This window comes from Castor canadensis, chromosome 5 (genome assembly GCF_047511655.1).
Source record: "Castor canadensis chromosome 5, mCasCan1.hap1v2, whole genome shotgun sequence".
Classification (NCBI taxonomy): domain Eukaryota; kingdom Metazoa; phylum Chordata; class Mammalia; order Rodentia; family Castoridae; genus Castor; species Castor canadensis.
In genome coordinates this window covers 50,565,745-50,637,833 of record NC_133390.1, presented here as the reverse complement: position 1 = coordinate 50,637,833, position 72,089 = coordinate 50,565,745, and the positions used below count along the sequence as shown (strand labels likewise).

General features: G+C 37.6%; 1 pseudogene; it reads right to left on the bottom strand.

The window, feature by feature from the left end:
- Nucleotides 1–40,832: 40,832 nt before the first annotated feature.
- On the bottom strand, nucleotides 40,833–53,072 carry LOC109680153 (actin-related protein 3 pseudogene; annotated as a pseudogene).
- Nucleotides 53,073–72,089: the final 19,017 nt, after the last annotated feature.

Genomic DNA, 72,089 nt, shown 5'->3' with positions numbered 1-72,089 from the left:
CCTCATTAATTAAATGTTGAAGAAGAATAAGAGGGAGCTGATTCATAACCAGATTGCTCTCTTGTTATCCTGTCCTTTCTCTAGCCTCTTTCCCCATCGTGTCATCTTTTCTCTTTCTGGGGGAGGGGGAGAGAGAGATAGAGAGAGAGAGAGAGAGAGAGAGAGAGAGAGAGAGAGAGAGAGAGAGATTGAGAAAGAATGTGATTTATGACAATTGGAGGGGGGGATGCTTCTGACTCTGGATCAAAACAGAATTCCATTCCTTCACACTCACCCATGCCATAGCCTACATAATGAAACTAAAGGCAATGAATCAGAAGTTTTAAAAAGCACAGTACTATTTATCTAGATCAGGGGTTAAAACACCATTGTTCACTGGTCAAATCAAGTCTGCTGCCTGATTTTGTAAGTAAAGTTGTATTGGAACATACCCATGCCTGTTTTCCTGTGTTTTGTCTACAGCTGCCTTCATGCATGAATTGAAGAGATGAGTAGTTTTGACCCTCTGAAACTATATGGTTTGCAAAGCCAAAAGATTTTCCTATCTTGCCCTTTATAGAAAAAGTGCTCATCCCTACTCTACATCACATCTGAATTTAAATTTAAATTATAGAAAATTTGGTGAGGCAGAAAGAGTCCTGGATTAGGACTTTATTTTATTTTATTTTTTCATTTCTTTTATTCATATGTGCATACAATGTTTGGGTCATTTCTCCCCCCTTCCCCCACCCCCTCCTTTTTCCCCCACCCCTCCCTCTCCTCCCTAGCCCCTCACTACCAGGCAGAAGCTATTTTGCCCTTATCTCTAATTTTGTTGAAGAGAGAGTATAAACAATAATAGGAAGGATGAAGGGTTTTGCTAGTTGAGATAAGGATAGCTATACAGGGAGTTGACTTGCATTGCTTTCCTGTACATGTGTGTTACATTCTAAATTAAGTCTTCTTGAACTAACCTTTTCTCTAGTTCCTGGTCCCCTTCTCCTATTGGCCTCTGTCGCTTTAAAGTTTCTGCATTAGTTCCTTTGCATTGAGGACATCAAATGCTATCTTGTTTTTTTGGGGTTTCCTGCCTATCCTCAGACCTCCCTTGAGTGCTCTCACTTCATCATGTGATCAAAGTCCAATCCCCTTGTTGTGTTTGCCCTTGATCTAAAGTCCACATATGAGGGAGAACATATGATTTTTGGTTTTCTGGGCCTGGCTAACCTCACTCAGGATGATGTTCTCCATTTCTATCCATTTACCTGCAAATGATAATATTTCATTCTTCTTCATTGCTGAGTACTATTCCATTGTGTATAAATACCACATTTTCTTAACTGGATTAGGACTTTAATAGCTGTTGTACTAGTCCTAAATTTGCTACTTATTAGTTGTGCATTCTTGGGCAAGTGCCTCACATTCTAGTCCTATGTGCCCTCACATGTAAATGACTCTGGGATAAAGTGGAGGGGGAACATTGCAGTTTGTAGTATTTATTCTCCTTTCTAGTTCTAAAGACCAATGACTTTTTCATTTTCTTTGTTTTGACATAATATGATATATGTTACATCATGGAGGTATCATTTTTCTATGTCCCCCATGCTTCAATCTTTCCTTGGGAAAATCTCTCTAGTAGGTAGATAGTAGGTTGGCAAGAATACCCTTACATAAGATCTTTTCCTAATGACTAGTACCAGTTTCCCTGGTGCCTTGACTTGCTCTTGACTCTATTCATGATTTGTGTGCTCTACATAGTACCTTCATTTGAATTCCCTTATTCTCATTTCCAATGCAACTAGAAGCTTGGTTTTTGAAAACTTCCCTCCTGCTGCCTGTACCTACCTTAAAGGGAAACTCCCCTCCATTTCCCTTTTCCCCTTCCTATTTCCCAGGCTCCAGATTTGATGCTATAGGATTTGACAGGTGGGCAAGCTTGTATCTATACATCAGAGAGGTCTAGAGTCAGACCTTCATATCCTTGGAAATTGTCTTAATTTTATTTAAGAGAACCTGAAAAAGGGTGAAGTCAGAGTTTAGATGTCTTACTCTAGCTAAGACTCTATTTTTGTAGTCTACACTTGGAGATCTATAACCTACATTCCCCAACTAGACATTTTTTGACAATCTTTTTATGAGTGTAGGTATTAAATGTCACATTAAATATAAATGCACCTGCAACAATTAAGCTTTTTAATTTTTTGTTAGAATGTCATAGTCTGAACCAGTATTGATTTCCAAAATGTAAGCATGAAGAAAATTATATGAAATTAAATGTAATACCATACACAGTTTGACTATACAGTTTTAGCTTATTATTCTATTTTTAATTTACTTATGGGTTCATTAACTTAAATATTCACTTGGTGGCCTTATTAGTATTAGGAATACAGCAGTGAAGAAAATACAAGATGCTCATTGTAAAAAATTTGGAAGCACAACAAAGTGTAAACAAAGTCTAATTTAGTCTAAGTATTTATAGCAATGCATGCTTCTTTTTCAAAAATGTAAATGTTAATGTAGCTAAAACCTTTCACTATCAAGCCTAATGTTTGCATTTCTTAGCTTGTTCTCTTTTAATTTATAGAATATTCATTAGCTATATGCCTTTTAAGTCATCTGGAAACCATTGATCAGGTTTGCATACCCCACAATTTCAATGTCCGGGAGCGTGTGTAAGAATAATTGTACACAAATGTGGTATTGCTTGTATTATATTAGGGGCCTTGAGGTCTGTGTAATTCTGCACCAAAAAAGGAGGGAGCTCACTTTAATAAACAGACATTATGTATTACATAAACATATGGTCCTTCATAGATGGAGATAATGCTGTTGGCACTCTTAGTCACTGCATCCTTTTTGGAACAACTGACTGGATGAGTCACCACACATGCACACTCCTTGCTAAGCACTTTTCAGGCTCAGAAACATGTGTGGGAAGTTTGGAATCAGGAGAGCTCAGTTCAAACCTCAGCTGTACAACCTCCTAAATGGGTTATGTTGGCTGAATACTTTAACTATTCAAATACCTGTGTCTTCATCTATAAGACAGGTAAAAACATATCAGCCTTTCTTATCTCATAGGATTGCTGAGAAGGAAAATACAATTTGATTGTCTTAATAAATGCCCTTGTACCCAGTGCAAATGGTAGTTGAAACTGGGATTAAGATGAAGACCAGAAGTCAGCATATAACCTCAACACATTGGGATGGACCAAAGAACATGGGGCCTTAGAACTGATTTAGTCAGTAGGATAACCAGCTTTGCCAATCAAAGTTTATTGTATTAGTTAGGGTTCTCTAAACAAACAGAACCAATGGAATATATACATATTAAAGGCATTTAATAGATTAGCTTACACAACTGGAGGCTGGATAGTCCAACAAGGGCTGTTTGCATCTTGGCTAGCCAGAGGATTGCTAGTTGCTCAGTCTAAGAAGCTGGAAGCCTGAGAATAAGGGGGACCAATGATTCAGTCATAGTTGAGGACTGAAGACCTGGAAGCTCCCTGGAGAGTTACTAGTGAGAATCTGTGTGGAAAGACTGAAGAAGCTGGAGTCTGAGGTCCAAGGCAATGACAGTAGCAATAAATATACTTTCTCAGGAAAAATGGAGTTTGCATGCACTGACTGGTTTATTCTTTCCCACTTTGATCCCATCCAGGCCCCCAGCCAATTGGATGGTCCTGCCCACATCAGGGTGAGTTTTTCCCTCTCAACTGCTCTCCCACATGTCTATTGTCTCCAGAAATGCCCTCACAGACACATCCAGAACTAGGTTTTTCTAATCTCCTAGGGATCTCTCAGTCCAGTTGAGTTGAGAGTCAAGGCTATCTATAACATATACGAATTCACTCACACAGACAGATGAGTTCTCACATCTGGGACTGTCCAGAGGAAATGATTCATGGAGGAGATGCAACTGTTATAAAAGAAGCCAACTGAGGAAAAGAGGGAGGGAGACTCTTCTGTTCTTTCTGACCTTCCATCTACTCTCAATACCTTCCGTTGGCTTGATATGGCCATAATCCAGCTGAAATGAGAGCAGATAATAAAGACTGCAGAGCTAGACCCTGAGATAAAAATAAGAGTAGGGGAAAGGTGAGAATTGATCTGAGGATTAAAGACCCAGGGCACTAGCACAAAGATATGTACATCCTTGCAAGACCTTATTTGGTAATTGCCATTAAAAACATATGACTTCCTCCAGAACACTGAACAGACCTGACCAAAACAGAACTACGGCATGACATATTATCATTAAAACAACAAGTACAGAGACAAAAGAAAGAATATTAAAGGCTGTAAGAAAGAAAAAACAAATAACATACAAAGGTAAACCCATCAAAATCACAGCAGACTTCTCAACAGAAACATTAAAAGCAAGAAGAGCATGGAGTGAGATCTTCCAAGCACTGAATGAAAATAACTTCAATTCTAGGATATTCTACCCAGCAAAACTTTCATTCAAAATAGATGGAACAATAAAAGTCTTCCATGATAAGCAGAAACTAAAACAACATATGGCCACCAAGCCACCACTACAAAAGATTCTCCAAGGAATTCTGCACACAAAAAATGAAAGCAAACAAAACCATGAAAGGGTAGGTAATACCAAACTACAGGAGAAGAAAAGGTTAGAAAGTAAAGAGTAACACTGATTCAGCTACACACAATCAAACCCTTAATCAATAAAGACAACTTCATGATAGGGATCACCACGTACTTATCAATACTAATGCTGAATGTTAATGGACTAAATTCCCCCATCAAAAGACACCAATTGGCAAACTGGATTAAAAAGGAAGATCCAACAATCTGCTGCCTACAGGAGACCCACCTCATTGACAGAAGTAAGCACTGGCTGACAGTGAAAGGCAGGAAGAAGATATAACAAGCCAATGGTCCCCAAAAACAGGCAGGGGTAGCAATACTTATCTTGGACAAAATAGACTTCAAACCTACATTGATCAATGAGATAAAGAAGGATACTCCATACTAATAAAAGGGGAAATACACCAAAAGGAAATTACAGTTATCAACCTATATACACCCAATGTCAATGCACCCAATTTCATCAAACATACTCTGAAGGACCTAAAAACATATATAAACTCCAACACAGTGATAGTGGGAGACTTTAATACTCCCCTATCACCAATAGATGGGTCATACAAACAAAAAATAAAGAAACCCAAGAACTAAATCACACCATAGATCAAATGGGCCTAGCTGATGTCTACAGAATACTTCATCCAACTTCTACACAATGCACATTCTTCTCAGCAGCCCATGGAACCTTAAAATCAATCATATCTTAGGGCACAAAGCAAGCCTCAGCAAATATAAGAAAATAGAAATAATCCCATGCATTGTATCTGACTACAATGCATTAAAACTAGAAATCAACAACAAAAACAGCAGTAAAAAATATGAAAACAATTGGAAGCTGAACAACACATTGCTCAATGATGAATGGGTCATTGATGAAATAAAAGAGGAACTTAAAAGGTTCCTGGAAGTTAATGAAAATGAAAACACAACCTACCAGGACCTATGGGACACAGCAAAGGCAGTCCTAAGAGGAAAGTTTATAGCCATGAGTGCATATATTAAAAGGACAAAAAGATCTCAAATCAGTGACCTAATATTACAGTCAAACTCTGAGAAAAACAAGAACAAGCAAAACCCCAAACAAGCAGGAGATAAATAATAAAAAATTAATGAAACAGAGATCACAAAAACCATACCAAGAATCAATGAAACAAAAAGCTGGTTCTTTGAAAGAATAGACAAGATTGACAAGCCCCTGGCAAGTATGACTAAAATGAGGAGGGAAAAGACACAAATTAGTAAAATCAGAAACAAAAAAAGGAGAGGTAACAACAAACACCAAGGAAGTCTAGGGAATCATCAGAGACTACTTTGAGAACTTGTATTCCAGTAAATTGGAAAATCTTGAAGAAGTGGACAAATTTTTAGATACTTATGACCATCCAAAACTGATCCAAGAGGATATTAACCACCTAAACAAATCTATAAAATGTAATTAAATTGAAGTAGCAATAAAAAGTCTCCCAAAAAAGAAAAGTTCAGGACCTGATGGATTCTCAGCTGAATTCTATGTGACCTTCAAAGAAGAACTAATACCAATCCTCCTTAAACTTTTCCATGAAATAGAAAGGGAATGAACACTGACTAACTCATTCTATGAAGCCAGCATTGCACTCATCCCAAAACTGGACAAAGACACATCCAAAAAGGAGAACTATAGGCCAAGCTCCTTAATGAACATCAATGCAAAAATCCTCAGTAAAATAATGGCAAACCAAATCCAACAACATATCAGAAAGATCATTCAACATGACCAAGTTGGCTTCATCCCAGGGATGCAGAGATGGTTCAACATACACAAATCAATAAATGTAATACAGCACATTAATAGAAGCAAAGACAAAAACCACTTGATCATCTCAATAGATGCAGAGAAAGCCTTTGATAAGATTCAACACAAATTCTTGATAAAAGCTCTAAGAAAACTAGGAATAGAAGGAATGTACCTCAACATTATAAAAGGTGTACATAACAAACCTATTGCCCTCATCATACTTAATGGGGAAAAAAGCATTTCTGCTAAAGTCAGGAATGAGACAAGGATGCCCATTCTCCCCACTCTTATTCAATAGTCCTGGAATTCCTAGCCAGAGCAATAAGACAAGAAGAAGAACTAAACTAATACAAATAGGTAAAGAAATAGTCAAAATATCTCTATGTGCAGACGACTTGATCCTATACTTCAAAGACCCAAAAACTCTACCCCCTAACTCCTAAGCACTATAAACAGCTTCAGCAATGTGGCAGAATACAAAATCAAGTTACAAAAATCAGTAACCTTTTTATACACCAACAATGAACAAATTGAGAAAGAATATATGAAAACAATTCCATTTACAAGCCTCAAAAAAAAATCAAATGCCTAGGCATAAACTTCACAAAGGATGTAAAAGACCTCTACAAGGAGAACTACAAACCACTGATGAAAGACATCAAGGAAGACTACAGAAGATGCAAAAATCTCCCATGCTCATGGGTTGGCAGACTCAACATAGTAAAAATGGCTATACTACAAAAAGCGATCTCCATGTTCAATGCAATTCCCATCAAAATCCCAATGACATTTATCACAGAGATTGAAAAATCTACCCTAAAATTCATGTGGAAACACAAAAGACTGTAAACAGCCAAGGCAATACTGAACAAAAAGAGAAATGCTGGAGGTACCACAATACCTGATTTCAAACTATACTACAGAGCCATAGCAATAAAAACAGCATGGAACTGGCACAAAAACAGATATGAAGACCAGTGGAATGGAATAGAGGACCTGAATATGAATCCACAAAGCTTTGCCCACCTTATTTTGGACAAAGGTGCCAAAAACATACGATGGAGAAATGGCAGCCTCTTCAACAAATGTTGCTGCAAAAAGTGGTAATCTGCCTGTAGAAAACTGAAACTAGATCCATGCCTGTCACCCTGTACTAGTATCAGCTCAAAGTGGATTAAGGACCTTAATATCAGATGTGAAACCTTGCAGTAGTGCATGCAAAAGCAGGGAATACCCTGGAAGCAATAGGTATAGGCAAGGACTTCCTCAGTAGAATTCCAGCAGCCCAGCAGCAAAGAGAAATGATGGACAAATGAGACTACATGAAATGAAGAAGCTTCTGTATAACAAAAGAGACCTTAAGAAAGGTCTCTTTTCTAAATTGAAGATACCACCCACAGAGTGGGAGAAAATATTTGCTGGCTATACATCAGAAAAAGGACTGATAACCAGAGTATACAGCGAGCTCAGAAAACTAAACTCCCCTAAAATCAATGAACCTATAAAGAAATGGGCAACTGAACTAAACAGAACTTTTTCATTGGGAGAAGTCCAAATGGCCAAAAACACATGAAAAAATGCTCACCATCCCTGGCCATAAAGAAAATGCAAATTAAAACCACACTAAGATTCTACCTCACTCCTGATAGTATAGCTAGCGTCAAGAACACCACCACCAACAAATGTTGGCAAGGATGTGAGGAAAAAGGAACCCTCATACACTGCTGGTGGGAATGTAAGCTAGTGCAACCACTTTGGAAAACAATATGGAGGCTTCTTAAAAAACTAAACATAGATCTGCCATAAGATCCAGCAATAACATTCCTAGGGATATACCCAAAGGAATGTGACTCAGGTTATTACAGAGGCACCTGCACACCCATGTTTATTGCAGCATTATTCATAATAGCTAAGCTATGGAAACAGCCAAGATCACCCATTACTGATGAATGTATTATAAAATGTGGTATTTATACACAATGGAATTTAACTCAGCAACAAAGAAAAATGAAATTTTCTCATTTGCAAGTAAATGGATGGAACTGGAGAATGTCATCTTAAGCGAAGTTAGAAGGCTCAGAAGGCTAAAAATCACATGTTCTCCCTCATATGTGGATAACAGACTCAAAATAAATGCAGTAATATTATTGGACATGGCTCACACACTAAGGGGAAAATGCTCACGGGAGGAATAGGGATAGGGAAGGAAACCTATAACTTGAATGTGGTTGATGTGCTCACTTACAGGAGTGAATAAAGTAATCTTAAACTGCCAGAGGCGACTATGGGAAGGTGACCAGGAAGTAGTGGAGAGGTCTGGCAGAGATGAACCAACATGAGTTGCAATACACAAGTATGTGGACGCAATACTAGGAATCTCTCTGTATAGCTATTTATGTCAAACTAGCAAAAACACTATGTCTTTGTTATTATCTCCTATGTTTTCTCTTCAACAAAATCAGAAAACAAGAGGGTTGAACAGATTCTGCCTGGAAGTGGGGGTTGGGGTTGGGGGGAGGAGGGGGGAAGTGGCCCAAACAATGTATACAGATGTAAATAAGTGTAAAAATGATAAAGAAAAGAAATAAAAAATGGGCAGCATCTTGTATAATGTTGCCACTTAATTTTAGCAAATTCCCATTAATCTTTACCTGCCTATTAGAATACAGAACAGTGATTGGGCTACGTCTTACTAGATAATTATACCTTGATGAGTCCATATTCTACTCCCTCTCCTTTTTTCTGGATGGTAACATTACTCATGGCCTGTATGTATGGGGCAGATGCTTCCTTTTCATCTTCTTTTTCTTCCTGCTCCATGAAGGTCCATGTTAACTATACTCAAGACTCTTGTTCAACTTCCACAATTTCTCTTTTGTGAGAAGGGAGCACTTATTTGCAAAGCTGAGTCACAGTATCCAATTGAGCTTTGTGCTAGAGATATTTTTATCTTGCATGCTTTTGATTGAATTGTAGCAGCTTTAATCCCCAGTAACCTGTGAATGTGACCTTATTTGGAAATAGGGTCCTTGCAGACGATTGAGATGAGGTCATTAGGGTAGAGCCCCAGTTCAATATGACTGGCATCCTTATAAAAAACAGAAAATTGGACAGACACTCATATACACAGAGAGCACATCATATGATGACGAAGGCAGAGATCTGGGCAATGCATCTACAAGCCAAGGGATACTCAAGATGTTTAGCAAACCACTGGAAGTAGGAAACAGTCATAGAACAGATTCTCAGCTTCTAGAAGAAACCAACTCTACTGACACCTCAATCTGACTTCTAGACTCCAAAACAGACAGTAAATTTCTGTTGTTTAAGTTCCCAGGTTATGATATTTTGTGTGATAGCCTTCACACACTAATACACCCTATTAGAGGTTGTGTTGATAAAGTGATATTGGGCATCAACAGTGGACAACGGCATCATGAAGGAGATGAAAAGAGATCTCTATTTCTCATTCAGCCTAGGACTGTCCTGGTCATTACTGTATGTGTCTTTCCCTAGTCTTCTTCTGTCCTTCTGTCCTTAGGTTTGCTTTTGATCACTTCTGATAATGGCAACAGTAGCTGGGCAAAACCAGCTCACTTTGGGATGATGTTCAGGCTTGCTCTCTGCAGTTGGTCAAGGGTTGAGAGTAGGTTTTCTTTAGTCACTGCTTCCTCTTACATGAGTAAGCTTGACTTCCTCATGTCTACATAAGTCTCACTTATTACTTGGACAGAGGAAGAGAATATGTAAAATAGCAGGCGCTGGTATAACAGTTAAAATATATCCTGTATTCATAGAACAACATTACATCACTCTTTTTTTTTGTGATATAGCCCAAGTTGGCCTCAAACTTTCCATCTTCCTGCTTCTGCCTCCTGAGTACTGGAGTTACAGGCATATACCACTATGAGCAGCCTTTCTGCATTCTAGAATATAGATAAAGAAAGAAAAGTTCCTACTCTGGTTTGTTAGTTGGTTGATTTGGTTATTTTGTTTATAGAATGTCACCTCCCAAAGCTGAGTAAAAGTAAGCTTTTACATTTACACTGGCTGTTTCCCATACATAATATGTTAAGGGTTAATTACATACATTTCAGAAGGTCACTCATCAAATCTCACACATCTCAGGAGATGACACAAAAGGAGATATATGCAATATTTCATCATGTGGGAGTATAATCTTGTCCCCAGATAATTGACTTTTATTGAATTTGGCTTCAGTGTAGAATGTCATGCTTTTAGTTATATTTACTCACTCCATAGTGTATCATTTCTATTATGCTGACACATTTCTACCTATGAAGATTTGAGATAAGGAGGAATTTTTACCTTTAAGCACTTAGATGTGAAACAGGTGTCAATATTAGAAAAGGAGATAGGACAAAGTAAGTTGGGGAAGAAATATAGCCTAGGGCTTACAAAAGGTGTATTTACTTTCATGATTGTTGTTTTAGTTTGTGCTGCTATAACAAAATACTTGAGACTGGATACTTTATAAATAGTGGAAATTTATTTGCTCACAGTTCTTTTTTTTTTGGTTTATTTATTCATTTGTTCATATGTGCATATATTTTTTGGGCCATTTCTCCCCCTGGTCCCCACCTCCTACCTCCACACCCCCATCGCTTTCAGGCAGAACCTGTTCTGCCCTCTTATATAATTTTGTTGAAGAGAAGACATAAGCAATAAAAGAAAGACAGCATTTTTCCTAGTTTGACATAAGAATAGTTATACAGACAGAATCCTAGCCTTGTTTCCATGCACAAGTGTATAACAACCCAAATTGATTCATCTCCACCAGACCTCTTCACTACTTCTTGGTACCTTTCCATATTGACCTCTGTCACTTTAAATTACTGTATCAGCTCCTCTGCAGTGGGGACATCAAACACTTCCAAGTTTTGGATTTCCTACCTATTTCTATTCCTCCCATGTGTGCTTTCCCCTTAGCATGTGACCCAAGTCCAACAATACTGCATTTGGCCTAGATCTATAGTCCAGGTATGAGGGAGAACATACGGTTTTTGGACTTCGGAGCCTAGCTAACATTGCTCAGGATGATGTTCTCCAGTTCCATCCATTTACTTGTGAATGATAAGATTTCATTCTTCTTCATGGCTGAGTAAAATTCCACTGTTAATAAGTACCACATTTTCTTAATCCATTTGTCAGTAGTGGGGCATCTTCACTGGTTCCATAACTTGGGTATTGTAAATAGTGCTGCAATAAACATGGGTGTGCAGGTACCTCTGGAGTAATCTCAGTTGCATTCCTTTGGGTATATTCCTAGGAGTGGGATTGCTGGATCATATGGCAGATCTATGTTTAGTTTTTTAAGGATCCTCTGTATTGTTTTTCATAGTGGTTGTACTAGCTTGCATTCCCACCAGCAGTGTAAGAGGGTTCCTTTTTCCTCACATCCTTGCCAACACCTCTGGTTGGTGGTATTTTTGATGATAGCTATTCTAACAGGGGAGAGGTAGAATCTTAGTGTGGTATTGATTTGCATTTCCTTTATGGCTAGAGATGGTGAGCATTTTTTCATGTATTTTTTGCCATTTAAATTTCTTCTTTTGAGAAAGTTCTGTTTAGTTCAGTTGCCCGTTTCTTTACTGGTTCATAGGTTTTGCGGGGAGTTTAGCTTTTTGAGCTCCCTGTATATTCTGGTTATCAGTCCTTTTTGTGATGTACAGCTGGCAAATATTTTCTCCCACTCTGTGGGTGCTCTCTTCAGTTTAGAGACCATTTCTTTTGTTGTGCAGAAGCTTTTTAGTTTTATGAAGTCCTCTTTGTCTATCCTTTGTTTTACTTGCTGGGCTGCAGGAGTTCTATTGAGGAAGTCCTTGCCTATACCTATCGCTTTCAGAGTACTCCCTGCTCTTTCCTGTACTAACTTCATAGTTTGGGGACTGATATTAAGGTCTTTGATCCACTTTTCATTGATACTAGTACAAGGTGATGACATGCATCTAGTTTCAGTTTTTTGTAGGCTGATAACCACTTTTCCCAGCAACATTTGTTGAAGAGGCTGTCTTTTCTCTGTCCTATGTTTTTGGTGCCTTTTATCCAAAATAAGATGGGCATAGCTATATGGATTCATACCCAGGTTCTCTATTCAAATCCACTGGTCTTCATATCTGTTTCTGTGCTAGTACCATGCAGTTTTTATTGCTATTGCTTTGCCATATAGTTCAAAGTCAGGTATTGTGATACTTCCAGCTTTGCTCTTTTGCTGAGTATTGCCTTGGCTATTTGCTGTCTCTTGTGTTTCTAAATGAACTTCAGGGTAGATTTTTCAATCTCTGTGATGAATGTCATTGGGATTTTGATGGGAATTGCATAAAACATGTAGATTGCTATTTTTACTATGTTGATTCTACCAATCCATGAACATGGGAGATGGTTCTACCTTCTTTAATCTTCCTCAATCTTTTTCTTCAGGGGTTTGTAGTTCTCCTCATAGAGGTTATTCACATACTTTGTTAAATTTACTCCTAGGTATTTGATTTTTTTGAGGCTATTGTAAATGGAATTGTTTCCATATATTCCTTCTCAATTTGTTCATTGTTGGTATATAGAAAAGCTAATGATTTTTGTAAGTTGATTTTGTATCCTGCCACTTTGCTGTAGCTGTTTATGGTATCTAGGAGTTTTTGGGTATAGTTTTTTGGTCTTTAAGATATAGGATCATGTCATCTGCAAATAGGGGTATTTCAACAGTTTCTTTACCTATTTGTATTCCTTTTATTTCTTCTTCTTGCCTAATTGCTCTGGCTAGGAATTCCAAGACTATGTTGAATAGAAGTGGGGATAGTGGGCACCCTTGTCTCATTCCTGATTTTAGGGGAAATGGTTTCAGTTTTTTTCCACTAAGTGTGATGTTGGCTGTAGGTTTGTCATATACAAGCTTTACAATGTTTAGGTACATTCCTTCTATTTCTAGTTTTCTTAGAGCTTTTATCATGAAGTTTTGTTGAATCTTATCAAGGCTTTTTCTGCATCTATTGAGATGATTGAGTGGTTTTTATCTTTGTTTCTATTAATGTGCTATATTACATTTTTTGATTTGTATATGTTGAACCATCCCTACATCCTTGGGATGAAGCCTACTTGGTCATGGTGAATGATCTTTCTGATATGTTGTTGGATTTGGTTTGCCATTATTTTATTGAGGATTTTTGCATTGATGTTCATTAAGGAGATTGGCCTGTAGTTCTCCTTTTGGATGTGTCTTTATCTGGTTTTGGTATGAGTGTAATGCTGGCTTCATTGAATGAGTTAGGCAGTATTCCTTCCCTTTCTATTTTGTGGAAAAGTTTAAGAAGAGTTGGTATTAGTTCTTCTTTGAAAGTCTGGTAGAATTCAGCTGAGTATCTGTCAGGTCCTGGACTTTTCTTTTTTGGGAGACTCTTTATTGTTGCTTCAATTTCATTTTGTGTTATAGAGCTATTCAGGTGATTAAAATTAATATTAACCTATTCAGGTTCAATTTTGGATGGTAATAAGTATCTAGAAATTTGTCCATTTCTTCAAGATATTCAAATTTATTGGAATATAGGTTCTCAAAGTAGTCTCTGATGAGTCCCTGGATTTCTGTATGCTTGTTGCATTTTGCATTTCTGATTTTACTGGTCTGGGTTTTTTCCCTCTTCATTTTAGTCAGATTTGCCAGGGGTCTGTCAATCTTATTTATTTTTTCAAAGAATTGTTTCACTGATTCTGTGTATTTTTTTTTTCTTTCTTTGTTTGGTTCTATTTCATTGATTTAATCTCTTATTTTTATTATTTCTTTCCTTCTGCTTGTTTTGGATTTTGCTTGTTCTTGTTTTTCTAGGAGTTTGAGATGCAGCATTAGGTCATTGATTTGAGATCTTTCTGTCCTTTTAATACATGCACCCATGGCTATAAACTTTCCTCTTAGGTTTGCCTTTGCTGTGTCCCATATGTCCTGGTAGGTTGTGTTTTTATTTTCATTAACTTCCAGAAACCTTTCAATTTCCTGTTTTATTTCAACAGTGACCCACTCATCATTGATCAAAGTGTTGCTCAGCTTCCAATTATTTGTGTTTTTTCTGCTGTTGTTTTTCTTGTTGAGTTCTAGTTTTAATGCATTGTGATTAGACAGAATGCAGGAGTTTATTTCTGTTTTATTGTATTTGCTGAGGCTCGCTTTGTGCCCTAAGATATGATCTATTTTGGAGAAAGTTCTGTGGGTTGCTGAGAAGAATGTATATTGTGCAGATGTTGGATGAAATATTGTGTAGACATCAGCTAGGTGCATTTGATCTATGGTGTGATTTAGTTCTAGAATATCTTTATTCATTTTTTGTTTGGATGGCCTATCTATTGGTGATAATAGGGTTGTAAAGTCTCCTACTACCAGTGTGTTAGGGTGTATATGTGCTTTTAAGTTCTTTAAAGTATGTTTGATGAAGTTGGGTGCCCTGACATTGGGTGCCTATTAGAATGGAAAGTAAGTTTGAAGTCTGTTTTGTCTGATTATAATTATTGCTACTCCTGCTTATTTGCTGGGTCCATTGGCTTGGTTAATATTCTTCCAACCTTTCACCCTAAGCCAGTGTGTTTCTGTTAATGAGATGGGTCTCCTGTAAACTTCAGATTGTTGGATCTTCCCTTTTAATTCAGTTTGCCAAAGGCTGTCTTTTGATGAGGGAGTTGTGTCTTTTGACATTCAATGTTAGTATTGATAGGTACATGGTGATTCCTGTCATTTAGTTGTTTTTCTTGTTTAAGAGTTTGATTGTGTAGCTGAATCAATGCTACTCTCTGATTCCTTGTCTTTTCTTCTCCTGTGGTTTGATACTGCTCATCCTCTCATGGTTTTGTTTGCTCTCTTCTTCTGTGTTCAGAATTCCTTGGAGAATCTTTTTTATTGTTGGCTTGGTGGTCGTATATTATTTTAGTTTCTGCTGATCATGGAAGGTTTTTCTTGCTCCATCTATTTTGAATGATAGTTTTGCTGGGTAGAGAATCTTAGGGTTGAAGTTATTTTCATTCAGTGCCCAGAGTACTTCAGTCTATGCCTTTCTTGCTTTTAAGGTTTCTGTTGAGAAATGTGTTGTGATTTTTATGGGTTTCCTTTATATGTTATTTGCTTTTTCTCTCTTACAGTCTTCCATATTCCTTCTCTATTCACTGTGCTTGTTGTTTTAATGATAATACATCATGGGGAGGTTCTATTTTGGTCAATTTTGTTTGGTGTCTTGGAGGCTTCCTGTAACTGAATGGGGATAACTTTCTCAAGATTTGGGAAATTTTCTGTTATTATTTTATTGAATATATTATGAATACCTTTTGCTTGGATCTCTTCTCCTTTTTCAATGCCCATGATTCTCAGGTTTGGTGTTTTGATGGAATCTGAGTTATTCTATGTATCTTTCACACATCTTGAGTTGTTTGACTGGCGGTTCTTCAGTTCTATCTTTAATATTTGTTTTATCTTCGAGTTCTGAGATTCCGTCTTCCATTTGTTCTAGTCTGCTTGAGTGGCCTTCCACTGTGTTTTGTGTTTCTGTTTGATTTTTTTTTCTGAGCTTTTCTATATCATGGGTCACTTCCTCTTTAATATTTTCTATTTTTATCTTTAATTCATTTATCTCTCTATTTATAGTGTTCTGTGTTTCCCTTTGGTGCTCATTTAGGGCTCCTATGAGTTCATTTATTTGTTTCTGTGTCTTCTCATATTCTTTATTTTTGTTGTCTTGAAATTTCTTGAGTGTATCTTGTACATTTTGTTTTTCTCTGTCTAATGTCTTCTCCATGAAATTCTCTGTGATTACTTGCAGGATTTCTTCTTTGAGAGTGTTTTTGTGGGCATTGCTGGGTTCCTTGGTATCACTTATCTTTGTTCTTTTGGAGGACAGGAACTGGGTATTCATTTTCTTCATTTCCCTCTGAAACCTGTATGAACTTATTTTTTGAGGAGAGTGGTTTCCATCTCTTTTTCTTATCATCGTTCCATGCATGCAACTGTGTTGATGGGCTAGATGGTGGTTTTAGTCACCTGTTTTCTTTCTCTTGATATCACTTTTGTTTTGTGGCTGTCTTTGATCTTAGCTAGGTTGGTGTGCTATCTGTCCCTGGTTTGGGTGTATTTTGTAATATCTATAAGCAGTGGGATTTGGGAGGTTAACATTTGTTAGGCTAGCTATAGAAATTTTGGGAGTTGGATAGGGTGGCACTTAAAGGGGAGCCGGGAAGTAGGTTGGATCAGTGTGGAAAGCAGTGTGGGGGCTGCTGTTTTATGTGGTCCTTTGATGTGTTGAGTGTATTTCTGTTGTTGTAGTGCAGGTTGCTTTGGTCAGGGATTGCAGGGGGTTGGGGCTGTGTAAAATTGGTATAGTAAGTTGGTTAGTGGGTGATGAGTGTGTAGGAGGGAGGGTAGTTTGGTGACAGGTTGGGGGAGAATGGGAGAAGAAGGTGAGTGCAGAGGTGAGAGTGGATGAGAAGGGGCAGAACGAGTTGTTGGGAAGGATAACAATGCATTTTAGCACAGGAGAAGGAGGGAGAGTGAAGGGGGTAAGAGTGGGATCGAGAAGATGATGATGGTAAAGTTGATAGTATAGAAAGAAAAAAAAGATAATAGGAATAGAAATAAAAATAGAAAACCCACAATAACAAAACAAACAAAACCCAAAAAACACCACAGGGAAAAAAAATGAAACCAAAACAAACAAATAAACAACAACAGCAACAACAACAAAAAGCCCCACCAGGTTCAGGAAGGATAGGATTTCAGTCTTAGTTTAAGTTCTGGAGTTACTCTTCTGGCATCCAGTCCTGGTATTGGCATATAAGCAGAAGCTTTGATGTGGTCTCACCAAGTGGTTGGCTTGTGAGTTGTGTTTTGTTCTTCTGTCCACCAGTTAAGTTGAAATTGTGAGGTGAGGTAGATTTGGCAGATTATGAAGGGTGGTCAGAACTGTTGATTTCCCCAGCAGATAGCTGTGTTACCCTTCAGCTGTAGCTGTTTTTTGCTCTTTCCCCAGTAAGGTGAGGCAGCTCAGATTTGAATGCAGCCTCTGGTTCAGGAGATCATCTCTGCAATCCTCTACTTGCCCTGCTTTGTAGGTGGCTTTTCACTGTGTTTGTGTAGTGGGATTTCTGTGCTGGGGGTTTATTTCTTTGCTCCACCCCCTTTCTCTGGGGCAGGGTCAGTGTTCCATCAGCTCCCCTCTGCTGTCTCTATGTTATGATGGTTCACTATTTGTTTTTCAGTTTGTGGGTCAGTTAGGTTTTGGATGCTGCTCACTGGCTCAGGAGATGAGCTGTGTTATCCCCTACATGCCCTGCTTTGGGGGGTGGCATATCACCCGCCCTCTCTCCACTTTCCTGCCTTTCCTGTGTTTGTTTACTGATACTTTGGTGCTGAGACCAGCTCCTTGCTCCTCCCCCTTCTCTGGTGCACTTTCAGCATTCCCACCCCCGCTGCTGTTGTGCTAGATTATAGTTCACTGTTTGTTATTCAGTTTTGTGGGGCATATCAGTCTGCCCAGGGGCTATGCTTGTTTATCCCAGGAGTGGCTGGGGTGTTCTGTGTGGTGTGTAGTGCTCACTTGTTTGTTCTGTCAAATGATATGCAGGCAGATTTGGAGCCAGCAGAGGTGGCAGATGTGGTGGTAGTGGCAGCAGTGAGAAATGGCTCCAAATTTTCTCAGTGTAATGTGGTGTAAGGAAGCTTTCCTCAGGCTACTGGTTCAGAGTGTCAAAGGTTTGATTTTGGTTGATGCTTTATTTCTACTTGATGGAGGAAGGAGAAGAGAATGAAAGTAAAAAGAAAAGAATAAGAAGAAAAAGAATTACCATGGAGAAGGACAGTTTACCCAGGGTTGGACCTGCCTTGCTGGCTGTGCAGCAGGTTGCAGCTGTTACATGCAATTAAAGGCTGATTTATGGGTCAGTCTTTGAATTTTTTCCTGCAGCCGATGTGACAGCAGTTATTATTTTTGCTAAAAGCAGTCAGAGTTACCGAGGTATGGCTTCAACTTCTCAGGGAGGTTTTGGAGTCATGGAGGTTAGGCTCTCTGCTTCTGTACCCTAGTTGCCGTTTTGGATCCCCTCACAGTTCTGTTTTTATTGTGTTGGGTGTGGGTACGCTTTTACAAAGGTTCTTAAGATGTATCAAATATATCATACTTGAATTTCCCCCCTCCACTTTTGCTCACAGTTCTGGAAGTGGAAACTCCAAAATCAAGGTGCTGAAGGCTGTTTTCTGCTTCTAAGATAACACCTTCCTGCCATGTTCTCTGAAGGTTATGGTGGAAAGCAGAAGGGCAAAAATGGACTCAATGTTATGCGATGCCTCTTTTGTAGGGGGCTTAATCCCATTCTAAAGTGAGAAGCCCTCATTAACTAGTTACCCTCTAGATGCACTAGCTCCTAATACTATTGCATTGGCTATTAAATTTCAATAAGAAATTTGGGGTGGGGACACCAATATGCAAAACAAAGGAACTATTCACATAGAACCATATCATAAACTCTTTATAGTTGATAATTATTTCTTAATTTTCTCAAGAAAATAAGAAATAGGGTAATTTTAAATGATGTAAACCTACATATTTATTAATCAAACTAAAATATTTCTTTTCTCTTTTTGCCCAGAGTTCTAGTCTTTCTGTTTTAAACCTTCCAACCCATTGCTCACAGTCTTGCATGTAGGGAAGTTGGATAACAAAAGCTCTCTGAGCTTACAGATTTTATTATCTGTAAGGTGGAGCAAAATCCAAAGCTCTGATGTTTTTTCTCTCACATTTTGTACCTGTACCCCAAGGGAACCTCAAAGGCTCCAGATAAACATGTCATCTTTTGTGGAAGTATCAAATTTTTAAAAATGTTTGGGAAGTAATATAGTCTTGATAATAAAAATGTTCAGATTTATCACAAAATAGAAGATGAAATCTGTAGGATTTTATTTATTTATTTTATTTTTTAAAATTTTCTACGTTTATGTCACTCCTTATATGAGAATCAACTCAAAATGCAATAAAGACTTAAATATCAGGCCTGAAGCTGTAAAATTACTAGAAACAAGCATAGTGGAAAAGCTTCATGATGCTGGTCTTGACAATGATTTCTTGGAAGTGACCCCAAAATTACTAGAAACAAGCATAGTGGAAAAGCTTCATGATGCTGGTCTTGACAATGATTTCTTGGAAGTGACCCCAAAAGCACAGGTAATAAAAGTAAATGTACATAGACAAATGGTATGGTATTGAGTTTTAAAAGGCTTCTGCACAGCAGAGGAAGCAATATAGTAAGAAGACAACCCAAAGATTGGGAGAAAATATTTGTAAATCATATATCAAAGAAGAAGCTGATATTCAACATATATAAGAAATACACTCAGTAACAAGAAATCTTATTTGAAAATGAGCAAACAACTTAGGTAGACATTTCTCAAAAGAAGACATACAAATGGCTAACAGATACATGAAAAATGGTCAACAACTCTAACCATCAGAGAATGCAAATGAAAACCATAATGAAATATCACCTCATGTCTATTAGATTGGCTAAGATGAAGGATAAATCTTGGTGAGGGTGTGGTTAAAAGGAAACCCTTAACTACTTGATACAATCATTTTGGAAAATAGTATGGGTGCTTCTTTAAAATTACCATATGATCCAGCAATCCCACTTCTAGTAATATCCCAAAGGGAATTGAAATCATTAGGGCAAAGGAATATTTGCACTCATATTCATTGCAGCATTGTTCATAGTAGCCATGATATTAAAACAACCTAAGTGTCCATTAGCAGATAAATGGGTTTTAAAAATCTGATGTATAAGCACAGTAAAATACTCTTCCACCGTAAAAAAGAGGAAATCCTGTCATTTGTGATGGACGTTGTGAGTACATTGTGCAAGATAAATAGTTATAAAGCACATACCACATGAGCTGACGTATAAATAAAATCTCAAACAGTCTAACTGAAAAGTAGAGAGTAGAATAGTGGTTACCAGAGGCTGGTGTATGTGTGCAGGTGGGGGGAAAGTATTAGTTCACTTAGATAAGAGGAATTAGTTTTAATATTTGTACAATGTGGTGGTGACTACAGTTAATGTATATTTCAAAATAATGAGAAGATTTTAAATTGTGTTAGTAGATCTGTAGGATTTGAAAACATAGGCTACTACTGTGTGTAGTACTTTTTGGATGATGTGATACAATATAATATTTATAGTGGAATCTCTGTACTCACCTCTTAAAGACTTTTTTAATCTTAGGCAAGCTACTGAGCCTCTACATCCCTCAGTTTCTTTCTCTGTAAAACAGAGCTGATAACTATATGTAGCTTACAGAGTTAACATGAACATTAAAGGTACTTGGCTCAATGTCTGGCAGGTAGTGAACACACAAGTGTTGGCCATAGTGAGTGCTGATGGTGGTGACATGGTCAGAAGCTTGGAGGTAAATTCATGTTCCTAGGTTACTATGGTAGAAATGTCTTGCAAAGCACTGCTCTGGAGACATTAAGTTCTATATCTGCCATCTTCCTTTTGGGTTTAGGTATTCAGAACATGCTGAGGAATTAGCCCTTTGCACAAAAATAAAGGAGAAATTATTACACTCAGCCTTGGAGCCAGTGGTGCTTGCTAGATATATATATTCTCCCGGTCAGTAGAAGTTAAACATTATCTTCAAGGGAGAATTTTGGATGGGAAAGATAGTTGGCCAGTGAGTGGGAGCAAGAATGGAGAATCAAGGTCTTTAGTTTGAAAGTCTTCAAGTGGTTCAACTTCCTTCAAGAGCAGCATTTGGGATTGAGGTCAAAGGAGTAAGCCAAGATGAGATATAGTTAGCATGGGTGCTGCTACTTTTCTCTTCTACAGCCATAACTGACCTTATCACACTTTTTCTAACAGAACCAATGTGTGGTTTCAGACTTATTCTCAATATGATTCTCTAAGCAGACACTAGTGACTATCACTTGAGAAATCTATTTCTAGGTAGCATGAGAATTTTTAGGAGTTTTGGACACTATTAGTAAGAAAAGTTAGCAATAGAAGTAGCTTCAAAGATGGACCTGGTTGAATGAGAAGCCTGTGACTTACCGTATTTTGATCTTTATTTTCCACAAACTGTTTTAATCCAGCTTTTAGGATGAAAAGCAGTGAGATAAAGCTAATGAAAGATGCTTGAATGCACATATCAATTTTGTGACTTTCCTGGTATATTTGCATTTTAAGAAGTTTGATAATCAAAATGAATAGGTGTTATGTTGGAACTTCATCCATGTGGTTTTGCATAAACTCTTCCCTGATTCTGCCTAGATTAGTTGGTATTTTCTGTTCTCAGATGGTGAGGGGTAAGTGCAGACTACATCAATGCCCAGTCATTCATGCCAGTCCCAACAGAGGCTCAACAGGGGAAGTTTAGGTCACAGGTAAGAAAGGTAAATGCTATATCCCTGTGGTCAGTGAGTAAAACACAAACATGGAATTATTTTAATTTTTGTCAGTCATCGCCACCAATTTCATTAAGTTGAATGTCTATTCCTCACTGTGTAGCAGGAATTTGGCTTTATCTAAAGAGAGATCAGGCCTTTTTGCCTTTGGCTACCCTATGCTAGTTGCATTCAGATCATTGCCCATTAGACAGAAAACAGCCTTGATCAGTGAACCATGTGATGGTACACCTATGTGAGCATCAACCTCTACCATTTTCTCCATGAGTGGGCAGGTGATTCTTTTCTTCGCAGGTAGCCACAATCCTTATGATGTCTGGATAAATGTCTGTAAAGCCATTTTTGATAACCTGAATGGCATAATCCACTTGAAATAATCTTTTTCTAGGAGGCAAAGTATTAACACCCCAGTCATATTCATACTGGGTGAAGAACATAGCAAGGGCACGGGAGGTGTTAGAAGCTACATGGGGATTCTGAGGGCCAATGTGACACCACCAGCACTGAACTCAACCACATGGCTACAGAACATAATCAATTTTAAAATGAAAATGAGTTAGCTCTAAAGTCAGAGGGAAAAACTGCATTGTTTTTAATTTTTGAAAATATTTAAAAAATGCAATTTACTAAATGACAACTGGATTCTCATCTTATTCTGCATTTAATTTGCTGGGATTTAAAAAATTAAACTATACAAAGAAAATATGTATACTAACATAGGGGCACAGTTAGAAAAGGGAGTGTATTTTGGTAGTCTTTTCAAATACTTGTATCAAAATTTGACAAGTGAGAGCTTCTTCCTTCCTTTCCACCTTTCCTCCTTCCCACCTTCCTTCCTTCCTTCCTTCCTTCCTTCCTTCCCTCCTTCCCACCTTCCCTCTTTTCCTCACTCCCTTCCTTCCTTCCCTTCCTCCCTTCATTCCTTCTCTTCCTTCCTTCCTCTTCCCTGTTCCTCCCTCCTTCTCTTCATCTCTCTTTCTTTCTCCTTTCTTTCAAAGGCCTGGAACTTTCAATCTTCCTGCATTACTGTCCCAAATGCTAGGATTACTGGCATGCACCATCACATCTAACTAACAAATGGTAGTTTCTAAAGGATGGTGGCAATGTAGAAACTAAAGCTATATTGTGAACTTTTTATACTCTGTTACATTAAAACTTCCATGCTGAGTAATCTTTCACCCATGTTTTGTAATATCACTTAGTCTTCATCAGAAAAAATGCTGGTTCATCTAATTAGGGTTATAATACATATACTATCTTAAACAAACAAAAATGTTGTTTTTTTTCTTTTATAAAATCAGAGAACAGAAGGATGGAACAGGTCCTGCCTAGTGGGTTGGTAGTATTGATAGGGGGAGGAGGTAGGGAGGTGTGAGAGGGTGAATATGGTGCAAATACTGTATATACATGTATGTAAATAGGAAAATAAGACCTGTTGAAAATATTCCAGGAATGGGAGGAGGGAGGATAAAGGAGAATGATGGAGGTGGTGAATTCAAGGATATTTGATATATTGTAAGAACTTTTGTGGATGCCATAGTGTACCCCTACCCAATATAACAGTAAAAAACATTTAAAAAACCCCAAACAAAGGAGTACTAAAACATACTCCAAATTACAAAATAAATACCTAAGTTCATATGGATATAAAAGCATGCTTACATAACTAATAGAGAATAAATAAATCTGCTTTGTAGAATTCCAAATAAAAAATATTGGTTCATTTAGTTACTATGATTTTCCAAATGTGGGCACATTTCATTATTCTATTCTTCTAAAACCACACTGCTAATCTTATTTGAAAGGTCTTTAAGGACAAAGAAGCTGTCAAATGGTGACACAAATTTTCCAAAATTCTAATTTTACTTGAAAAGTTGAATTGTATCTTTGGTAACAGACATTATGAGCTGATTTCCTAAAACTTACAGGCTTACTTTGTTGATTTTGAGAAAACATCTGGCTACAGCTGGAGTCTGAACAACTATAGTTTGTCTATTATTCATTCTTTCAAGTGAAAATGGTGTTTATGGTAACCAGAACATTGCCTGTGTTCTAATATGGAAACTGTTAATAAGTTACTTCATGTAGCAAAAGGACATTGCAGATGTAATTCAGTTGAGGATTTTAATAGAGGAAATTTATCCTGGATTACCTGGGTTGGCTGGCCCATTGTAATCACTGGGATCCTTATAAGTAAAGCAAGGAAGTATGAAACTTGAGGATATTGGTTCTGTCTTTGATGATGGAGGAAGGGGCCATGAGCCAAGGAATGCAGAAAGCCTCCAGAAGATGGAAGAGGCAAGGAATGGACTTTCTTCATTGGCAACACATATCCTAGGTGAGTCTGATGCACATGCAAATTTTAGAAGAATGACCCTAACTCTTTGTGTCTCAAGTTCTTCAGCCATTAAAAATGCTCATCTTATTAGATGTTGTCAGATCACTTCTATAACCTTGATGTGATCAATTACCACTATTTTTTTTTCATGACCTACTCTCATCCAAAAGTTATGGGGTCATACATTTTCTCTCAACCAAGAAATTGGCTTACTTATTCTTCATTTGAAAAGTTAAATGCATAGGTACATGGTGGAGAGACATCAGTGAATGGAATTCACATTTATTTTTTTGCAATGATTTCCTGCTATTTAGAAATGGAAATATTCACTATCTTGGTCTGGCCAAAATGTTTGTCTGCTGATGAATTAATTTGAGAGGCAAGGCCTAAAATGGAACTAACAGAATGTACAAACATGCACGAAAGGCTGTCTGTTGGAAGGAAACCTCAGACATCCATGGAATAGCCCAAATGTGCTCAGGACAGAACGGGGCACGTAGGGCACGGCTGACAGAAGACCCGGGCTGTACAAACGCAGTTACAGGAAATTGGATCCTGGGAAGTACTCTTCAGCCTGTGGAATCATTCTGCTCTCATTATCATCACCAGATGACATTAGATCTTCCTTGGCACAGGATGCTGAGCTGGACCCTGCACTCACAGAATGACCAATTTTCCTGAAGCAAATTCCTGTGCTGCCAGAAGCAAGGGACAGTTTCCAGATGACTGCTGAGCCCTTCTTTCTACACTGTTTTCTTTGCATGATCATGGTATGTCCTGGATTTCCTAGCCTGGACCTAATTTCACTCTTCTTGGTAGGATGAATAAATCTTTAGTTAAATCTAAACTAACTGATCCTCATTTATTAGACCATGTATATATATATACACAGATATATATATATATTATAAATACACAAATCAGGAAAAAAAATCCTCTTTGTCAGGTCATATATTCCAAATTTTGGATCACAAACCAAGGTGATTTAGAAAGTCAGGTGAAAGAAATAGGAGAGGGTTCTATAAAAGGTCCTAGAACTAATTAATAATAAACAATGACTAATGGTCAGCTCTGACTGCTGAAGACTCTATCAATTCGTGTAAGTATGTATGTATATTCTGAATTCTTCAAAAAGTGTTCTGACCTGCTCTACCTTACACTTTTACCCTCCAAATCTGTGAGCTAAACAGACTTTTTCTTTATAAAGTTCTCAGCCTCAGTTATTTTGCTATAGCAACACAAAATGGACTAAGATATTGTCCCTTTTGATGTCCTTAGAACAATTGAATGCATTTCCCTTTGCCTGGATTTCTTAGATGACCATGAATGTCTGATCTGACAAGGAATATATTTTTCTTATTTGTGCATTTATTTATTTGAAATGCCTCTTAAAGGGAGGCATACTTTCTGATGCAAATTTTAGTTGCCAATTTAATGAATCACCTTTCCCCCCCATTTTGCTTATGTATTGGGGAGGGATCGTGGTTTTTGTGGGTCTCTATTTGGCTCTTGGCTGTCCACGTGGCCTCTGAGGGACCCTGAAGCTCTACCTGCTGATGCCTTGCCATATGCTACACTTGGACACTGTCATATCTGTGAGGCTGCTGTGAGCCTTCTGCTGCAATTATTCCCTCTCTGGTATTTGAAACCGACTTCTTGCCTCCTTCCCAAATGTCTCTGCTAGGACTAAGAACATAGGCCCTCCTTTTCTTTTTAATTTTAACCCAAGACTTAAAGACTTATATTTATTAGGGAGAGGTAACATTTTCCTTTCAAATCTTTGCACAAGATATTGGGTCTATATTCCTAATCTTTCCACTTTGGAATACTAAACACAGAGAAGCTCACCTTTTGAATTCTGTGTATTGCACTGCCAAAAGTGCCCCTTGAGGTGTCAAACCGGCTGGATACGGGGAAAACAACAAGCACAACACAGCTTAGTTTCCCAGAAGTCATACTCTACCTTGCTACCTAAGTAAGCTATCCCTTGATATCTTAAAGCTCCCTGTGTGTAATTTTTTTCCAACTATTTTTCCTCCCTCTTGCTACATACTCTGAAACCCAGGAACAGTCTTTCTGCAGTCCTGATGGTTCTCTTTGCAAACAGAATCTGTTCACTGCAGATGCTGGTGTAAAACCTTCCAAGACCTCTCTTTCTTGCCTTTGGTTTCTTTTGCAGAACTCAAACTTCTGAGAGAAAAACCTAAGAAACATGGTTGTAATATATTATGGACTGAAAAATGCATGTTGAAGTCCTGGACTCCCAGTAATTCAGAATGTGACCTTATTTGAAAATAGGGTTATTGCAGATATAATTAGATGAGATAATATGGAAATGGGATAAACCTCAAATTTAATATGACTGGTGTGATAAGAATGTGGCCACATGGAGATGGAGAATTGCAGTGATATATTTGTAAACCAAGACCCACAAAGCCTATTGGCAAGTCATGTGAGGGTAGGAAGGGGTAAGGAAGGATTCCCTACAGAATTTAGAGGGGGTATGGTTCTGCTAATACCTTGATTTTGGACTGCTAGCCTTCAGATATATTTCATTTGTTATGGTAGCCCTAGAAAACTGAGACATAAGCCATTAATGCTTATATACCTTATATATTTCTGGTTTCTAAAAAATTGAGGTTAGGACTGGAAATGTTGCTCAGTGGTAGAGCATTTGCTTAGCATGTGTGAGATCCTGAGTTCCGTCCCTAGCACCACCCCCAGCACAAACACTAGTAAAATGCATAAAGCAAAATTACATAAATTTTAAGTGTATTATTCATTTTTAGATGTTTCAATACTTTTTTGTATAGACTTGTGTAACTGTTACTTAGATAAATAGATAAAATATCTCCAGGACCCAAGAGGCTTCCTTGGGTTGATTCTCAGTCAATATCATCTTCCCTGACCACAGGAGGTAACAATTATTCTGACTTCTCTCATTCTCTGTTAGTTCTATTTATTCTTGAATTTTACATAGTGGAATCTTAATTGTGTTCTCATTAGTGTCTGGCTTCTGCTTAGCACAATGCCTGTGAGATTAATTCCTATCATTGTCTGTACCTGCAGCTCGTTGACTTTAGACTTAAGGATGATATAGCTCTCCACACTGCTTTGAATAAAAATTAGCTCCCTTTCTGTTTTATTATATAAATTGCTACCAGGAGTTGATTTAATTTTGTGACATAATTTTTATGAACTGGAAATGATGAAGTTGTTAGCATAAGAGCTTGTAATAAATTTGATTTTAAAAATAATTACAAACACGTCTACTTGGATCTGCTACTTGGTAGAATGAAATTAGGTATTATAAACTAGAAGAAACCTGTATATAAATTGCATTCATCACTGAAAAGGCCATGAAGAGGTTTTGCTGACCACTAGAAAATTTCAAGAGAATCAACAGAAACATTGGATTTAAAAAGCGTAATATATTTCCCATGACCCAGTAATTACACTTCTAGGAATGTATCTCAAGGAAATAACTAGATTTGATAAAAGAGTTAGATACAAGGGTATTACATTTAACATTGTTTATGGTGAGGTGAGGAAGTAGGAATGGGGGAGAGGTGAGTGGTGGTGGTAGGAAGTTTGGTTAAGTAAATTAATTTAACAAAACCCAATTTTTTGTCCTCATCTGACCTCAGATTGACTACATTTCCATTTATGGTCAATGATGAAACACTCTTCCATCCTTAAAAATCATGTATGTTTTTCAGAAGCATATAGTATATCATATATATTGTATATTGTTTACTGGTAAAGTTGTTACTAAACGAGAAGCAGGATGATCTCACTTTTATAAAAACATGTAAATACAGAATAAATCTAGGAGGCTAACTGCCAACATGCTAATAGTAGCTACTTCTAAATGGTAGAATCATGGGTGATTTAAATTTTCCTGTGCTTTTGGATTCCTTATTCATTTGTGTATCACTTCATAGCACTGGGGGCAGACACTCTACCACCTGAGTCATGCCTTTTCCCTTTTTCTTTAGCTATTTCTTGAATAGGGTCTCATGTTTTTGCCTGTGCCTGAACTATGATCTTTTATTTGTGCTTCCCATGTAGTTAGATGACTTGTGTGAGCCACCATAATCAGCCTTTTGATTGAGATCTCACTTTTTTCTAGGACTGGCCTTATGCCGAAAATTTCCAACCTAAGCTTCCCAAGTAGCTGAGATTACAGGCATGTGCCACCACTCCTGGCCCCTTGATTTCATTCTTCTTAATGTCTCCAGAAAAAGTCTATTTTTTTAGTTGTAAAAAATATATATGTAAGCTGTATCTCAGGGACTAGGTGCAGAACCTCTAAGGATAAGGATAACAGAACCCACTGTGCTCAGGTCCCTTGTATAAAATAGTGTAGTATTAGCATATAGCTACACACATTCTTCCATATGCTTTGAATCATCTCTAAATTACTTATAATACATGATACAGTGTAAATGCTGTAGAAATTGTTATACCGTATTGCTTAGGGAGTAATGCCAACAAGTTTGTATATGTTTGGTACAGACACAACTACAAAGACTTAACTATATTTAAAAAAAATTTATTGTGCTGGGTGGGGGTACATTGTGATATTTACAAAAGTTCTTATAATATATCAAATATATCATACTTGAATTCACCCCTCCTCCATTCTCCTTTATCTTCCTTCTCCCTCCATTCCTGGAATAGTTTTAACTGCATTTTTGATCTATGGTGGTAACTGAAACCACACATTTCAAACCTGTGGATATGGAAATCTGACTATATACTCAAGTCTCTAAAAATATACTTTCTAGCTTGGTATGTAGGAAACCCAATCTCTAGCAATCTCTAGCACTGAGAAAAAACCCAACCAACCAACCAAACAAACAAAAAAGTCTCACAAAAAACAACACAGTGCACCATATGAATCTCATGAACAATGACTAAAAAAAATTTTAACATGACACAAAGAACTTTATGGAAAGATAACCCATGTGGTCCACCTGTTGCTCTGCCTTCTGTAAAGAAGCAGCTATCTCCATCTTGGAACTGGGGAATGAATGCATATAGGTTTGTTGGATCACAGAGGGCAAGAAATTGGAAGAGGAATGTTATGGTGTGAATACTTTTTGCCCTCAAATTCATATGCTGATACTTAACACCCAATGCAATAGTATGAAGAGGTGGGTCCTTTAGCAGGTAACGATATATAAGGTTGGATCTCTCATGACTAGGAGAGATCCTAGGCCTAAAAGAGGCCTAAAAAGCCAGGTGTGGTGGTACATACCCGTAATCTCAACACTTGGGAGGCTAAGGAACAAGGATCATGAGTCTGAGGCTACATAGCAAGACCTAATTCAAAAATGGAGAGGATGAGCCAATTAGGAACTATGAGTGATACATTTAAGTTGTTTATAAATTTCCCAGCACAATTTTTTGTTATAGCAGCCCAAGTGAACTAAGACAGGGAGTTTTCTAGGCATTTCAACTTCAATGTTTCAGAGATAGAAACCAAATCATAATTTCAGATTAGATTTGAGTGTGAAGAATTGGGACCAGTGTGTCCTTGTGGACTCACAGAGATCTAGGACAAAGAAGATTTGGATGTGAGGAATGAATGAATGAATGGTGGTTTCTGAGATTGTCTCCCTATATGAAATTTGGGGCTCTGCATTTTTACTTTGTCTTCTCTAATTCTCTTGCATTTGTGTCTTTCTTAAAAAAATAATTTATGTATCTCTCTTGTCTCTTACAGAAAAAAAGATGTCTGGTTTAGGGAGACTTTGTTCTGGCATCAGGCATTCACTACAGTCCTATGAAATTTATCAGATTTTTTTCTCAGCTGTCCTCAAATTTAGTGCATTTTCACTTAAGGTCAATAATTTTATGGAAATTTGGAACAATAAAATATTCTTCCCTGTTGTGTATTGTACTCATCTTTTTATGATTTCTCTCCTTCCTTTTTCATTTCTCTCTCTCTCTCTCTCACACACACACACACACACACACACACACACACACACACACTCTTAAACTAATCCTATGGAGACAATTAGTGGCTGGGATTTGCTTTGTCTATAAAACTTTGTTTTATAAGTCTTCTTCCTACTTAATTTTTCATCATCAATTACTATTCTTCAGGTCAAGATCAAGAAAGCAGCAAACTTCTCCCCTCTCCATTTTTAATCTGTTTCCAGCTGTTGTGAACTTACTTTCCTCATTTTCATAGATGTGTTAGTCCTCATCCATTTTCTTATGAGGCGGAGACTCAGGCTGGTCTACAAAATACTGACACAGTGCTGTTCTGTGATGAGATGACCAAGGACTCATGTATGTGTTTTGACATGCTTCTTTATACCTCACAGAATTCTCAAGAACTCTGATAGAGTTACCATCTTGGCTATGTGTGACCATGAGCTTAGGTATGACTGGCTGACTCTTTTGCTTCATGAGCATTGGGCTATTTTCTCTTGATAAAAATGTCCATCGGCCAAGCAGATGGTTACTACTGGCTTGGGAACTCGTCTCGGGGGTCCTTCCTCTATGATCCTGCTCTTATGAGTGCTTCTGGCAATGAACCTTCTACTTGCTATTGTTGAGCATTGTCTGTGGGTTCTAGTTATTTAGAATTCAGACAAGAGACTTGGCTTGGCCTGTTATAGTCTTTTTTTTTCCTGTGAGTTGCATTTTTATGTTTTTACCATTGATGTCTGCTTTTGTAATCTTATCTCTTCTTTTTCCAATTGATTTTCCAGTAAGAGTGACCACGTTTGTGGTCATATTCATAATGTAGACTTGCCAGATTTTGCAAATCAAAATACAGTACAGCCACTTAAATTAGAATTTCAGATAAATAGCAAATAATTTTTGGTCTAAATATATCCCATGTAATATTTGAGACATGTTTATATTATAAGATTACCATTGCTTATCTGGCATTTTAACTTTAACTGGCAATACTATTTTCATCTGACTTTCTGTGTTCAGAGCCTGTTCCTACTGAATTAACACTTTCTTCAATAAAATTCAGGAAATCAAACCCAATCAAATACTTTTCTCCCTTTGTGATTACAAAGGGAGAAAAATGCAGAGAGTTAAAATGTTGATGGAAATGAGTTTCTATTTGTGGAATTTGATATGCCAACCTAACTTCTGGGGCTCTGTGCATGACGTTCCTCATGTTTGGAATTGACCTTTCCTCCAGACTTGCCTCTCTTGTTCTGGCTCTCTCTCTGCCTTGCCTGTCTAGTTTTTGCTCCTTCTTTTGGATTCAGTTTCAACACTCTTTCCTGAGAAATTTTCCTTAATTATACAAACCTAATGAGTAAGTGTCTGTCTTTGCATACTCACAGCATCCTGAACTTCCCCACTAGGGAACTTGCTTATTGTCCTTGATCCTTGAGAAGAAGGCCTGTCTAGGTCTTTATTGTTTCCTCATTATCTAACATATTCCCTGAATGAGTGAGGAATTAATGAATAAATACAGAGGACTGGTGCTGGGGCTGAGTAGATAGGTAAACTTAAAGAGTCTCTAATAAAAATTTTCATCAGAGAAAATCAAGAAAAATGTGCTTGATTCTGGGAGAATAAACCAAAGCCAGAGGGGAGGGATGATTTTATAAAGAGCAAATACTTTTCAATTGTATTTCTCTAGCTCAGACTTGGTGATGTCACCTTAGGTCTCAGTGCAAGGGGACTGAAAGAGAGCACTACAGGAAACAGCCATGCTGCTAGGACCTCCATGGATGTTGGTTATATTCAACATCATCAGCTCTGCAGCTGCTGTAGGAGTAAAGACTGTGCCTTTGGAGTGTTGTTGTGACATTAAGTGGGTGACTGTGCTATCAGCTTTGGTGGTTTGTGACACAGAAACCCATAGATGTGGATTCCTCTGTAACAGGTTCTATTGCCACATTGAGCAGGAAAGACAGAAGAAAAGGTCAAACATCCACAGTAAATTACAGGCATGAGTTCCTGCACACTCAAAGGTGCAGAGAAATCTTTGAATATCTAAGGGAAAATTGGAGTTTTGGCTGAGTAGATGGAGCACACAGCCAGAAAATTCTGCTTCTAATAAATTGTGACCCTATTTTTACCTCAGGTTGGTATGGTTTGTGAGACATGAACTGTGTATCCATTTTTGCTAGCTTCTTTGTTTAGAATACTCATAAGTAAGGATGATGGCTAATTCTTCCTCCTGTACTGTACTGGGGAGTTTATAGTTTCTCTCTGTAATTAAATTGCAGACTCTGAAGGAGTGGAGATTTTTATGAGACAGGGGAAAATCTGATAAACTGGCCATGTCCTTACTTGGAGCAGGGTTATGACAACGTGTCACAGGAAGCATGCTATTCACTAATACTTTTAGATGAAATGGTTTGCTTCTTTCTTTTAATAGAGTAAGATTTTTCAGATAATTATCTATACTTTCTGATAATTAGAATAGCACAAAATCGGAATGCTGGGGCCCTTCTTCTTGATGAATACATTCTGACGTCCCCTTAGGATGATTTGTATTTTCCTATTTACTACTGGATACCATGTCAACATCTACATTTTCCCACTGAGACAGTAAATGGAGGAGAAACAATGCTGGTTATTACAATTTTTTTAAATCTTTGTTTTAGACTGTAATTGAAAGGGAAATAGTAATAGGTGAGCAAAGCAGGGTTAAGATACTTATAGTGAAAGGAAATAGCCTCTTAAATCAGTTGTCAGGCTTGAATTTACATAGGGTTGTGCCATTTGACAAGGAGACTGGAACTCTGACCTGCTCCTTGCCCTCCAGGTTCTCTTAATGTAGTCATATGTTATAATCACCTGGGGAGTTTTCACTTCACTGATACCAGAGAAACATCCCCTGAAAATTAAACCAGAATCTGTAGGGTGGGGTCCAGACATCAGCTATAGATTGAAATTTCCTAGGTGTTTCTAGTATGTCACAGTTTGAGAGCTACCATTCTGGAAGTGTACACAAGTATTTGCCAAACTGGAGTAGTGAAAATAGAGACCAGATTTCAGAAACAGACTGTTGGCTTCTAAGAGACAGCCCACCTGGAAGGCCTGAGAGATACAGCAAGATGATGGTGGGTGGCACTGAATCCAGCCATCTCTGTAACTATGTATTGTCCCAACCCACAGGCCCAGCAAGAATCTTGCATCACACACATTTGCACACAAAGAGGCTATTGCTCTATTCTTCTTTTTTAAATCTCAGTATCTTAGGGTAGTCTTTTGATGTTTGAAAACCTACGGTGTGAATATGAATCAATGGAAAAGAAAATAATGAGCCCAGGCTGGCTCTACAAATGCATGCCCATGTGTGTACGCATGTGGATGTGTGAGTGAGAGAGAGATGAGCAGAACATGGCAGTTCTTTTGAGACTTGATTTTCCCCCCAGGAATTCATGACCACATGTAAAACAGAGAAGAAAAAATCCACACTTTGCAGAAGTATGGACACCTGGATGGATTAGGTGGTCACTGAGCATTTCTCTAGAGCAATGGTTAGGGATGGGAGGAAACAGTGGGAATGGGCAAATGATGAACTCTTCATCTCTCTGTGGGGCATGTGGAGCCTGGGTATGAAATCCTTGCCTAGCTAGTGTTGGTGATAACAGACACTAGGATTTAGTGTCTATTTTCTTTGGGATTCTAGGATAATTTAGGGAAGTTAATTGTTTAGGGGTATTTCTTGGCTTGGAGAATTTTAGGAGATCTTATGGACCACATTGATCCCACTACACCACAAGAGGCAGGCAATGTCCTGGCCTGACTTAGGGAAGGAAACTTCCATGAAGATTTTTGTGTCTCAAAAATATGTCTTGTACCGTCCTTCCAATCTCACCCACTTAGTCACATTACAACTCATGGTCTATTAACAGGACAGGCCAGAGAGAGAAGCATTTGCTGTGCATCTTGTCCTAATGGTACCCTGACAGCTGATCTGTGACTCTATGTTTTTCCCTGAAGCAAGTTCAACTGTGCTCAAGACCTCAGGTTAGCTATATTTTACAAGGAATTGGGTCATAGGTTCCTACTGAGGAGTCCTGAAAATAAGTAGGAAATAACAGTATAAAGAGAGAAACAATAGTGTTTCTCTAAAGACCTTGATTGAAATGAAAGAAGAAAAGGAAAAATAATTTGCAAATCTTAAGGCCATTCCACTCTGAGAAAATACTTCATTTATGTTTGAATCACAAAGAAACTTTGAATATTTTTCTTGAGGTTATTTTACTCATTTTATTTCACTGTTAGTCTTCCATTTAATTCATAACACAACTGCAAAAGTCTCAGACTGTGGCACCTAAATATATCAGTGATCTTCACTATCACTAATTCCTATAACATTATTTTTATAATTTTCTATGGGAACCACTTATAGGTCTCTTATTTCACAAAGATGGTGGCAGACTCACAGTAATAGCTTTTGTATAGTATTTCATCTTTGAGCAGCACCTCAGGGAATTGAAGTTTATTACATTCTAACTGAGGACTCATAAAATCTGGGGCATGTGTCCACAGCAAGCTCAATGACATTTGGCTATTGATATCAATGGTGTTGTAATAAGTGCTTATAAAGTCTGTGAAACCCATTTTCTTGGGTTACCCCATGATGTACAATAATGAAATATGTCTTCATCAATCCCTTGCCAGCATAAGACTCTACACCCTTGCACTTTTCAATTTCTTTAACAAAACAAGGAATTTGGGTAGTATAGGAAGACAGTTTATAATGAATATCAAGATGAACAGTTAAAAACATAAGTAACTAGGATTTATGGGGAAAATTGCTTGGAGGAAGGATTTGAGAGAGGTCCTGATGGCTGAGAAGAATAAGAGAAAAGTGAATGATATGACATTCTGGGGGTGGGTGGGGGAGTGGATATTTAAGTCAAGGTATGGGGTTATAAAAGAGGATGGTATATTTCAGAGACTATTAGCTAATGCATTTGTTTCCTAAGGCTGCTATAACAAATTACTATAAACTTGTTGGCTTAGAACAACAGTAATTTATTGTGGAAGGTAGAAGTGCTGGAGGCTCTGATGAAGAAATCATTCTTTGCATCTCTTCTGGCTTTTGGCGGTTGTCGGCAGTCCTTTGTGTACCTTGGTTTATAGAGTCATCATTCAACTTCTGGAGCTGTCTTCATATGGCCCCATTTCTCTCTCTCTCCCTCCTTCCCTTTCTTCTTTCATCCTCTCCCTCTATTAGTTCCTCTTCCCAAATTGTGACCATTATACATGATGTCATTCTTTTTTATAGTCTAGATTCCAAATATGAGAGAGAGCATGCGATATCTGTCTTTCTCAGTCTGGCTTATTTCATTTAACATTATGAGCTTTAGTTCCTCCATCCATTTTCTTTCAAAAACGTAATTTCATAGCTTATGGCTAAACAATGCTTCATTGTGTATATGTACTACATTTTCTTTATCCATGGATCTGTTGACAGACATCTAGGTTGATTTCATAGTTTGGCTATTTTGAATAGTGCTGCTTTAAACATGGGACTTCATAAAACTAAAACGTTTCTGCTCAACAAAAGAAATGGTTTCTAAACTGAAGAGGACACCCACAGAGTGGGAGAAAATAGTTGCCAGCTACACATCAGACAAAGGACTGATAACCAGAATATATAGGGAGCTCAAAAAAACTAAATTCTCCCAAAATTAATGAACCAATAAAGAAATGGGCAAGTGAACTAAACAGAACTTTCTCAAAAGAAGAAATTCAAATGGCCAAAAAACACATGAAAAAATGCTCACCATCTCTAGCAATAAAGGAAATGCAAATTAAAACCACACTGAGATTCCACCTCATCCCTGTTAGAATAGCCATCATTAGCAACACCACGAACAACAAGTGTTGGCAAGGATGTGGGGAAAAATGAACCCTCTTACACTGCTGGTGGGAATGTAAACTAGTACAACCACTCTGGAAAAAAATTTGGAGGCTACTTAAAAAGCTAAACATTGATCTACCATTTGATCCAGCAATACCACTTTTGGGGATATACCCAAAAGAATATGACACAGATTACTCCAGAGGCACCTGCACACCCATGTTTATTGCAGCACTATTCACAATAACCAAGTTCTGGAAACAGCCAAGATGCCCCACTACTGACAAATGGATCAAGAAAATGTTGTATTTATACACAATGGAATTTTATGCAGCCATGAAGAAGAACAAAATGTTATCATTCTCAGGTAAATGGATGGAATTGGAGAACATACTGAGTGAGGTTAGCCTGGCCCAAAAGACCAAAAATCGTATGTTCTCCCTCATATGTGGACATTAGATCAAGGGCAAACACAACAAGGGGATTGGACTTTGATCACATGATAAAGTGAGAGCACACAAGGGAGATATGAGGATAGGTAAGACACCTAAAAAACTAGATAGCACTTGTTGCCCTCAATGCAGAGAAATTAGAGCAGATACTTTAAAGCAACTGAGACCAATAGGAGAAGGGGACCAGGAGCTAGAGGAAAGGTTAGTTCAAGAAGAATTAACCTAGAAGGTAACACACATGCACAGGAAATCAATGCGTGCCAACTCCCTGTATAGCTATCCTTATCTCAACTAGCAAAAATCATTGGTCCTTCCTATTACTGCTTATACTCTCTCTTCAACAAAATTAGAGATAAGGGTAAAATAGTTTCTGCCTGGTAGCGAGGTGTAATGGGGGGTAAGTGAGGGAGTGGAGGGTATGAAAGGGGGTGGGGGGAAGGAGGGAGAAATGACCCAAACAATATATGCACATATGAATAAGATAAAAATTAAAAAAAAAAGCACACTTTCATGAGACCTTCAAAAAAACATAAACATGGGTGTGCAGTCATCTCTATTGTATGCTGACTTAACATTCCTTCGGATAAATACCCAGGAGTGGTATAGCAGTGTCTGTGTCTTAAATCCTTCTTTCCTTTCTCTTATAAGGATATCAGTCTTTTAGGGCCTACCCTAAATCTTAAGTAGTCTCACCTAGAGATCCTTAATTATATCTCTAAAGACCCAACTTCAAGATAAGATCATAATCACAGGTACTAAGGGCAAGGAGCTAGGACAGGGACATGTCTCTTTTGGGGGGTGGGCACTATCAACTAACTATAGAGAGTAAGAGAGGGTAAGGTTAGATGGATGGGATAGTTTTGCTTATGTCAGGTCCTGAATTTTCTTGGGTTATAGTGGAAATCCCAATGTAGACATCTTAGTTATTAGTCAAAAATTGGCATGTTTACAGGGAGAGTTATGGGATGGGTTTATGTGGGGTTATTTGCTTTGAGGACTGAGGAGAAATCAATCTGAGGGAAAGAAAAGTCAAGATTCGTAAGCTTGGTCTAAGGGTTATAGATCAACATCAAGTAAGAGGTTGTCTTCATATACCATGAGGTGTTTGCCCAGATTGGCTTCTAGCAACCCTCCTGGGCTCCTACCAGGGCCTTCAGTCAAGGACAAGGTGAAATTCATCCAAAACTGTAGTCCCAAGGTAGCACTGTGTTATATCCTAGCATAATGGAGACGAAGATGGAGAAGATGACCCCTCAGAGTTTGGAGCATCAGTAGAGGAACAAGATACTTTGGAAGTAATAAGAACAAAATATCTCACCTCAGTTAGTTGAGAAATAGCGTCAAGGGGGACCTGGAGTCAATGTGGCCAACCTCAGGAGCAAACAAGTTCAGCTGAGTCCTAGGTGTGCAGCCATTGCCATGCTAACTCAGAGGATACCACACCTTGTCCTTTCTGATACTATTTATTTCTTCCTGCCTGAAAGCTTTTGTGTATATATCTCATCTTTCCAATTGAGTTGTAATCTTTTTGAGGATAGTGGCTATGTTTTAAGTTTATATACCATTAGCAAAATGCTGAGCACATCTCACAATCATAGTCCATTCTTTTTGTTAGCATATGTTCATTATACAGGGGGAGATTCATTGTGCCAATTCTGAATAGACTTACATTGTACATTGACTAGATTGTCCCCACCTTGCTTGCTAGATGGAAACAGACTACCAATGACATTGGACATGCCATCTTTTTTTCTAAATAAAAATGATATCAGTTGCTTTTATTACCAAAATAATGTGTGCATAATCTAAGAAATGAAATCTTCACAGGTATACTTGGTGAGAGTCACCATCCTACCATCTCTTCATTATTTTCAATATTAAAAACAAACACACAAAATCAATGACAGAGATGATAGTTTTGCTCTAGAGTGGAAGAATGACTCATATCCACTGTTAGTCTTCCTATTGCCCCACAAATTTTTGGGCATATACTACTGCTCACATATACACTGTAGTTGGCTTGATGGAGTCAGGAGAATGGATAGGAAGGTGAGACAGGATGAAGGCTCAAAAATCACTCACTAAAAGGTGTCTTTCAGTGGCACTTCCTATTTTTTTTGAAAGCAACTGAGGAGTGCAGGGTATAAAGAATAAAGATTACAGTTAGACAATTTACTAGAGCCCTTTAACATTTGGATTTGTTTAATGTTTTAGATTTTTTCTTGGTGAAAAAGTAGAAATGATAAATTGTTTTGAGAAGTAATATTTTTCACTAAAGTTCCACCAAAATCTGTATGCATCTTTTGTAAAATAGATAAATTTCATACTATTGCAATATAGGGATAATGCAAATCATCTTTTCAGAATCATTATGAAAAATGTTTGCCTGCACATTGTGCCAGTTTTGCATTCAATATTACCACTGAAGAACAGAGAGGCTATGCATAGTAGGTTAACTATTGTTGACAACATTTAATTGAATATTTCAAGATAATTAATAGACTGGAATTTCAATGTTCCAACACAATGAGGTTATGTATCTCTGTAACTATCTATCTATCATTTATCATCCATCTATCTGAGGTGATAGAAATACCAGTTACTCTGATCTGATCATTACATATCATATACATGTATTAAAATTCACTCTGAGGCCCATAAATGTGTACAATTACTATGTGTCAATTAAAATGTATTTTTTTAACAAAGAAAAATTTAAAAAGAGCAGAGACACACAGAAAGTCCACTAAAACCACTGCCAATCAGGCAATAGCAATTGGGTTGGGCCTCAGTGCTACCAGTCATTTTTGCCATAAGAGAGATCAAAATTGCTTAGAAGCAATCAAGTGTTTGTACATATAGCACTGCCCTCTGTGTCTGCCCTTCACACATTGGGTCAGTGAACTAGGAAGAAAACTCAATATGTAGAGACTGAATCCAGTGTGCCAATACCTGAATGTTGTACACATTGCTTTTGTTTTGTGTGTGTGTGGGTGCAACAATTTTGTCTTTGGTTTTTAAGTAAGAAAAACTGTGAGTAAACCATTAATGATACTACTTCTTAGTTCTAAAAGCCCTTGCAACAAAAACCAACTTTTTGTGGGGAAGATGTAAGCAATTCATAGTTACTGTTATCCCTTGTTCCATGGATGAGGAATGGCAAGTGTAATGAGGCTACTTTTAAAATAAGACTATTTAAATGAAATAACAAATACATTGCATAAAGCTTACCATTTTTAGCATTTTAAATGACACATTTAAATGGCATAAATACATTTGCCTTACTGTATATGGACCTACTTTTTAAATTTTATCTTTTCACCCTCATAAACTGCTGGTGGGAATGTAAACTAGTATAGCGCCCTAAAAACTGAAAAATAGATCTGCTATGCCATCTAGCAATATCACTCCTAAGAATATAACAAAGGAATGTGAGTCAGGTTATTACAAATGCACCTGCACATCCATGTTTATTGCAGCACTATTCACAGTAGCCAAGCTATAGAAACACCCAAGATGCCCCACTACTGACAAATGGATTAAGAAAATGTGGTATTTATGCACAATGGAATTTTACTCAGCCACAAGAAGAATGAAATTATGTCACTCGCAGGTAAATGAATGGAACTGGAGAACATTATCTTAAGTGAAGTTAGTCAGACTCAGAAGGCCAAAAATTGTATGTTCTCTCTCATATGTGGATATAGACCTATAACAAATGCAGTAATATTATTGGATATGGGTCACACTAAGGGGAGAGTGTGCATGGGAGGGATAGGGTAAGGGAAGAAAACCAAAAATGAATGCGGTTGATGTGCTCATTGTATAGAAACGAATATAGTAATCCTAAACTGACTGAGGCCACTAGGGAAGGGGACTAGGGAGGAGTAAAGAGGACTGGTAGAGATGAACCAATTGGGCTTATAATACATATATGTATGGAAACAACACAGGAAACACTCTGTGTAGCTATCTTTATCTCAAACTAGTGAAAACACCATGTTTTATGTTGTTTCTTCTACAAAATCAGAGAACAGGAGGGCAGAACAGGTTCTGCCTGGATTGGGGGGAGGGGATTTGGCACCAGTGGAAGTGGGGAGGTGGCATAGAAAAGGGATAGGAGGATGAATATGATGCAAATTATATATACACATGTATGTAAATGCAAAAATGATACCTGTTGAAACTGTTCCAGGAATTGAGGTACGGGGATGAAAGAGAAGTGGAGGGGGTGAATTTAAGTATGGTATGTTTGATACATTGTAAGAACCTTTGTAAATGCTACAACATATCCCCACCCAGCACAACAATAATAAAACAACCTGAAATTACGAAAAAATTATCTTTTATTTGGTGACATTTTTCGCTTAAAACTGACAATGACAAAATCCCTACATATCCAATTTTAGTGAGGTCAGTATCCTCATGAGAAAACTGTGATAGCAAGATAGTTCTGAATTACTTCATCTACTAGTTCTTAGGTAGGTTGTGTGAAGTCAAGATTAGTAAATTGTGGATGAGAAAAGATTTCAGGTCCCAAAGAACTCTCATAACCAACGTCAATGGAAAATTCTTTCTTTGTGATTGTCTTGATTCCAGGATACTGCTTAATCCACTTGGCCCATCTCTGTCATACTAGTTAAATTCTTTTACTAAATCTGGGCAAACATAACTGTAGTGCTCCTTTACTGCCATAGCAGTTTCCAGGGGCTGCTCTGGAGGAATTCCTACTTCTCAGCCTCTGAGCAGCTACTGCTTGAAATATGTGATAGCTCACCCTGTGACTGGAATGTTCTTACCAGCGCAACTGCATATCTTTCAGTCATAGATGGGACAGAAATGACACCATCTTTATTCTTTGTTCCCATACCAGTCGGTGACGGTTTTCCTATTGGGTTTGATGCTCGGGATGCTGCTAATACAAAAATAGCCTGACAGGCTAGGTACAAACCTGGAATATTGGTAGACTCAAACATTATTTCAGCAGCATATTGTTTTCTCACTCATTTAGTAGAGGTTTAGTCAAATGCAAATAATGACTTTGAGGTTCTTCTTTATAGATCACTTGCTTTTTTTTTGGCAGTACTGGAGTTCTAACTTAGGGACTTGTGGTTGCTGGCAAGGACTCTATCACTTGAACCATGCCTCCAGCTCTTTTTTGTTTTTAGTTTATTTTTCACACAGGGTCTTGTGCATTTTTCCCAGTCTAACCTTAGACTGTGATTCTTTTACCTATGCCTCTTGCCTAGCTGGGATTATAGATATGAACCACCATACCTAGTTTATTTGTTGAGATGAAATCTCATTGAGTTTTTACTCAGGCTGGCCTTGACCATGATCCTCCTGGTGTCTGATTCCTGAGTAGCTGGGATTACAGGCTTGAACTACAATATCTGGCTCATTGGTTGTTATAAAAGCCCTAAAAGTCAAGCCTAGTTTAGACAAGGGTGTTACCTTTAATGTTGGCAAGAATCTAATGGAGACCGATTAGATATAGAGTATGAAAAGAATACAAAGAAGCAGTGCCTATGCTAAGGTCACTCAGGCATATCAAAGGATGGTAGTGGGAAGATCTTGAATGATACAGCCAAGTGTGGTCACAAATACAAATGTTTGGACTGAATGTTGGGTAAAAGGTGACATATCTAGAGGAAGATTGGAAAAGTGAATGGTTAGAAGGAAATGTTGGATTTTGCAGTGGTTACTATGCTAAGAGTATTTTGACTGATTGGGTCTCTGGCCAGTGTTGTCAAACCTGATGAGATCTGAGTGATCCATGCGGTTAAAAAAGGGATGCAGCTGTCTGGCTCCTACCTGAGACCTATTAGACCAGAATCTCCAAGGGTAGCATTTGTGATTTTAGAAAGCTTTTTAGGAGATTGGTGGAGAAATGGATATTTGAGCTAGAAGAATCATTTTGCAATGTTCCAGAAACTAGTTTCTACTGCTGAATAATAGGGAGGTGATCTGAAGAATTAATAGTCCTATCCTCCAAAAGGACACAGCTTGTCGTTTTCCACTGAGCAATCAAGATGAAGTGAACTCAACAACGTATTTCTGCATTGCCTGAGATATTTAAAAGCATACAAGTCAAAGAAGCTGTGGGATGAAATGCGGAAGAGAGGAAAGCTTTGAGAACCCAGGCAGGTTAGATGTGGCTGGTGGATCCTTCCCACAGGCCTACTGCTGGGAGTAACTTCTCTGTGGAGGAGGACAGCACTTGAGAGGAGGGGAGTGTGTGTGTGTGTGGGGCTGGTGAAATGACAATGCTGATTAATACAGAGTAAGGTAGCATAAAAAAAGCCAAAACAGAAACAGCTTAAATCTATGGTGGTATGGCTGATGATGTTGCTGTTTGGGCTCAATCCCTAGGAAATGAGAGGGAGTGAGCAAAACAAGGATCGCAACTGGGTATTATGCGTTTGTGATGAGTTATAGGTACATGTATTGTGACGGCTTTATAATTTTGAATATTAATGTATCCCTGGTATTTCATTTTAATTATATTAAAATTATAGTACACTAAAAGGTCTATGAAATTAGAGGCTTTGCCCTTCTGGTTGGCTACCGAGTTCCCAGAATCTAGAAGTGCCTAGCACACAGAACAATTCTTACAGATCCTCAGTAAATGTTAAATTAGTGAATCAAAGATGAAATTAAAAACAATAAAAATACCTAAACCCAGATGAACCCTATCCAAACAAGTTGGGACTATATACCAACATATCATTGTCCCCTTATGTTGGAGCTTGTCCTTTAACTAAATGTTTGTCTTATTATTTACTCTCCTATTGTTTCTTGGCAAATATCTTTATTCTCTCTTCATAAATGATGTCAATTTTCAGATCTTTCATTCACACAAAGTGGAAATAATGTGAAGTACTCTATGGATCACTCTTCCAAGGTCATTACATTTTTAACATTGAAGAGATTAGTATTACATTGATTAGTATCAAATTTGAATCATTTTCATAATGGGAAAAGATTTAATTTTTAATGGTAGACTTTTTCTTTGAAATTTTTATTGACACTCAAAGTTTAGAGAAATATATAGCAAAGTGATTTATTGCTCATTAGAACCCTGAGCAGAGAATGATATTCTCAGAAGTCAAGAGAAAGTATCTGTGGATTTATACAGGATAGAACCTGTTTCTCCTTTCTTCATTTTATTTTCTGAAGTGGAAAAGATGTTTCCTTTCTTGTCTTGTCTCTGAAGGCTATGTTGCATGTGTTGGCAATTCCCCCCACACCCGGTCCTGAAAGGTTCATACTAATAGTAACCCCCCAAATCTCATAACATCCTTCACATTTGATTTGATTTTGGAGTGACTAACCAAGGTACCACTCCACAATCAAGCCGCCAGCAATAGCATTTGCAGTGCTTTGTCTAACTGTAGAAAGTCCAGTCATAAATCCCAGTTATTCCCCAGACCATCCAAGAGTTCCAGGTGGAAGTCTTGTGGGGCACACAAAGGAAACCCCACTGAGAGATGACCTCTTGGGATTAGGCAAGTCATGAGCAGCAGCTTCTGGCAAGATCTGTCAAGAACAGCAGTTGCCATTTCCAACCTTGTGGGTTTGCCTGTGTCCAGACCCCAACTCAATCACATTGCTGAAATTAAGTAGATTGTCTCCACAGTGAGTTCTATGGAAATGCTTCTTTGCACTTCTCTAATGCATTTAAATTAAATGGAAATCCTATTTTGCTTTCTTAAGTGCCTAAAATGCAAAGATTATATAGATTGGGCATTGTCATAACATAGTAGCTCTTGAAAACTGTCTGTGGCATAAAGCATATCATTTTCGTCCCATGAATGTGTTAGATATCTAACATTATGGATTTGTGCAAAGCCTGCACAACCAGACTAATGTCTTCTTATAGTGTTTGTAGATTACAGTTTCTGGGGTACTTACTTCCTATTTTTCCTTCAAATGAGAAACTTGGTGGAAAAACTTTATATGCTAGAAGTGTCATTCATGCTTAAACTGCTATGATTTCCAAAGTTTTAAATATTGCATTTGGCACTATTTTCAGTAGGTTTTGTTCTTAGTGTTTATTGATTATGTTTTGGGTTGCATTTTATTTGGGAGATATCTCTTGTTTAGAGCATATACCTAGAAGAAGCAAATTATTAGTCAGGCATGGTGGTGAACTTCTGTAATCCCAGCTACTCAGGAGGCCTTGAACACAAGGCCAATCTGGGCAAAGATATCTCAAAGACAATAACCAAAGAGCTGAGGGCATAGCTGAGGAAGTGCAATGCTTTAGAGGCCCTAAATTCAATCCCCAATACCACAAAGAGAAAGAAAGAAAGGAAGGAAAGGAAGGGAGAAAGGGAGAAAGAATGAAAGAAAGAAAGAAAAAGAAAGAAAAATGGCAATAAATTATTGTATCTGTTTGCATTGCTGTGTGCTTTGAAGAGAGGGCTGTGAGCTACTAGTATAAGCCAGGACTAATTCTGTGAGCCAAATAACATCAAAGGCAATTCTGCTTAGATAATTGTGCAAAGCCAGGTGGAATTAATTAAGGACACTTTGCACTCATAACTGAGGCACCAACTTTGGTTCTACCCATGGCTCCCTGGCACCACTGTTAATCTCAGAATTGTAGGTTCAGTGATAGTAGAGTCCAGACACACTACACTATCAGGGAACTTTGAGGAGAGTTTGTAGACACCAGAGTCTAGCTGTTTCCATGCTACCCATCTTTTGTTCATAACAGCAGAGGAATTATTTGGGTAGGAGGAACAGTATTGGGGCACCCTGTCCCACACATGAGGGGAAAAGGACCAAGTCTTTTCCATCATGGTCAGGTTGGATGGCTTCAGCTGCTCTTCTGCTTTGTGGCTTTGGTTTTTGTGTTTTTGTTTGTTTGTTTAGCTATCCTCCTCTCCTCCCAACAGTGCCACCTAGCCATTAGGGGACAAACACAGGATTTGGAGGTTTTATACAGCTTTACCCTCCTGGATCTGTGGGAGATCTGGTGCATCAGGTCTTGTGATTGAAACTGAGATGGAATTGACTGAGTCCAAACAAAGGATCTGGAGCAAAGAGAAATTGGTGCTCTTGCCAAAGGCAAGGTTAACCTGGAATACAAAGAAATGTCTGAATTCTGTAGGCTAAGGGAAAAGGTAGAGAACGAGAGGATGTCAAACTATATCAGAAGTAAAAGATGGTAGACTGTGGAGAGCCCTTCTGAGACAATGATGCAATGATGCAATGATTCCTTCAATTTCCTTCTGGCCTGAAACATGACTTTTGTGGAATCAGTGTTCATTTCCTTTTTTAGGTTATAGTTCTTCACATCTGAATCATTGGATCTGGGACCTTGTTTTACTATACGAGGATGTGGAGCACAGTTCAAGGGAGAATTTTTCCTTTCCCTTCTCACCTTCACCAGATGATTTTGGTGCATTCCTCTTGAGAATGTCTCTAGGACAAAGGTCTAGACATTGAACTTTAGAAGTATGTTGGGTAGCTTTGGCTTCTGTAACAAATTATCTATGACTGGGTAGGTTAAACAATGGACATTTATTTATTCCTGTTCTGAAAGCTGGGAAATGTATAATAAAAGTGCCAGAATTTCAGTTCCCAGTGAGGGCTTCTTGCTGGCTTTAGAGGCCACTTTCTGCTGTATTCTTACATGGTAGAGAGAAAATTCTCTGTGATCTCTTTTCCTTTTCTTATAATGACACTAATTCCATTATGGGTCCCCAACCTAAGATTTCATTTAAACCAAATTATTTACCAAAAGCCCCAATTCCAAATGTGGGGAGTAGGGCTCCCATATATGAAGTTTGAGGGGACACAACATTTAGTCCATAAGGAAGAAAGAGTTAATGAAGTTGGACTGTGCCCCAGTTTTCCCTTGCCTACCTACTGTGGGGGGTGGTATGTGAGGAAAGAAGGCAGGTGCCCTTGTCTAATCTTTTGGCCAATATAATTCTGGATCTCCAGGTAGATAGGCTAATAATGTATGCTAGCAGAAGAGTATTTTTTATGGATGCTCCTTGGAAAATATGAAATTTGGAGTGTAACCTGGAGATGTTTCCTAAATGAAATGTTTCCTTCCTGTGTGAGATAACATCATAGAACCTCATTCTGAGCCAAAGAGTATGTATTTGTCATGGTGGACAGAAAGGACCTGGAAGCTATCTTTCCAGACATCTCTCTGCTTTGCCTGGGCTTTAGTTGAATCTTTTACATCATTCTGAAAGTTTGATACTGAGTAAAGTCTTGATTTGATGAGTCTGATCCTTGGGATTAGCTCAGGCAATAATCAAATAGAAAAAGGAACAACAAAATGGTTCCAAGTACATGTGTTTTATCTAAGATCTACTTTCTGTTAGCTGTTCAAATTTTTGCTAATTGTCCATATTTAATTTATGAAGAACAAAAGAGGAAGCTTTAAAACCAGGGTTTTTATGTAATGAAAGTTTATGGTTTTTTTCTATTTTATTGTGGTTAAATATACCTCACACAATGTAACATTTTAACCATTTGAGATGTACAGTTTGATGGCATTGAGTGCATTCACATTGTTGTGCAACCATCACCACAATCCACCTTCAGAATGCTTTCATTATCTCAGACGGAAACCCTGTGCTCATTAAACAACTTCCATCTCTCCTATACCTAGCTACTAGTAAGCCACCATCCTGCCTTCTGCTTGCCTATTATATTCATTTTTAAAAAAATGTCTGGCTTATCTCATTTAGAATGTTTGCAAATTTCTTCCAAGTTGCTGCATGTATCAGAATGTCATTTTAAAGACTCAATAATATTCTATTGTGTGTATTTACCACATTTTGTCTATTCAATCATCTATTTACAAACATTTGGCTCATTTGTGCATTTTGGATTTTGTGACTATCACTGTTATGAGCATTGGTGTGAAAATGTCTGTTTGAGTTTCTGCTTTCAATTCTTTTGAGTATATATCTGAAAGTGAAATTGCTGTATCATTTAACAATTACTTGTTTAACTTTTTGAGAAACTGCTATATGGGTTTAGCAGTGGTATCATTTTACATTCGTACCAACAATACAAAAGAATTACACTTTCTTCACTTCCTTGCCAACACTTGTTATTTTCTACTTTTCAAAAATAATTGCCATCCTACTGGGCATGTATCTTTTAGTATCTCATTTTTATGTAATAATAAAGTTAATAATGTTTTAATACTTACTACCTTGTCCCTCTGAATAGTCAGTTATATCTTTCTGGACCATATAGACTTTAGATTGGTCTCAACCTTGGAGTCAAACTGCTTAGACTAGCTGTGAATCTATTTCTGGAGGACTCTACTGACATCCTTTACAACTTGTCACTTCCAGCCAACCTCTTGGAGTACTTGGTGGGTGATTAGTGGAGAAACTTGTTGGAAAGTTTGGAACTACATAACGTCATTCAGCAAAAACAGTTGAGGAACAATGAGTTCACATTAACTTTCTATATAGGGCTTTTTTCTAATGTTCTGTCTTAATCATCTTTGACTACCCATACAGGTAAAGAGGGAGACATTGCTGGAGCAATTGTTTTGCTAATCATTTTATTCTTGTTGACATGATCTCTCTTCTAGACAGGTGAAGGACTGTGGGTTTGGCTCAAGCATCAGAGCACTTGCCTGGCCAAGTAGAAGGCCCTGAGTTCACCCCCAGTACTGAAAAAAAAAGGAATAATTTTTTATTTGCCAATGTGGTTATTGGTATTTGAATACGATATACAGCAGTTTTCACTGATGAATTAAAATGACCAATTACTTACGCCATTACTGTCTTAAACATACATGCACAAATCCAAGTTACTTGCTTATTTATTTCTTCATTTGTTTTTGCTGTGAGTAAAAGCGCCATCTGTTCATGTTAGGGCTTTAGGGCCTTAATGCTTCTGTTTAGTGCTGAAGCCTAAACATTTGGGCTACAATTGGCACTATAGAAATGGAAGGGCAAACTGGGGACTGTTCTCCCTCAAGGTTGTTGATAAAGCTGTCAGCCAGGCTGTGGGCGTAGAATTCTGGCAAGACTTGTGTTCAGAATTTCTTAAGCTTAGCCAACTGGCAAGGAATGTCATCGAGGGGATGGATATAATAATATCTCACTCTCTACTACATAAACACACACACAGCATATACTCAAACATTCAATGTGATTTTCTGTTATATACTGTGGTTGTAGTCATCTTTAAATAGTATAAATTAGCGAGGCTGAATATAATGTGTCCTTTGGTTATCATTCTTTTATATTTTAATAGGAAACTACTAAAAGACTTAGGTCTATCTTTCTGATACATTAAAAAAGCAGTCAGTTGTATACAAGCAAATCTGATGGTATTGGAAATAAAGTTTCAGATACTTCACTTGAGAAATTAGGATTTCTAGAGACATTGGGGATTTAAAAGAGATCCTGCAGTGGTTTCTCAGCTACTGACAGTTATCTAAGACCGTGCTATCCAAAGTGTGGTCCTTGGACCAGCACTGTCTCATCAGCTTAGAACTTGTGAGAAAGGAAAAATCTCAGGTCCTAAATGTCCATGTGAGAATTGCATTTTTAACAGGATCCCTAAGTAAGCACATTAAAATTTGAAAGAAGCTTGCCTAGAAGAGTTTCTATTTAAACTTAGAGGAAGATTTCTTTGAATAAAGTCCAAACTGTTCATTTTTATCTTTTTTTTGGTATACAAATATAGAGAGATTTATTTTAAGGAATTTTTTTCTGATAGTAATGGCAAGTTGGCAAGACCAAAATCTGCAAGGCAGGCCAGCAGGTTGGAGATCCAGGGAAAACTTGCAGTTTGAGTCCAAAGGTGACACAAGCTGTTTAAAACGCACAGTATGTTCCTTATGATCCTATCGTCTAACTGCGAGAAAGAATACCTGCCCTAAGGATGAATTTTAAGATACTCTTTCTTTATTAAGCATCTGTTACTTAAACTTTGGCAGTATCTTAATTGAAATTACACTTCCAAGGGCCTTCTAAATTTTTCTATAATTTACTGTGCATCAGTTGTAACCTTAAAGTGAGTTTTCTGCTATATGGACCATTTATGACGCTAGGGGTCCACCTGGATATGACAATATGCATGAAAGGCATTCAGAGTTTGGATAATCATTGACCCAACCATTCTTTTTCCACCCTTTTTTGGGTAAAGGAATAATTATAAGTATGTGAAAAGATACAAAGACAAAGTTATAAAGATGTTAAATACCATGTTAGTTTTAATAACAAAACGTGTGAAACTGATTAAATAAAGGTGATACTATCTATGTTATGAGATAGCACATAGGTATTTTAAAAAGAGTATGGAATAATATTTAATGATAGAAAAACCATGCTACATTTTAAAAAGTAGGCTTTAAAACAATATATGGTATCTACATAGAAAAAACTATAGAAGAAATACCTTCATAGTATTGAGATATTTATCTAAATCTTGGAATTATGAATATTATTTTTGGTTACCTATTTTTTAAATTTATAAAATTAATAAATTATTTGCGCAATATACCAATAATGCCTAAGTATAGATCTTTGCAATACAAGTTAATTTATATTAATCCAACTGTAGTCACCTGTTAAAAGGTAAAGTTTGTCATTTAAAAACCTGGCTTCATTGAATGTTTATAATCACTAAATATTTTTTATAACCTTGAAGTTATCAAGGTTATAAAAGAGGCAAAAGAAAGAGGAGCTATACAGTAGAGGAAGGAGGAGAATTTTTAATCTAAAATTAAATTTGTGGTTAAATTTTCATATTTCCTATAATGACCTTGTAAAAAAAAAACCAATCTGGAAAAAGTTCTAAGTCTTATACTTAACTTGGCATTAGTGTCCTAAGATATGTTAGAACAAGAATTTTAAGATAGTCCTAGAAAGAACATGGTCTTAAGAACTGCTCTTTTCAGGTGTACATTTTGCTGGTGTCACAAAACAGTTTTAAGGTTAGAGTTTGTTCTGTTGATAAATTATATGAAATAGTCATGCTACCAAGTAACATTCATACATCCTGAAAGGTCTTTCAGGAGCTTCTACTTTAGGGTGGCTTAGTTTCATGACTGAGTAGGGTGAGGACTATCATGAATGGGTGGACAGATAGAAAATTGCAATCCTGTGTGACTGGCACCTGGCCAGTGCTTGGTGGTGTCTAACGATCTACTTAGAGTTCTCCAATTAGCTCGTTGTACTGCCAAGCTTCCCTTTGTGGGGGAAATCATGCATTGTGTAGATGATGCCAGATGAGGATGACGATACTTTTGGCCATGTGATAATTATGACCACACATTATTAGAACTTCTGAGCCTGGGGATGTATGCATACATCAGAGAACCCAAACAAGTTGTGGACAGACAAGGACAGTTGTATAACTACTGGTTGTGGGAACCACTCTTCATTGCCTGTAGCACTGATGGACATGAAATAAAAGGTGTTATGGAAAGGACAGTGAATAGAGTCTAGAGATAGAGCTCTTGTCTTAGCTTTCTTCTGACCAGCTTCTCTGAGTCCACATATAAGGCAAAATTAAGACTTCTGCTGGGCATAGTGGTGTATGTCTGTAATCCCAACACGTGGGAGGCTGAGGCAGGAGGGCTATGAGTTTGAGGCTCAGCCTCAGAGAGACCCTGTCACAAAAACAAAACAAAACAACAATAAAACGCCTTTAGGGTCCCTTTTAACTATGTGTTATTGTTCAATTATTGGAAGCAGTGCTGCATACAAACATTTCTAACTCAATTTTGTCTTTTTAAAGGTAGTGAGGTTGCTGATCAAAATCCTCCAGGTGCAACAAATCAGAACTTTTCATAACTGAAATCTCTGAAAATTCTAGAGATCTAGAATTATTCTAGATTCTAATACTGTACCTGTTTGTAGTCCTTGGTTCTTGGGAACTTCCTCAGACTGCTTGCTCTGGCTTTCTAAACTTGTTCTCCCTGCTTCCTGCCTCTGTGTGTGTCCGTCCCTCCCTGACTGCAGTTCTTCCACAGCTCTGGAAGGCACTAAGAGAAGCTATGTGACATATTAACAGTAACTGTAAGGTTTGCTTTCTCGACCAGCCTAACAAATAAAGGGTGCTATTTATTTTATTTTTAGGTTTTATTTTTTAATTTTTTGGCAGTAGTGGGTTTGAATTCAGGGTCTTGTACTTGCTAGGCAAGCACTCTATCACTTGAGCCATGCCCCCAGCCCAGGTTTATACTTCGATTGTATTATTCATTTATTTTTTCAGAAAATATTTATTATAAGCTGGACATTTTTTTCTGCCAAGATATAGCACCTACTCTAGATTGTTTAAGAATTTAATACGATTTGGGTAAAATAGAAAAATTAATGCATTCACTGAAGATAGAAAAATATATTTTATTTCTTATTTAATTGAGTCCTAGTCAATACTGTGTTTAATAGAGAAATATTGCTGAATTGATCATGTATTAAAACACACATCAAACAAAATAGTTTTTAAAAATATATCTTTAAATTTTAGATGGGAATTTGCATTTCACAATATTTAGAAATTTTCTATAAGGTATATGTACCTGATTCATTGCATATATAATATGAATTATGTTTCCTTTTCATTCCACAGCTTAATAAATAGCTCTGACATTAGAATAAAGGTTTAAGGCCATGTGTAAAGGCTGGCAGTAATAGGGCTTTTCCAGTTGTTTTTCCTACTAGTAGTGTCTAGGCATTTTGCGTTACTGAAATATCTTTGCTACTCCTCAGAAGGTCTCATAGCACACAGAGTAATCGCCACATCTTAGGAGTTTATTAGCTCTTGAGGGAACATTAAACTCTAATGCTGAGTAGCTTTGCTGTTTGACAAGACCAGCAGTAGTAAAACTCAATTCTGTGTTCTTATTCTCATATTTTTGTACACGATCTTCACATTTCAGCAAAAGTAAAATTTCACACGTTTGATGTGATGTCATATTTCTCTGTATGTTATACCATGCTGTGTCCCTGAACGCATTCAGACACGTATGCCCTGTCCTAGAAACAGAGGGAGGATAGGAAGGAGGTAATTTGTGATGAGCCTCTAATTTCAGATTGTTCCAAAGTGTTTACTGACAAAGTTCAAGTCAACAAAATCATTTGTCCACCAAATGCTTGAAGTTTTGTGTGATCTACTTGCTTTTAAGAAATATTCACAAAATTTAAATTGGTACTAACCAAAAAATTGTTTTGTGTGATGTAGCAAGTAGAGTCTTATGTGATATAATTTTTTTGTTTATAGAGGGAGGGCTTATAAACATTTTTAAGTAGAGCATCATGTTTTTGTTAGCTCTTTCAGCCTTTTCTAATATCTCCCTGTGGGGAAAAAAAAGGCAAAGCACCCAAACAAACATAACTAAACTGCTCATCTTCATATTGTTAGGCATTAGAAGTTTACATTAGCTTTCTTGAATCTGGCTTCTTCTAAGATACTGAGGCCCATTTAGAAAGCAGGAGGATATTGAGCAAGTGGCTCCTTGTCTGGTCAGGAGTAGAAATCTAACACTTATGTCCACTGTACCCTGGAATTGTTCTCTAAGGAAAACAATGCAGTCAGGTGCTGTATGGAACAATGTGTTACTCACACTGAGAAACGTCAGAGCAAGATCAGCTTTAGTAGTGGGAGCTGGTCTGCCATGGCTAGGAGGTCCCTTCTGGCAGCTGACCAGGGCCATTGACCTGCATATGCCCATTTTGTGCTATAGAATGAAGGACCCTTTTCCCTTCTCACAAAGGACAGATACATCAGTGAGGTTGCCAGGTGACACATGACACATATTTTTAAAATTTTTTATTATCATATTAGTGTTGTACTGGTGGTGCATTGTAACATTTACAAATGTTCTTACAGTATATCATAGTTGAATTCTAAGTATAACACAGGAGTGCATATTAAGTGTGAAACAGGGAAACATATTTCCACACAAGGTAACACACCCAGCATAAGCCATGGGAATTCTATCTCTTAGTAAGGCAGTATTCCATGCCTATTCTGCAGGAAATGGGAATCAAAATACTATATTCAGAAGTCTGCCTTTCCCAAGACAGAAGGCATGGAGAAGCAATCTATGTCCTTCTACAAACCTCAACATTTATATCAGACTTATGAAGATGAAATTTAGTTAACACCTGAGTAATAATGACATCATGAGTACAACTTCCTTGACTGTTCATGTTCCTATGTCCGGAGTGGAGATTACGAAGGTCTGATAATGCATCAGAAATGGGGCTATCAACTTTCAAGTGTCTTTTCTAACAAATGTTTGTTCACCGCAAACCCCTAGTACATGGACATTACCACCACACCAAGATATTGTATGGCCCCAAACAAGTTTACATTATTGTTCATTTCACTGCAGTGGCCGTAATATGAGTCTGAGACACCTAGATAATCAATAGGTATTTTTAAAATTATATTTTTGATGTTGCTTTTTTAAAAGAAGTATATTTCTGGTATGAATTCTAGAAATGTAAAAATAAAAGATCTAGGAGTTAACCATGTAAAGACTGTCATTAAAATGTATAAGCATACCTTGGTTCTTTAGGAAAACTGCCAACTTCCCCTCAAGTTGAACTGTTTAAAGTTAATATATTTTAAAAATTAAATTTGGGGAAGGACTAGTTGGCTAGTTGGCATGAGAGAGAGAGGGAAATGGGGGAGAGTGAGGGAGGGAGGAAGATAGAGAGAAAAAACATATAGATATAAAGTGAAGCAGGCAAAAATCCCAAGAAAGACAATCACATTGCTTTATTTCATGTAATAACAGCTGGAATGCTCATTTACTGTCTTTTTTGGGCTAATAAAATTTATTCTAGAGCAACCTTCCAATACCACTGTGCATTGTGAAAGCCAATTTTTTTTTTTTTTTTTTTGCTGGAAGTCAAATGACTTCTTGTAATTCTATTTTGTGGAATCTGCTGATTATTTTACCATTTGGGCATAGAGATATAATCTCAAAAGCTGTAAAAATTCTTCTGTATGAAACTCAAATCACCTCCTCATATGTTGTGCTGCTGAAAACATGTAATCTCAAATTGTTGTTCACTAAAATCAAAGCACAATTATTAAGAAGGTGATGTTCAAGTAGTAGCTATTTTGGTGTTTTGCCTGGTTTGAAGTATTTGTTTTTTGCCCATAGGTACCTCCAACTGTGAGCCCCTATATTCTCCTCTCAACTCTTCATTTTTCTAGAAAAAACTGTTGATGAAAGAGGAGAATGTGCTAGCCCAAGAATTGGTCTCATATTAACCTATTTAAAGTTTGGTAGGGAAAAGGGCGATAATACGTGAACAACTAATTTTAAGATCACTCCTTGGGGAAAAGATGAAAAGACAAACATTAACTTTCATGAATAAAGACATTGGGAATGTTTTTCAGTTGAATCCAAGTACAGATCTGGGTTTTATTACTTCTTTAGAATCTTCATGATTATGTATGTATATAGGTGTTCCTAATGAAGATTTGAATTACATTGTCTTCTTTCTATCATTGATTTTAGCTATACTCTTTTTATGACTTATAATTAAAACAACAAGAACAATAACAATGAAAAGTATTTATTGTTTATTGTGGTCATTAATTCTAACATTTCACACATGCATATGAATTAGTAACATATATAAGATGGTCACAATAGTGGGGGAACCGCTGGTGGGCATATTATTATCTATACTTAAGAGATAAAGAACTGAGGCATGTGTAAGTAATTTTCACAAGCTAGTAAGACACATAGACAGATCTAAATCCAAAGCTGCTTCTCTTCACCATTACATTATGTATCCATTCTCCCATCACAGAGGTCATGGTATTTCTTACCCCTGATTGGGGTGGTATTTATTATCTGTTAGTACATAGCAGTGGTTCACACTCACAATGGGTGTTGGAGGGATGTTAGTTAATAGATCAGTTTTTAGCATGAGCTTCTTGGAATGGAGTGATAGGAAACAGAATCATCACAGTGTGGTCTGAGCTCCCATCACTCACCCACTGCAAGTGGGGCACAGGTAGGGTCCCTGGGGCTAATGGCAAGTGCATGGAGAGTCGTGGTCACGCTACTTGGACAGCATGCATGCCCGAGTTCTCGTCAGTTCTTTAGCTTTTGCTTGGCAAAGTGTCAGGAGGCTAGAAAAAATATTTTGAAACAAAAATTGTAAGAAGGATAAAATAGTTTTTGTTAAGCCTTTGCTTAGAGGTCCATTTTTCTTTGGCCTAATCAGTAACCATTGGGTAACCTCTTTGTGGCATAGATGAATTTAGAATTTGTCAAATTAAGAATGATAACCTTGAGGTCTTTCTCCCATTTGCACTTCTCCCTACTTTATCCTGGCATATTAAAATAAATCCTTGCTAAAACTTTAAAAAAAAGTTAATCTTCTATTTTGATAGGATGTTCTCCAACTCCTTTTTCCTCCTTTATGTTGGCCCTTTGCATTTAATTCAGCAAAAGTTTTTTTTAGCAAGATTCAATATAAACAAGGCTGTATGTTGTAGGAGGTGAGGTACAACCCCTGTCCTTAGTGCACAAATAAGTACACTGTAGAACAGTTTGTAGTGGGGTTGTGGTAGACGTAATAATTAAGTAGCACAGTACCTAGGTGTGTAAGATAGTATTTCGGACTAGGGGCTAGGGTCAAAATTTCAATGGACAGAGTAAAGTTTGAAAACACTGAAGTGAAGAAGAAAGGTATTTTATGTAGAGGAAAAATTAATCAAAGGTGGAAAATTGCAATATATGTTTAGGTAGGAGAAAGGAGAGTGGAAGAGTGATATAAGGAATTGGGATAGGAGATACTGAGTCTAAATTATGGGGCCTTGATGGTAATGGAGTGTTGGATTTTTATTCAGTGGGCAACAAACACCATTTAAGGAGGTAAGCAAGAGGTGGGTTTGAGGAATCAAACTATCCTCAAGTTTGAGTAGGAATCTTGCTTTGTGTGAAGGACATTTGCAGAAGATACAGACCAAAGGCAGAGACTACTTGAGAGGCTTTTAAGAGAGACCAGGGGAGAGAGAGGTAACAAGCACTTGAAATGGTAAGTGGCAATGGAAAAGAAGGCACAGAGAATTTGACAGAATGTGAGCAACTAGTTGTTCTCAGCATGGGAGTGTAAAGGAAAGAGAGGAGTCAAGGTTTCTCGCCTTTGAGGTTTCACTTCTGATGAGAGTGGTTATTTAATGAAATTAGTTCAAGGAAGCAGGAACCAACCTATTTTGTCTTTTTTGTTGTGCTATCACTGGCCATATGAAAGGAATTATTTCTTGAGATGATGTATTTTTCAGTTTTCCATATAATATTTTTGAAAGATTAAAATAGAAAAGCATTTGTTATTATAACATAAAGCTATAATGGTATAAATTACATGAAAGTCTTGGGATGTATTTGTTTTTCTTCTAAAAGTAAATAAAAAATCAACAAGTTAAACTGTGTAATCACTATAATAAGTAGTGCTGCAAATGATTTATAAAGTTTGAACTCCTTTATCTCATCAGATCACCCAGAAGTTACATTAATTTAATCTTGCCTATAAAAATAGTTTGAGCCTGTTTTATTGAAGTGCCTTCTTGACGTTTTCTTGGCACTTGTACTTCTGTCCCCTGTTTAAATGAGAAGTACAGAGACATGCATATTTGAAGGCATAAGCTTTTCCTTTGTCCACCAAAATTTTATTGGTATCAAAGGAAGACTCTGGTTTAGTTCTTTTCTCCCTTCATATTAAACATTTCGCTTATTCCAAATAAGTTAAAAATGTTTTCCATTAATATAAGTTTGGCCAAACATCTCATTATGGATTTGCTGGAGAAGGGTGAGTGCTAGAGAGTAAAACAGAAAGAAGTATTAGTTGAAGACAAAACAATCCTAACTCCAAAATTAATATATTTTTTTGCTCATATGAGTAATTAAATAATTGAGGAAAGAGAAACAGGTTAAGATTATGGACAATTCAGCTAATTTTTACCTCACTGTCCTATAACCAAACTTAACATACTATCTAAAAACTTTTTATATGAATATTTATATGAATATTCCTTCTCTCTTCAACTTGTTATTACCAGTTTGTTGCTACAGTCTTGTGGCCTTCAAGTCAGGTTGTTGTTTAAAGTTAGTTATATTTGAACATTTGTTTTATATCTACCACGTCTCTCTCTGTCTCTGTGTCTCCGAGTCTCTGTGTCTCTCTGTCTCTCTCTCTCTCTCTCACACACACACATACACTCACATACACACACATATATTTCTTACCTGAGGAACTTATTTATTAAAGCAAGTGCTGTCTCCAGGCTTAAATGATCTCATCGTTGGAGGAAATAGACTAAGTAAACAAACCCTCTTTTGCAGAATGTAGGAAATACAGGTTGAGTGTATGAGATTTTTGACTTTCAATTAGTGTTGTAATTAATTTATTTTAAAATTCTTCATGGTATGTTCTGATACCACATAAGAGAAAATTGAATAACACTAATCCAATTTTCTGGATTTAGATCTCTTCATGGAAGAGAGTGACTGCTCTTTTAGTTCTACTTCCTCTAAACTTGACTTTATAGCTCAAGTGTGTAAGTGGTATCCAAAGGTCATTTCCCAGCAAGCCATGTACTGCTGCTGTAACAAATTGCAACAAATTTTGTGGCTTAAGCAACACAAATTTATACTGTACAGTTTTGAAGGATCTGAGTCCAACATACATCTCATTGGGTCAAAATCCATATGTCAGTAGGGCTACATTCCTTTTTGGAGGTTCTAGGGGAGAATTCATTTTCTTGTAGTTTTTAGCTTGTCAAGGTCACTTTATTTCTTGGCTCATGGCTCCCTTCTTCCATTTTCAAACTAACAATGTTAGGCCAAGTCATCTTTATGTTGCCATCTTTCTGGTTCTCTGAAGCCAAGAAATATTCTCTAATTTTCAGTATTTACATAAGTAGATTAGTCACAGAATAATTTTCCTCTCTCATTGTCTATGCTCTCAGTAACATTTGCACAGCTCCTTTTGTTTAGAAGGTAATGTTCCAGGGACTAGAACATAGATATAGTTGAAGGAACATTTTTCTGCCTTTCTGAATGTCCTTATGTAGGCCTCTTCCCTGAATTTGAGCTGTTCTTGTGACTCTAAGTTGAATGGAAAGTGATGTTGACTTTCGAGGCCTTGCAGCTTCTCCCTGGGCTCTTAGAATTCTAATTCTTGCATGTTTCCTATTGAAACTCAGCTGCTGGGCTGAAGAAGCTCAAATCACATGGAGATGCCATGTGTACACTCCCTGGTTGAACTGAGCTCCCCAGTGGACAGCCAGCAATAACTGCCTGGAATATATGAACTATTTTAGTCCATCCTGCTAACTTGAGCCTTCAGATGACTGTAGGCCAATTGTAACTGACTGTAAGAGTATGAAAGACCACCCCCCCCCAAGTAAAAGTTCTTAGTTGAGTCAAGGAACCCATTATTGGGAGATAATAACATTTTTTAAGCCACTAAGTTTTCTAATATAGAACTGACTAACTACAGAGTCAAGCTGGGATGAGGTTTCCATTTTTGGTTAATCATTTTATTTTTTTTTGCTGGAGGTTCAGGTTATTATATGTCAGGTATCTTAGTTCCAAAGAGTAGAAATGATCTCCTACTAATTCAACCAGAAAAACAATTCCTTATAAAAGTATAAACAGCATTTTGGTTCTCAGCCTCCTGCTTGGAAATTTCTACAATTTGGTTTGGTTATGACATTGCATTCTGGTGCCCTTCAGTCTCTTCTTCCAATTTAACATTCTACATTGCAAATGAATTTGGGCATGTTCCAGAATTATAAGGAGATTGGAAAATAAGGCTTGGAGGCTCTCTAGACAAGAGCAATGTCCAAAATCACATCCAAGAAAGAGGCCCAGTGAGAAGATTGCTGCACTATCAATAAGGCCAAGTTCTAAATACCCAATCTCTAATGGCAATACCACAGGCAGTGATGCTGGGTATCAAAATCAGCACTGCTACTTCTACTCCAGAATATCTATCTTACTTACAGTGTTACTTTTCAAAGGAGGCTCCCTGTGGGTCCTGTTTCCTGTGTCACCAGTTCTTCATTTAAAGTCTAAGGTGAGTGCATCTGATTGGTCAAATACAGCTATTTTAGTCTGTTCAAGTTGCTATATGAGAATACCTGGGTAATTCATCAGTAATCTGTTAGTACGTTGACTAGCAGATTACTGGAAAAGAAGTCAAGAGAAAAGTCTTAGAAAGATTGTGTAGGATCTTAAAATTGAGATGGAGGAGTTTGGACTTTGGTGAATGTTGGGAGCCATTGAAAACATGTAATGAGAGATTCTAAACCCGTAACACTGATGGCTATTTAAAAGTTGGGGTGAAAACCAAAAGAGTGAAATCTTGGACCAGTTAGTAAGCTCTTGAAACATACCAAGGAAAAGATTGCTGTTAAGAACTGAATTCACACGGTGGTGGGTTCAGAGGAGAGGAGTTGGTGGATGTGGTACGTGTCTTTGAGGTGCAGCTGAAGGGCTTTGGCAACCAATCTGGTTTGGGTTGAGAGAACTTCTAAAATTCCAGTAGGTCAAGCCTGGTGGTGGTGAGGATGCTGGTGCCATTAATGAGAAAGAGAACTGAGGAGGAAGAGCATGGTGTCTGTCTTCAATTTTTCCAATGTTCAAGTCCAGGGTACACATTTCTGGCATTCTGAAGCGGGAGGGGGTGGGTATAATGGGTTACAGCATAAATATCTTTATTGATCTAAATTTGGAGTGCCCAGCTTATTTTCAAGTGGCAAAATTGTGAACATTACAAAGAGTTTCTAAACAAGTAGTAAAAATTTTATGGCACAATGTAACACTCAATATTATTTTTGTTTCTTTTTTTTTTCCACATCATTTTAATCCTTTCCTTTCCTTTTTCTGCTTCCTGAAGGCCACAAACCAAGGAAGGAATGCATTTCTTTCTGGGGTTCCTTTCCAAATTGGTGAGATCCAAAGGAACAATACGTTAAGTACAATTTAAAGAGTGTGCTCTATTTTAAAGTTGAACACAGAGATTCAAACCGTGAATATAGAGTCTACATTACGCAGACTGCTCAGATAATATTCAGCAGGACTACTTCTCCCCCAAAGCCACCAACAAATAATAATGCTAGTCAAAAACTACAAGATTCTCTTTTTCTTTTTGTGAGCTCCACTCTGCTCTACTTCCATCTTCGAAAAGACCAGTTGCTTTGCTCCACAAGCAGTCCAGGAGCCAGACTAACACAGACATCTGCCACTTTCCTTAGTATTTCCAACCTCATTCCAAGTCCCCATTGAGAATTGCTGTGCTCACATCTTGGGGACCAGACTATATTCAGAATATCATCATTGAACATGAAAGTGGGCCCCTCCTCCACGCAAAGGCATTGTTATACATGATAACAAGTTCCTTGAATCCACTGTGATTCCAGCATCAGAGTATTTTCAGTTCCTGATATTTCTATTAAGTCCAAAAAACCCCCCAGATTATTGTAGTCAAGTATCTCAGGTTTTTTTTTTTTATCTCTTACAATTAAAATTCTTTATGCTTGCTTTTCCAATAATACATTTTATGAAGCAAAGGCTGGTGGTGGAAGATCACAAAAAATCTCAGGTAGCCTCGGAAATTTGAGGGGGGATACAGGTTACAGACCCTTTTGTACTACCTCAATCTCCTTGGAATGTTGAAAGTGCTACTTACATTTACTAAGCTGTTTTCCTAAGTGTTAACAATGACATATGACAGATATGGACTTACACCACAGGTTGACAAGTGACAGATTTGTAGATTTAAAAATAAAAAGAATGATCTCATATATATTCTTTTCTTTTTTTAAACACTCAGCAAATATTTACTAAATTCCTGCTGTGTGCTAAGCATTGTGCTAAGTGCTGGGTATGTAACAGAGAACTAGCCAGGAATACAATGAGTTGCACACTTTGCTCTAAAAACAGGTTACACTCTCCCACTCCCATTGTGTACTTGAGCTGGGTAAACTGATCCCTCAGATTGCTGCCGGTGCTATGATTCTAGAGTGCCCATCTATCCTTGTGCCCAGACCCACCACAGCACTGTTGCAAAAGATTCCTCTGAGACTATGTGAGCACAGCAGTTCTCAATGGGGAGGACTTGGAATGAGGTTGGAAACACTAAGGAAAGTGGCAGAAGTCTGTGTTAATCTGGCTCCTGGACTGCTACTGGAGCAGAGCCACTGGTTTTTCTGAAGATGGGAGTAGAGCAGAGTGGAGCTCACAAAGAGAAAAAGAGAATCTCCTAGTTTTTTACTGGTGTTATTATTTGTTGGTGGCTTTGGAGGAGAAGTAGTCCTGCTGAATATTATCTGAGCAGTCTGCATAATGTAGACTATATTCAGGGATTACAGCAGGGTGATTTGCTCTCAAATTCTATTTATCTTCCTATTTTTTTGCCATAGTTAAATTTCCTGCAGGGTGTTTGGGATCACACTCTACATCTATATCATCAACCTTCATCTCATTGGTTTAATGGCATGTTATTTCAAGATGTTCCAAAGGAATACTTTTTCAAGGAGGTAGGTTTAGGTGTTAATAAGGAATGAGGCTTTAAAAAACCTATCTCTTCTTATTTCAGGCTAAAGTTTCAATTTGAGTCATCTGCTGTGACTGGTTTTGAATTGTGTGATTTTAAGAAGCTGAAATCACATCTGTGAAACCCTTAAGATACAGTGCCTAGTACAAAGTTGATTATTTTTCAAGGACCAGTGAGAAAAAAAATGCAAAAGGAGAAATGCCCACAAAGAGCTGTCAGTATAGTTAGAGACATAAAACAGGCACATTTATGTTGGTTGTGAATAAACTTCTATGATGTGAGCTAATTGTTTGGTATTAACAATTGATGCAAAAAAATTCATTTTGGATTGGAACTTTTCCACACAGGAAAAAACATGGTTTGAGCCCCCAAAGGTGGACTGATGTGGAGAGGATTGTCTTTGTTTTCCCCCAACATTCACTGTCCTTTTATAATAATGATGTCAGGATTTTTTTCTGGGGAACTGCTTGTTTGTCACTTTCAGCCCATGAGTTTCAGGAGAACTTGACTGCAGTTTTTGCTTCATCAGAGTCATATCACCAAATGCTAAGCCATCAGTGAATCTATTTCTCTGGCCACAGCTGGTTCAGGGATGAACACATGGCCCAGTTCAGGTTACCTGTATTTAATAAGACTCACTCACTCAGTGAGTTACTATGGATAAGGTCTCTTTTTAACTGCAGCCGTTTGCCTTCATGAGGGGCAACATGACAGAGAATGGAGACAAATTAGGATAGGGAAGAGCTGAGAAATAGAAACTGGATCTAGCATCGTCATGTGAGAAATGGAGTCCTGCTGTCCCTGAAACCAGTTTTACTCTGTGTATTTTTGTCATATAAGTCAATGCATTCCCATTTTTACTTGAGACATTTGCAAGCCAAAGAGACCCAACTTGTGAAATAGGTCCAGGAGAGCTAGAGGGACAAAACAGTCTCTTAGAGGGAGGATATGAGTACAGATGTAGAGAACCAGGGAACTGTGACATACTTGGACAATAGTAAGGAAGCTTTCATGCTTGGAATGGAGGCTGAGACTAGGAAATAAGTTCAAACATTTCAAGCAGAGCCAAGTTATAGTCTAGGAGAGAAGTTTGGAGCCAGTGGGAAGAAAATGGAAGCTACAGTAATGTCTAGATGGAGTGTTGCATAATTTTACTTTTGGTTGACGTAGTTTCTTTTTCAGTACTTCTGGGAATATCTGAAGTATGGGACAGATACTCATTATACATTTATACTAATCAATATACATATGATAAGACTTAATTCATGTTTCAATTAACTTGACTTTTATGGCCTCATTTGTTGCTGTTATATGAGTGACAAGCTTAGTTTATGATATAGAAATACATTTTAGCTTTCAATAGAAGTTTCTTAACACCAAGCCATGATATTTTTTCACTCTTACAATTTAACTGTTTGTTCTTGAAATGCAGCAGAATCATTGTAATTTCTGACAATGATAATGTAGCTTTGTCCAGGCTCTTCTTGTAATCCTTGTGGATTACCTGTATTGAAAAAATGTTTCCTGACCATTCCATCAACTATATGTCCCTCTGTTCTTTCTGGATGCTTCTATTTACTTGTCTGACTCTCTAATAGACAAGGAGGTCTTGAGTGTTTAGGTGACAAAATGTTACTGCCCACTTCTGTTCAAACAGGTGTAAACCGAGGCTTAGCCTTTACTTGAGTATTTTTGGCTTAGTCCTAGCCATAGTCAATATTTTGAGCTTCTAATCTTTTCCAAGGAACTCTTAGCTAGACTGTAGAGGGCTCAGATTTACTTTATAGCTTCTTGGCCCAGGCTTGATTCTAGACTTGGTCAGAGATCTATGTCAGGTCTGCTGACCTGGGTTGAGGGGAAACAACAAGTTCAACATTGATATCTCTAAGTTCAGAATTCCTGGACAAACCACTGAAAAGGTCAGATGTTGGTAAGTTGGTCTTTACTTCTCTAAGATGATTTTTAGAAGACCAGTCTGGAGTTTAGATTAGATTCTTATCAGGTTTCTCTGCAGAAATAGAAGTGTGTGTGTGTGTGTGTGTGTGTGTGTGTGTGCGCGCATGTGATATACATATTTTAAGGAATTGATTCATGTAATTATAGAGGCTGAGAATTCCCATGATCTGTTGTTTATAAGTTGGAGATATAGGAAAGCTATGAGTATAGTCTCAGAACCCAGAGGGCAGATAGTATAAATCACAGTCCAGGGCAACAGAAACCGATGTTCTGGTACAAATGTCATGCAAAAAGAACAAATACCCCATTTATTTGCCTCTTTGTTCTGTTTAGTCCTCAACAGATTGAATGAGGCCCACACACACTGGGGAGGGCAATCTACTTATTGAGTCCACCAATTCAAATACTAATCTCATGTGGAAACACCTTCATGGATATACACGGAAATAATGTTTAATCTGAGCACCACATGTCCCAGTCTAATTGTCACATAAAATTAGGCATTATAACTCCCCAAACTTAAGTTAGTAGCTATGTCTACAATATATTCTCAATTAGCCATCACTCAGTAGCATTGAATTCTGGCAGGCCTTTCCAAAACAGAGCTAATCAAGGGGAAGACTGAGGTGGAAAAGTAAAGGTGGTCTTCCAGATGAACTCTTGTCCCTTTTTTACAGAGGGGTGTGATGTGTGATCTCTTGGTATATTGACTAGAGAAGAACATATAGCTGAGGTCTGAAATATAAAGGATGCAGCTGACACCATACACATAATGCTTTAGTTTGGCCCATTTTGGAGCGCCAACTCTCTGCTTTTAAGTAAAGGTGACCCTCTGTATCTGTGGGCTCTGCAACACAGGTTCATCAACATTGAATCAAAAATACTATGGACAAAAATGTTGGTGATTGTACTGAAAAATATATAAATGTTCTCCTTATCATTACTCTTTAAATTATGCAGTATAATAATGACTTATATACTTTTCTATATAATGACTTAGATACATTTATAGCTATCTGGTAGTATATGCAATCTAGAGATGATTTGAAGTTTATGGGATGGTGTGAAGAGGTTACATGCAAATATTAATCCATGCTTAAAAGAACTGGAGCATTCCAGTTCCATGAGGGTCCTGGGACTGATCTCCCATGGAGAACAAATGTGACTATGCTTCTCTTCCTTACTTCTGAGAAACACAGACTCATTCGCTCTTTCTTCATGATCATGCTCTTAGCAAAGCTCTTTCTGCACCAGGAGCTCAATACTGTAGGAGCCAGCTTTAGACAGTGACATCTGGTTCTCTCTTCATTTTCCAGGAGTTGGATGCATAGAAAGGACAGGATCACATTTGAAGAAACACTGTTGTAACATGGTGATCTAGGTCTCAGTCAGAGTCACTTTTTTTTGGTGATACTGGGGTTTGAATTCAGGGCCTCATGCTTGTTAGGCAGGTGGTCTGCTACTTGAGGCACTGTAACAGAGAGGAGGATCAAAAGAAAACAGACTAGGCCTGAGTCCTGCCAAAGTAGCAGGGAGGTAGGGATGGCATAGCAGAGAGATAAAACCTGAGAAATCTGAAAATAAGGAAGGTCACATAGCACCAGGGAGGGGAAAGTCACATAGCACTAGGGTAAAGTATCCAATAAAATTAAATATAACCACATATGGATTAGACCTTGCTATTTGCTTCTGTAACCTGCTTGCAAGGGTATACAAGGTGAGAACCCTTTGTTCTCAGGGCTCAGCCTTTGGACATGAGTCTGCTGGGTCTGTGATGGCACAATGCTGCTTCCTGCTAATTGCCTCAGAGTCCCGTATCTCAGCTAGCAAACTCCTGCAGCACCACATCCTTTACTCCTTTTTTGCTTTATTTTTAGATAAGGTCTTTCCTGGGTCTGGCCTTATACCCTGATTGTTCTACCTATACCTCCCACATAGCTGGGATTACAAGAATACACCACCATGTCTGGCTTTTTGGTTGAGATGGGGTTTCACTTTTTGCCCTTGCTGGCCTGAAACTATGATCCTCCTGATTGTCACCTCCTGAGTAGCTGGGATTACAGGTGTGCAGCACCAATCAGCCCAGGTTTTTGATATTTTTGTAGTTTTTTTTTCCTTCTGATAGATTTTAGATACCATTCTGACTTCTAATGAAAAGAATGAGGCTATTGTTTCTTATATTTGGCAGTTAGGAAGTAGATGTTTTGGTCTTAGACCAGTGTTTGGTTTTTTTTTTTTTAAATAGCATCAGCTCTTGCAGGAATACCTAGGCAGCGTATCAACAAGCACACTTGCAGAAGAGGTAGAATGAGGCCAGGTAATTCCTATTTCTCTCCAGTCTGAAAATCTGTGCCTTCGAGGGGATTACAATTTTACTTGGATCAGGTTGGCCTCCAGATGAATGAAGGTCTCCAAAGTTTTCAAGGAAATGATGAGGCAGTTCAGAGGTAGAGGCTGGCTAGACCAGGCTGTGTGGTGAAACAGTGACACTGGTGTGTTGGCTGGTTCATCTTCCCCTACTCTTTTCCTGAAGTTGAGCAGTTTTAATGGCTTCCTGTGATGCTTCATGCAGAAGTAGGAAACCATTCCAAACCTCCATGTTCCTGTCACTGTCTGAGTCATTTTCAATGTCCTGACCTTTCCACTAACCTTGCTGGCGGGGCAAGTCAGAGTCAGGAAACAGGTAAGTAACCTGCCTTCCCAAACTGGCGAGCACATATGTTTTGACAAAGGTATTGTCATGTTTCATAAGGTGTAACCATTCAAATACCATTTTATTCATTTGGGGCTTCAAAGCTGTTTTTGAAATGGCAAAAAAGATTTTAGGTTTTTTTTTTCTTCTTGCTTTGAGTTTTCTTTGGGGTTGGTTTGAATAAAAGACTTCAGGAGAAAGCTATTCCAGAGGCAAATCTGTACTGCTGTGGTTAGGAGCTTATTTATATTTACTTAAAATGGATTTGCTTCCTGGAATTAGATTTGAAATGTGGGTAATAACTTAAAGAACATACCTACTGCTTAAGATTATAAGCAGGAATTGTATTTCACATAAAGCTGTCAGATGTGAAACACATGTTTTGAAATATAAATAACTAGAGCTTACTAAATATTAACTTCATGGATCCTTCCAGAAGGATGAGTGCCTGGTGCACAGTAGGTATTCATTCAGACATGATTCCAGTTGAAGGTGTGAGGTCTGAAGGAGCAAAGGACTGAGTGAGAACAATAAAAATGTCCTCTGTGATGCACCTGATGTTTATGAAGCAAAATATTTCCTTTTTATTTTGTATTTTTGTGTAATAGTTCCTGATGTCCTTTACCAGTAAGTAGTGGTGTTTAGAGCTAATCTATTTTAAACACTTTATATTTTCTTTTGCTTTAGAAATTGAATGTAATCAATCTTAGTGTTGCCTAGACAGCAGCTGTGGTTTTATTCCCAAACAGGATGCTTGGCACAGACTGCTGTCTATTGTAGTATCAGCTGGCACTGCTCATAGGTGATAAAATCATGCTGTACCACTTTTAATGAGTGGAAAAATATTATGGGTTTAGAGATGAAAGGTTTAAAGTTGTTGATTTGGCAAATGAAGCTGTCTGTCTGCCTACTTTCTAACTGTTCTTTATGACTGATTTTTCAAAGACTAATTTTCAACAGAGGTTCTTGAAGTTGCTAAAACCGTTTTATGAGAAAACACAAGACCCACCCTCCCCAATGAGACAATTTAAAGACTATGATGCATATGGAGTATCATGTTTGTGGTTTAAGGAAGTTGAAAAGACAGACTTATAACAAATTAATCTTAATTGTCTTCTGTTTAAATTGAGTTTTCAAAACAGTGAAGCCTTGAATTGACTATTAACATTTCCTCTGAGAGGAAGTGGGGCTTGACATAATGCTATTTAAATTAAACAAGAAACATGCTTGTCACTGAGAGGCAAAACTAGTCTCTGGGAATTATGGGCAAAAGGCCCTGGAGTGTGGTGTGAAGAAGTCAGTGTCAGTGCTTCAGTCCTTCTAACCATCTTTGGGGGGCAACTAGACCTACAAATGTCTATTTTTCCATTGACCTGTTTTATTGAGGCTGCATACCTCAAAGAAAGGGGGTGTAGCTACATGCTTGTTACACTGCAAACAATTGTGAACCAAGGGGGAAAAGTGGGATGAGAAAGAGGCCATATGAGCAAGATGTTCTTCATAGTCAGTCAGAGAAGGAAGGAAACTTGTGTGATGTATGGAAGTTCTCAGGACAGAAATGAGCTAAGGTTGCTTATTTACAATGTGTGTTTACCATGCAAAATGAGAGGGACTCTCCATGGTAAGGAGTAAAATTGCCTTCAGAAACATGAGCTAAAATAAGCAAGCTCTAGACTAAAAGAAAGAATGAAACAAAAAAGAAAGAAAAGAAAGGAAGGTAATGCACCTTAAGACTATAACTGAGGCAATGAAAATTTCAAAATGCAAGATAGGACATAGAGGAATTAAGGTATATAAAATGTTAATGCAGTATAGTCATCTCTATTAGGTCGCTAATTGAAATTGCATTAGATTCCCACTGAACAGACATCATTTGGATCTCTGGACAAAAATTTGCAAGTTTTTACATATCCTTACTGAGTCCATTTTAAATAGATTAAAAGTCAAGAATCTATTTAAAGAAATAGACAAGTCAAAGAAAAGTATATTATCTCAGAGAAGTAAATAATCCTGAAATGGGCTTGTCAGATGCTGTTCTGGTATGACATTGAAAAGATTTTTAGCCTTCTAAGAAGGAAATTTGGTCATGTTTTGAGTGGTTTTTTTTTCTAACTGTAGTATATCCTACAAAAGACACAGTATACTTGATGTTTCAATTATGTGCAAGAGTAATGTCAAAGCAGTACAGAGAAAAGCATGTGGGTTGTGAATACATTCCACAATCTTAGGCTGGAATCTTGAAGGCTCTACAAACCTGACTTTTATCTATGGATTGTTTTGTGTGTAGTTAGAGAAGAGATCTAGGGCTACTAGAGGAGTAAAAAAGATAGATTTGGGGTTTGGAGCATCAGGTCAGAAAAAAGAACATTGGAACAACTTTGGCATTCTTATGTGCTAACAACTCAACAGCCAGAAGGTACAAACAGGGTCACAATAACAGTGCCAAGCCAAAGTTTCTGTTTTTGCCTCTAATTGTCCATTTATCACATTCCATACCCTTTTAAAGCGACCCTGTCCCCTAATTTTCTTCAAAAGGAGGTCCCATGTGACTACAAATCAGTATAATAGCCATAGTCAAGCCAATAATTCTCCTTCTGAGGCTTGGGCTTCTCCCTTGGTGGTGTTTGCTGTTCCTGTGCCATTCAAAGCTGCTCATAGAAATGGAGAATGTTGGAGAATGAAGAAACTAAGAGAGTTTTCTGTTGATTCTCTCAAACTAATAAGATGCCTTTTCTACCACTTATAGTTTCACCTCCATTTTCTTCTACAACTGAGTGTCTGATTGTGGCAGATTCTTCTGACAAATAGAGTATGAGAAAACCTCTTTTATACAAGACTGTGTACTTAAGTTCATATGCATGTGAATGCTTGCTTTAGAGTGAAGAAAAAAATGTAAAAACTCATCACTTATTGAGTGCTAATTGATACCAGTTGCTAATTGGTACCAGGGCATTCCTAGGCCTTCAGGAGGTAGTTTAACTTGTCTAGTTTAAGTAGAATAAACATAGTAACAGGTTAAATACTTCACAAAAATTAAGAAATTGACCAAAATTTTGTAAGATGAAAACTTAGATTAAAGCATTTGCTGTGAGGCCTTTTGGTGCTGATTAGAAATCACATTCCTAAGTCATTAGAGAAATAACAACAAATTGAAGAATGTTCTCTTTAGAAGAGAGAGTTTGAGCAGAGTTTATGTACTCAGCATGAGGATCAGTGTGAAGATATGTTTGTGCTTCTAAATGAAATATCTAGGAGTTCATGCTGAAATATCTGTGTCTCTGTGGGAGATTTATTTATTTTTGGCCTGGAATACATACTAACTTGGAAAAACAATTTAAGAACTCTTGTTGTGCCAACATGAATGTGTGCCCTGTGCCCTGTCTGATCTTGTAAGCCCTTCACTCCTTTCTTCAGAAGTACAAATATGAAGTTCCATTAAATGGTAAGTGATTGCTTTGCCCTCTTTCATGAAAGAGAACAATAATTTTAAAATTGGAAAGATTATATATGAAGTATTGGGAGACAAAGATGCTGAAATATAAAATGACTTTAGAGTGCAGGAGGCCTAAGAAAGTAGTGTTTGAAGTAAGTCCATAACTCAAAAACAGATATGCTCTGAAAGGTATTTCTTTACTTTCAGAATTACTGAGTTCAGGTCAGAAGATTATGCATCTTTGATGAGAGTAAATCATTTTAAAACCCTTCTTACACCACAGATTTGTTACTGATAAATCACATCCTCTTTGTTTCATGATAAAATACTGTATAACTGGGAAATTGAAGAAAGCAGAAGAGTTACCCTGTACCCTGGATTAAATGGACCTCACAGACTTCTACACATTCCACCCAGTAACTCAGAATGCACATTCTTGTCAATGCCACATGGAACATTCTTTTTGTGTCCTCTTTAAAGGACACAAAAGAAGTCTCAACAAATTAAAAAAAATTGAAATTGTTTTGACTCTCCTTTCTGACTGCAATGTAACAGCAGTAGAAATTAATAACGAGAAACTAGAAGGTATACGAATACATGAAAATTGAACAGCTTACTTTTTTGTGGTATTAGGGATTGAACTCAGGACCTTCCACTTGCTAGGCTGGTACTCTACATACCTCAGCCCTTTTTGCTTTCTTAGTTTGTTTTTCAGATAGAGTATTGTGCTAACTTTACCCAGGCTGGCCTAGAACCATGATCCTTCTACATCTACCTCCCGAGTACCTAGTACCACAGGAATGTACCACCATGTCTGGCTTGTTTTCAGATAGGGTCTTGCTAACTTTTTGCCCAGGATGATCTTGAACCTTGATCTTCCTGTCTCAAGTAGCTGGGATTATAGGAACGTATGACTATGCCTGGCAACAACTTATTCCTCAACAACCAATGAATAAAAATAAAATGAAGAAAGAAGTCAAAATTTCTTGGAACAAATGAAAATGGAAACAGCATACCAAAACCTATTAGATGCAACAGAAGCACTATTAAAACAGAATTTTACAGCAATTGGTGCCTACATCAAAAAAGCAGAAAGGCTCAAATAAACAACCTATTGCTGCATCTCAAGAAGCTAGAGAACAAACCCAGCCCCAAATTAGTAGAAGCAAAGAAAGAATCAATATCAGAGAACAAATAAATGAAACAGTGATTTAAAAAATAAGGATCAAGGAAATAAAGAGCTGGTTCTTTGAAAACATAAACAAAACTGAGAAACCCTTAGCTAGATTAAGAAAAGAAAGAAGAATAAAATTAGAGATGAAAAGGGAGAGGTAACAACTGACACCACAGAAATACTGACATTAGCGATTATTACTAATAACTCTATGCTGAGAGATTTGATAACCTAGAAGAAATGGATCAATTCATGGACACACGCACCTTGCCATGATTCTTGATAAAAGTGCCAAGAACTCACATTGGAGAAAGGACAATCTTTTCAATAAATGGTGCCTGAGAAATTGAATATCCACATTTACAGTGAAAGTCAAGCCCTATTTCTCAGCCATTACAAAATTAACTCAAAATGGATTAGACTTAATGCAAAGCATAAAACTATGAAATTACAAGAAGACAACACAGAACAAATTCTTTAGATATTTGAATGGGCAAGGGTTTTTTTTTGGACAGGATCCCAAAAGCACAGGAACAACAACAAAAAAGACAAATGGATTCTACTGAACTAAAGTTTCTGCTTACTAAAAGAAACAAGAGTAAAGAGACAGCCTACAGAACAGGAAGAAATATTTTTAAAGTGTGCTTCTGGGAGGATTCCAAGATGGCGGCTAGAGGTAGGAAGCAGAAAGCGACCCTCCTATAGTGAAATCTTGGAGAGATGCTGGAGACACACTTTGCAGGCATAATCACCGAGAAAAGGCATAACTTTGACCCCTCCACACCTCCAGCCGGTGCAGAGAATCTCCACTTCACGTTAAACGGAGAAACGAGGAGGGCCCCCAGGGCAGCCAGTGGCCGGCGCCCATACGGCTTGGGAAG